Source organism: Pteropus medius, unplaced genomic scaffold (assembly GCF_902729225.1).
Source record: "Pteropus medius unplaced genomic scaffold, Ma_sr-lr_union100, whole genome shotgun sequence".
Lineage (NCBI taxonomy): Eukaryota > Metazoa > Chordata > Mammalia > Chiroptera > Pteropodidae > Pteropus > Pteropus medius.
This window is the reverse complement of record NW_024340692.1, coordinates 10,204,749-10,276,837: the sequence shown is the minus strand read 5'-3', so window position 1 is coordinate 10,276,837 and position 72,089 is coordinate 10,204,749. Positions and strand designations below refer to the sequence as shown.

At 36.5% G+C, this 72,089-nt stretch overlaps 1 protein-coding gene and 1 long non-coding RNA gene across 2 annotated transcripts; both read right to left on the bottom strand.

The window, feature by feature from the left end:
- Positions 1–33,051: 33,051 nt before the first annotated feature.
- LOC120615979 (uncharacterized) lies at positions 33,052–36,312 on the bottom strand. Its single transcript, XR_005656416.1, has 2 exons — positions 35,909–36,312; positions 33,052–34,295 (listed from the first exon to the last, which is right to left on the bottom strand). It is a non-coding gene; the product is annotated as an uncharacterized LOC120615979 (long non-coding RNA).
- Positions 36,313–36,406: 94 nt separating this feature from the next.
- On the bottom strand, positions 36,407–37,865 carry DMAC1 (distal membrane arm assembly component 1). The gene is made up of 2 exons (XM_039879131.1): positions 37,556–37,865; positions 36,407–36,697 (listed from the first exon to the last, which is right to left on the bottom strand). Exons 1-2 carry the CDS (start codon positions 37,800–37,802, stop codon positions 36,633–36,635), a joined length of 312 nt encoding a protein of 103 aa, XP_039735065.1. The 5' UTR covers positions 37,803–37,865; the 3' UTR covers positions 36,407–36,632.
- Between the last annotated feature and the right edge of the window lie 34,224 nt (positions 37,866–72,089).

Sequence of the window (72,089 nt, the reverse complement as noted above, 5' to 3'; positions counted from 1 at the left end):
AGCAGAGAGAAGCTGGGCTTTGATGCGGATTCAGCAGAGGCCTCAGCTAAACTCATGAAATGTTAGGGAGCCAGGATGGTTCTTCAGATTTGTCCTGTATTGAGGCAAGGGGACTAGGCCTCTGTACCCCACATCAATCAGGCACTTGGGAAGGGGACATAATGGGGGTGAAGCGACTGCCTTTGGGAAGAGGGTGTAATGGGAGTGAAGCAACTTCTTTCAGCAGAGGACAATTCCCAGACTGACTCAGCTGTGAGTCCATGGCAGCAAACATCCCAGCAGCTGGCAGAATGAGATCTCAGGTCCTGAAGACAGATCAGAGCCTCCAATACAGAAGCCTTGCCTAGTCACACTATATTAATTAGCATATCTACCCTCACCGACGGCACTCTATCACACCACCCTATTCATTTCATTTCTATTGTATCACACTGTAACTTTTAAATGAATTCGTTCTTTTGTTCATTACTTGCCTTCTCCATTTAGGTAAAGGTACCTCTTGAGGGCACAGACATTGTCCATCATAAAACGATGTGTAGTGGGTACTTAGTAAGTACTGATTGAATAAATGCGTGTGTGAACATATGATGCAGGTTGATAACATATACTCTGTATCACTTGCAGCAGTAATTAGGATGTTCAAATTTACTGCAGAGTGAGGAGTCATTTTATAAAGGAGATGAATCTGCAGTATTTGCAAGGCATAAAAGAACATCAAAATCTCATCCTCATTCTTAAAGTAGAAACAAAATATAATCTCAGATTGTAATATCAGACATGTTATAATTTCCAACTAAGCTTTTCAAAGAAAAAAAAAAACTTTTATTCTAATGAGTAAAGTAATAGCTGTTTACTGTAGAAAATGTGTACAAAACTATAAGTAAGGAAATAAAAGTTATCCGTGACCAAAACACAGAGACTGATGGCCACTATTAGCATATTTCGGTATATTACTTCTCTTCTTTCTCCATTTATATTTTCTATATAATTGAGATCTTACTGCTCTTATCATTTTGTATCTTGCATTTTTTCCTCTCAATATCATATAAACTTTTTGAGGTCATCAAAATCCTTCAGGAACCTTATTTTTAAAGTTACAATATTATTATTTAACCAAATTATCATGATTAGATTGTTTTCAATTTCTGTGCGATTATAAACAAATGAACTTTTTTTTTTGTAACAAGATTTATTAATAATTATCCTTCTAAAAGCTCAGATGATCTAATTTGCTAATCATATGCCTCATTTGTCAGATCAAATCACTCCTTTTCATTAAGGTCTATATCAGAAATATTAGAGTAGAACCAATCACTAAGCTAAAAGTAAGAAATCCTGGGTTCCAGACCAGGTTGGCAACTTCCTAGTGATGTAGTCTTAGAAAGGCAGTGTGCTTTTCTACCCTGAGCCTCAGTTTCTTTGTCTGTAAAATGCAATGTCTGAGCAAGATATTCTTTAAAATCTCTTTCAGATATGGCTGCTTCTTACTTTTCTCCAAAAAACAGCTTCATGGGCTCAATTTCGGGCCTCTTTGACATTCCGAGTTACCTCTACAAATCTTCTCTGATTTCCTGTATTTCTGATTTAATTTCCTTCCCTTTATCCAATTTTGGCTATTCCTTAATCTTCTTATCTAGGTCTTACTTTTGTTCCTTCTTTCACTGCCATCCGTTAAGCTGAGATGAACCCTCTCTTCTTGATCTTTTACTCACTCAGTACCTGATTTTCTTTTAAGTCCTTTCTCAACACTTAATTTTGTTTTTCTGCTAAACCTTTTGATGTTCAGTACTCACAAAGATTGCTCAGCCCTCTACTTCCTTTTTTTCTGCGAAAATAAATGCGAATAAAAAATTAGGTAAAAGAATGATAGAAAGTGAAATTAAACTGAATAATGTGATCTAGCACACATATGATGTTTTAATATATTTTGTCTGTAACACACTATATATGGTATGGGGTTTAGGGGGAAGGTACGGGAAGGGGCAATGTATGCTGAAGACTAACTGAAAGGCCAAAGAGAATTTCAGTCAACAAGTTTATAGAAGCCCATATGTCACATTACTTTTATCTCACAATATAAACAACAATAGTAACCAGTAATTGGTAACATTTTAAATTATTTTTTATGTGGCAGACATATTAAGTGCCTTAATACGCAATGTCTTTTTAAATCTTCAGAAACCCTTGTGAGGTAGAAAGTATTATTACTCCCAGTTTGTAAATAGGGGAACTGATGCATTGAAATCATTTTGCTATATTATAACATTACAGATTTACAATAATTATATTAAATCCCTGGAATCAGTGTTATAGCAGGTTTGGGTTATAGTATGTATTTATTAGGATGTTGCAAATTGTCTTAATTTGGGTTTGCCCGAAATTCAGAACCTGAAACAAGGACTTAGCTGGTGATTCCAGAAATCAGGAGGGAAGGGGGAAGGAAAGTGAGAGAGGAAACGAGGAGAGCCAAAATAATGGTTTTGTCATCAAGGCCACTACAGGCTCCTGGGGAGCAGAATCTGTCTCGGTCTTTCAAAACCAACCTCTGGAATTGTGGAGACGGACATTCCCTCTTTTGTAATACCATCCATTCTTAAAGTGGGGTTTCAGAGAAATTTTTTGAGGAAAAGTTGATAGGCAAGATATAACAGAAAAAGTGACCCGATCAAAAACTACAGTGCAGAGAAACACTATAAGGAAAACCGGAGTAAGGGAATGTACCATGATTCGCTCTATCCTCCATGCCCAACAATTTTCCTTCACAGTCCCATCTAATCTTCACCATAAGGATAGGAAATGTCCATTATTTCCATTTGATAGATGATGAAATTGGAGCTCAGAGAAATTATGTAACCAGAGCAGTATCCCATACACAGAACATGAACAGGTATTGGAACCTAATGCTGTCTGACTTGAGCATCCATCCTGTTTTGAATACTCATTGGCTATGGCAGCTAGTGCCTGGCATCATTTTCTTCTGGAGAGAGGCCACTCCTACTCTCTTTCATGCCATCAGACACCTGTGTCTGCTCAGCCATAAGAACGATGCAGTTTTTTGAAGGTTTGCCCTAATGGGAAGCTGGATATCACTGGAGCTGAGATGTGCCAGTAGTAGACAGTCACTCCACAGGCCAGGTTTTTGAATTGTCTGTGGAATTTGTCCCAAGTCTGAGCACCACGCACTAACCTGCTGTACTCCTGCTTTGTACTGGGTGTCCTCATCTGTGGCTCTCTTCTTTCTGAGGTAGTCTGTCAAATACTGAGCACTGCCAATTCAGTACTTTCTAAAAACCTGAAGGGAAAGGAGGTCTTGAGTAAACAAAGCAAAATATGTCATATTTCTTTCAAACTGGCTTCCATATTAAAATTTACCTGATTTATTTTCATTTTCAGATGTAGAGAGGCATGAATGTTTCACAGCTGCTACTCTGTGGTCCGGAAATACTATTTAGGGCATAATTTCAGTTTGTTTTTGGCCAAAACTTGAACTGAGTGGGCTGACTAGAAAATCCCAAATAAACAAGAATTTCACTTTTTTCCCTTGAGAGAGAATAGGCTTCAGAGAAAGATAGACATGCTTTCAAATCCTAGCTCTGCTTTTGAGTGGTTGTGTAACTTTGGGTAAGTTTAATTAAGCTCTCTGTTCTGTCAGCATAAGGTGGGGATAAAAAGGTAATGATCATATTTACTTGACAGAGTTTCTTTATGAAGATAAAAGAAATAATGTGTAAAGTACTCAGTAAATTTCCTATCACCAAAAGGTACTCAACAAATATTAGCTTCCATTCTATTCTATACAATCCCTGCTTACTTATTCTGATGAACTAGGTAACAGACTAAAAGAAAAAAAAATACATAGACAGCACCAATCAACAGGTGTAGATTTTTACTGTGCTACATTTTCGGCAGTATGGTTAGAATATAACTCCCAGATTAGGAATAAACTACAGTGAACTAAAAATTCAACTCAGATACTCATATCCTGTTTGTTTCTGGAAGAGAATTGTTTCTTAATAAATACCAACTACCATACTATTCCCTCCAGAAAATGATTGATCGAATAAGGTGGCTAGGGAGGAAGAATTGAATAGAGCAAGGAAAGCAGCTGTATCTGGATGGTGTTTCTACTATACCACGCTGCTTCCCACTCTTGCTGACTCATTTCTCCAGCAGTATTTTACTTAAGAGAACCATCTATAATGTATGGCAGCAGGACTACATAGAAGGGAAATCACCCAAACTGTGAACATTACAAGCATTGCACATTGACTTTTTCAATTCTTGGAAACAGCATGATGAGCTACCTATAATTTTTCTAGGAGCATGAAAGCAAAAGAAAAGTAGCTACTCAAATAAAACAAAACAAAACAAAACAAAACAAAACAAAACAAAACAAACAAACAAACAAAGTGGGAATGACTTACTTTTTTCTTATACCTTCACCATTCTTCCAATAAGAATTTATTATAATTCATTTATTCTACAAACGTTTGCTAAACATCTTCTAGGTGCTAGGCACAAGTATTGGGTACTCAGAGGGCATGATCTATATTACCATGATCCCTGCCCTTCATAAAGCTTGTAGCTTATTGAATTCAATAAACATGTCACCAAAGAAATAAATATGTATTTTCAATTGGATGAAAGTTCTGTGAAGATAGAACACAGTAGAAACCTGCTTAGTGGTACTAGTGAACATTTAAGCTTAGTTTAAAAGATGAGGAGGAGTCAGCCACACAAAATGTCAAGAGCAGGACATGCCCCATCAGAAGCATGTGCAAAGTCTCTAGGAAGAAAAAGACTTAGCTTGTTTTGAGAACTAAAAGGAAGTCAAAGTGGCTTAAAGCAAAGTGAGCAAGATAAAGGTGAAATGAATAGAGAGTTGGAAGGGAAAGCAGGGGCTAGTAGGACATGTACAGAATGTGGCTTTTATTTTAAGGTTAATATGAAACCATCCAAAGTTTTGACTGAGGGAAATGGCATAAGCAGATTTACAATGTCAAAAGATCATTCTGATTGCTTGGTGGAGAAAGGCTTGCATAGGGAGGGCACAAGAAGGTTTGTAACCAATTAGTAGGCATTTTAATATTCCAGGTGTGGAATATGGTGGTGGTGGGGAGGTGGGAAAGTGATGACAGTGCAGGTAAAGAGAAGTGGAAAGATAAGGGATACATACTGGAGGTAGGATTGACTTGGGTGGTGTGAGAATGACAAAGAAGAACAATCGAGAATAACTTATTTTAGTTATGGAGTGGTTTAATGGAATGGACATGTGGTGGTGCCATTTACTGGGTTGGGAAAGACTGGAAGAAGCATCACAATCCAAACTTTCTCTGGACTCTTTGAGAACCTTATGTGTATCTTTGTTATAGAATGGACTATACTACACTTTGGTTTATTGTCTCCCTGACTGCCTTCTCTCCCAGTTTTTCCACCTTTCTGGGCAAGAAGCACAAGTGTTGATAGCACGGGATTTTGAGTTGAAGAGAATAGGGGTCAAATCTGTGCTCTGTCACTTACTGTGTGACTTTGAGGTTATTTAATCTCATGCAGCCCAGAATTCTGACTTTGTAAATAAACTCTAATAACACCTTTCTTGAGGGGTGTTGAATTAAATAAAATAAATTATATAATGTGTCCAGCGCTTAGTATAGAATCAATGAATGTTAGCTATTGTGATGATTAGAACCTTTCATAATCCTGGTCTATAATAGATTCTTAGTAAAAATTTACGGAATAAATGAATAAATGGGCTGGAACCCATTTAGGTGCTCATTGAAAAAATGAATAATTCAGACCTAGATTCTAATCTTAAATCTCCTACTAACTAACTAATTACTGTTGGTTTTAACCTTTCTGTGTTAAGCCCAAACTCAGTTTACTCATCTGCAAAATGGAGCAGAGGTGTGTCAGAAAAGGGAAGTTGTATGTTATACTACATGGTTTCTTAAGGAGCTTCTAAATTTAAACTCCCAATAATATTCTTAATTCTTTGTTTTCATATACCCATTCAATCAACTACTAAAGAGTGCTTAATAATTCATTAAATACTTATCTGCTTTTTCATTTGATGCTAACAGTAATGTTTGGGATGAAATTAGGCCAGATAATGTAATTATTGGTTAACAGATAAAAGAAAAAAAATGGGCTTAAATTGACATGTCTATAATTAATACTTGAATTTAGACCTCCAAACACAAACTATAATCCTTTTCTACTATACTACACTGCTTCTCAGACTAGGTGGTAATCCTCAAATGCAAACAAGGATAATTCATTTCTAAGAACCATATTATCTTTGATACCAACCACTTAAAAATGTCAAGTCATCCTAGGCTTAATATTCATTCCAGAAAAAAATTCAAATGGAGCTTCGGAGCTATGGGAAATTCAATAGACAAGTAACACTTCCAGTGTGCACTTCTTTAGATCTTCTTGTCTCTACTATGTGGTCCAAAGGAAATACAATGCAAGCCTCATGTGTAATTTAAAAATTTTAGTAGCTACATTAATAAATTTATGAAAACAGGTGAAATTAATTTTAATATTATATTATCTTTAATTTCACATTTCCAAAATATCCCTTCAATGTATAACCAATTCAAACATTGAGATATTTGCAATCTATTTTTCATTCTAAGTCTTCACTGTCCAATATGTATTTTATACTTACAGTACATTTCAATTCAGCCTAGCTACATTTCAAATGGTTAATAGCACATGTGGCTCTTGATTGCTATATTGGATAGCACAAGTTATACAATAAATACGATCACACAGTCATACCTTTAAATAGTTTCATTAACCTTACAGTAAAAGCCACATTCTGTACATGCCTCCTAGCTCCTGCTTTTCTTTCCACCTTCCCAGTTACACCCCATATTCCCTCACTTACTTTGTATTTCCTTGAGGATTAATATTCAGATAATAGAATGTTATCATAGTCTTATAGAAGGGATGGGTTGTGTGGTGCATCAGTGAATATGGCTGCATTTCTTAAGACCAAGCTTGCTAGTCAAACTTGGTATTTTATTTGAGACTGATTAGATTAGTCCATTTTATCTCAAGTTAAGTTACATGAAAAAGATCTTCACTTAGGAAATCTTCAAAATATTAAGAACAGGACACTGGTGTATAGTGATTCTCAATATATGTACCTCTTTGCAAAAAAACCCATTAACACATTCCCGTATATATGCTTGTATATATGTAGAGAAGAATTTCCAAGAAACTGGTCTCAGTACCTAACTCTGGCAAAGGAGACAGGTAGGATAGACTGAGAGTTTTTTTTTTTTATAATGTATGCATTTATAGTGTTTGAAATTTTTACTGAAATTTTCAATGAAAATAATAAAAAATATTTCAAATCAAAATTATTACAATGTAATAAAACTATACTTTTAGTGGAATAACTGTCACATAAAAAAGATAAATGTACATCAGAGAAGACAAAAGTCCTATTGTCTTTTGTTTTTCATTTTTCTCTGTAGAGCCTTTTCTTCAGCCAGAAAGTTAGAAACTGCATTGGCATGTTATCCAAGGTTATAATCAATGTGTAAACCCAAGAAGGGTTCAACCATATAGCTGCAGCATAGGAGGCAGACACTGTCTGTCGAAAAGTTCCTGTGAATTTGATGGGATTTGTAGTCCTACATAACCCATGGGCTCAGGCTGTCAAGCAACCAGAGAAAATCAATAAAGACTTCTTACTTGTACTCAGAATCCCAGAGCATTTTTGATATGTTACCAGCCACCTGGCCTGAACCTTATTCTGGCAGATTGTGATCATGTCATTGCACTGGTTCTAGATTGATCAAATCACTCCCCCCACCTTTTTTTTGGAGGCAACATAGTTTGATATAGTACTTATTTTCCAAAGTGAATAATTCACTGAACACTAATTCCAGAAAATACTCTTTAAAAAATAATAAAAATTTCTTTACTATATTACTTCTTTGTAAATGACAATCATCCTCATCATATTAATAACTTAGAGAAGTCCTCTAGTAAAGAAATCTTTTAAATGTTGTTCAGTTCAGCATTTACCAAGCTTATATGATCAAGCAACTTTTAGTTTCTTTGGGACAGACAACCTAGCTGAGCACACTTTGGAAACCTCTGGTCTGGTTATAAGTAGACATCACTTATTTATGTCATCTTGATCAGTGACTTAACTATTTTAAGCTTTTAAAAATAAAATTGGCATTATAATATATGCAGACTAAATTAACTTAATGAAATAATATATGAAAGAAAAACCTTCATAACAGCCAGCACATAGAGAAGGCATGAAAGAGCTCAACTGACATTAATTTAATTTTTTTTTTTCTGCTCTCCTGCCCTTCCCTGTTCCTCTTTGTTATTAGGCAAACTCTAATAGAAAGGATGTGACCTATGGAAAAAATATTGCTAAAACATAACTATTAGAAAATGAGAAGATCTTTGTTCTTATGGCACACATTTCCAGTATAGCTAAGACATGAAAGGATGTACATGAAACAGAAAACGAGAGTGAACTAAAAAATGTAAACCACTCTCATATATGTTGCTTTCATCGCATGCACACACACACAGACACACACACACATAGACACACACACACACAGACTGGCCTATAGAAATTCTTCAAGTAGAATTTCCCTAATTCTCTGCTTTTTTTTTTCACTGAAAAGAACCTTTCAATTAAAAAATCCTAAACTAAACATAAAAATATAAACTCTATAGGGTCCTGTATTAAGATTCCTTCACTTGCATGTAAGCATTTTATAGAAGGTTCACTTATTAGTGTCATGAATAATAACCTAGATTCTCAATCATGTTTCCAGTCTAAGTTACCAGATGTTGTCTTACTGTTTGATTCACAATTCTTTTTTGAGGTGAAATAACATATGTATATTTGGGATTTAAGCATAAGTTTGAAAACTACCTTCAGGTTTATTTATTTAAAAAATTGAGTAACTGATATCAGTTTGGGTCACTGCTCCTTAAGTCTAAATAAGATTGATTCAAAACCCCACTCTGCATCCTATGGAAGATCCAGTGTCACCAGTAAATGTTTTTGTGAATTTCCAGCAAGCTTTGCCTTTCAGGGCCGCCTATAGCACCAAGTCCTTCATGCTCTGCTGACATAGTTGTTACACATTTCACTGTCACTCCAAATGTGCTGTTCCCAGGACTCACTCTATCAAAACATATGTAAAACTCCTTCCCTTGATATTCAACACACACGCACACACACACACTTACTAACTCACACGATTCATTATGATGACTTTATGGCTATAAAAGATATTTAGGGAAAAAGATGGGATTTACATTTCAAAAACATAAGCAATATAAAAATTAAACAATAGGTACTCCTTTCTTAAGGTTCTGTGGCCATTTCAGTATAGCAAGGTTTCAGGATCCCTCCAAATGGCCAAGCCCAGGATAGATAAATACACAGGGGCAGCCACTACCAGCTCTGAAGCCCAATGTATACATTATTGAGAATACATCAAGGCTTTTCCTAAGAGGACAGAGGAAGCCTTGGGTTCATCTGACACAGTTCCCTCCACAGCTTCAGCAATCTAGTAGAGTTAGCACTGTAGTAAAATTATTTCCCATTACATGTGAAGAAACTCTTTTCCTTATATGTCATGATTTAATTACACTGACTTTCGGAATCCTAAGAATGTCCTGTCGCTGTAACCTACAGAGCATTAGAAAATTTCTTTGATGAATTGGAATCACTGTCATGAATCACAGAAAAGATGATCATTCAGTCAAGTCTATGCTGTGATGGTGTCTACTGGACCCTTACCCCCAAACTAAATGACTCTAAAATCTCACCTTTTGAGTTTTTGCTTTATTTTTTCTAATGTATTAGAGGTCTTCCTTCTCCCTAAGGCTATTGGTTATCACCTATATCATTAAGGTGTGACTATATAATTGTCGACTGCATAGTTGAAAGAATATCTTCTCCAGAGTCTCTTTTCCCAATTCGCTGTTTCTAAACTACTTTGAACTGAAAAAATAGATCTTATTAGAATTGTGTCAAGGAGAAAAGTAGGACCAATATGGCTCACCCGTTGGGATATATGAGCTTTAGTGTATCAACCTTGTAACATCTATGTTGAGTTTTTCCACATCTTTACTGTCTACATTCTAATGGCTGTAAAGGCTTTTCATTCCTAACTCAGAGATTCAAAACTGTCTCTTTTATTTGAAAACTGTCTACTAAAATGTTAACAGTGTTACATTTTGGATTTGGGGGAATGTCGGCATTTTGATTTATTTAGATATTGTTTTTTATGCTTTGTTTTATATTTTCTAAATTTGTTATTTCCTACACTTATTATTAACTTGAAAATTAATAACAATACATTTATAATGATAATAAATATTTTATTAGGACTTAGTGCATACCAGGTACTGTGCTAAGTTTCTTCATGTGAGTTAGAGTGGTTACTCCTCACAGAACCCAATAAGATTGGTACTATCATAATCTTCATGTTACTTATAAGAAGAATATGTCTTGAAGAAACAACCTAACTTGCTAAAGGTCACATAGAAAATGTGTTAAAGAGCTTGGATTCAAACTTAGATCTCCCTTATTATCCTCTCTTACTTCCAATCTCTGGTAGATACTTTGAGAATATCTACCCAGCTTGTAGTGACCTCTTCTTGCAAAAATTGCCCCCTATACACCCACCTTTTTGTTGTTCTAAAGCTGTAGTCTCATATTTGACCTTTTTTCCATGCCACCTCTGTGGCACAGGTGATTGGATAAGAAGTAGTTATGTTATCAGAGCCAGTTAAACCAAAATGTTTATTTTTTAATTAGGTCAATTTGGGTCAGTTGTTTTTTTACCATATAAATGAAGTTATAGAGAAAACCACTCTGTCCAAAAGAGAAGGAAGTAAATAGAGGCACAAAGCAAAGAAAACAAGAGACAGAGGGAGAACATGCCTTGGATTCCTGATAACTTTTTACTGCTCAGTACAGTACTTCAAAACTCAAGTGGCTTGCATGCATTGACTTGCATGCATTGCTATGAAGTTGTAATTGTTATAATAATTTTTTGATTCTTGCTTAAAATAGCTCAAGTTGGACTCAGAATATGTTCATAATTCACATTGCACTAGAGTTATTTTCCTAAAATAAATCATTTTCTATCATTACTCTGCATTGAACCACCTTGATGTGTCCCAGATTCCTTTCTGTTCTCCAGATGAAACTCAGACTTCTTATTACGATCTACCTGGCCCTTGACAATCATTCTCAATTCTGCTTCCCTATTCTGATTTCTTCCCATAAACCCAGTATTTCCTAGTAAACTGCTTGTGTCCCTAATTCACCATACCCTCACAACTTCTTTTGCCACTTGCTATTCCAGCCCCCCACAACTTACCTCCTCCTGGCAGAGTTAGTTGTGAGCTTCTCAATCACAGTACTTGTACATACCTATTCAATGGTATGCTAGAGCTGGCTTATACTACCTTACGAGAGCTGAATTTTAAGCGTTCAGAAATTTTGCAGCCAGTTGATGCCATATCAGTTGCTTCAAATCAGCCACAGTGGGAGTATTTATATCATGAAAACTGGCAAGTACAAATCAGGGCATCCGCCTCTCCCCAGAACCAGTTGTTAAACATTTACCTTAAACCACTGACGATGGCACTCACCAAATTGTTTTGCCATTGTCTTTTGAGTATCTGTATTCTGCTCTCAAGCACTGTGAGCCTCAGTGGGGGAGACAGAAAGCAGATGGATACTGGAAAAAGAAGGAAGTAAGGGCTAAAAGTAGGGATGTTAAGCTCTTATGTCTAATACTCTGTCCATGAAATCAAAGAATCAATGAAAAGCACCTACAGATTTTTTTCTGCTTGGAATAGACCATTTGAAGAGACAATTACATCTACTCTTTGTGTTTTAGGAGGAGATGTGAATTTTTTCCTATTGCCTATTGCAACTTTGACATCCAATGCAGTCTAGTAGGTCTCTGTTAAAACTAAGCTCAGCAAATAAAGCACATTTGCTCTCATGTTGACCAAAGTGAAGATTAAGTCTAGCTGATTTTCATCTTAAAAAAAAAATCCCTCTATTAAAATAAAGATCACCATTTGCTCACTTTTAATTGTGGTTCCCTCCTTTATTAATACCAAAAAAAGTGTTGAAACAGAAGTGATTTGAAGAATCTTATAGTCAAACTATCATCTTTTACAGAAGAAAAAATGAGACTCAGAGAAATAGAAAAATTTAACAAGATTATACACCTAGCTATTGGCAAAGCTTATGCCAACATCCATGCTTCTTGAATATTCAATTCAGTTTTATTTCCCTTTTTCTCATTTACTTTCATTTTAGGATTGTGATAATTTAAAAAGCTAAGAAAACAAACTGTAGATAATTCTTTTCTATGAAAACTATTGGGTGCTTCAAGTCTCCCTGGAGTTTTCAAACATGAGGTATCTAGGCTTCTGGTCAAGATGCCAGAGAAGGTAAATTCTGTGCTTGCCTCCTCTCAGAGCACAACAAAATTACAACTAAAGTACAGAAAAACCATCAATGAGAATTCCCTGAAGTCTAGCTGAACAGAAATCTTACAACTAAGGATATACAGAAGAAGCCACATCGAGAATGCTAGGAGAGGCAGAGTCACAGAACAGGCTGATCCCACACCCACCTAGGTGGCTAAGAATCAGGAGCATTATCTTAGCTGTGGAGGTTCCCCAGGAGGAACAAAGAGTCCAGCCCCACACAAGGCTCCCCAGACCAGGGTTCCAGTACCAGGAAGAGAAGTCCCCATAACTTCTGGCTGTGAAAACCAGCAGAGATTATGGATGAGTGAGACAAAAGGCTATTGGAGCCTCAGACATTCCTCTTAAAGGGCCTGTATATGAACTTACTCATGATGGACTCATTCACTCAGAGTTGAAGCACAAAGGCACCAGGGACAGATAGGAAGGAACTGAATTGTCTGGCTTCAGGGCAGAAGCTGAAAAGGCAGCTTTCTCCCAGACAGAAGAGCTGGCAGAATCCATCATTGAACCCTCCCACATCTGGTGAGCAGATACAAGTGGCCACCATATCTGAGTCTCCAACAACCTAGCTAACATTGATCACCTCATCCTGGAGATTCCCTGAGACTTCACCTCACCCACTCAAGCCACTTCCAGTAGCTTTTCTATACAAATGGTCTGTTTTAGCTCATGCTATGGGCTTTCCTAAAATCTCTCAAAGGTTCACAAACCCCAAATAAGCATCAACTGGCCTTGGCATGCCCTATACCACTTGCTAAGCAGCCACAAGCCCAGCACTAGTGTCAACTGCTTCAGTTCACAGCTTAGCCTCTCCTAGGAACCTCCAAGCCCAGAACAAGTGGCGACCATCTGAAGATCACTCTTTAGCTTATACCAAGTGGCCCTGGTCAGGGCACAGGCAGCAGCTGATCTTGACCTGCACTAAAGACCGTCCAAAGAGGTTCCAGAGCCAACATGCCCAGTGGCCAACTTCAGACCACACCAGAGCACCACAAATGAAACATTCGAACAGCAGACTTGCCAGGTACAAGAGCCCCCACTAAAGCTAATTCTGCTCCATAGGGTCAGCCCCTGCACAACAGCTCCTGCACTGTAGTCACCACCAGTCCTCACAACCAATTAGTCCATGAGTCAATCTCTCCCACTGATGAGCAAACAGCAACCAAGGCTCAATTACGAGGAGGAAACACACAACCCATACAAGAGATACACCTGGAGCACTTGACTCAGGTGACCAGGAAGATTGTGCCACTGGGTCCTACAGGACACCTACTACATAAGGCCAATCTACCAAGACTGGGAGACATAGAAGGTTTACCTAATACATAGAAGCAAACACTGGGAGGCAGCCAAAGTGGGGAGACAACGAAACATGTCCCAAATGAAAGAACAGAACCAAATTCCAGAAAAAGAACTAAACTAAATGGAGACAAACTATCTATCTACCAGATGCAGAATTCAAAATACTGGTAATAAGGATGCTCAATGATCTCAGTGAGAACTTCGACAAAGATACAGGAAGCATAAGAAATGGAGATATAAAATATTAAAAAGAATCAGTCAGAAATGCAGAATACAATAATTAAAATGAAGAATACATTAGAGGGAATTAACACATTAGATGAATCAGAAGATTGAATCAGCAATTTGGAAGATAAGGTAGCAAAAAGCACCCAATCAGAACAGTAAGAAAAAAAAAAAAAGAATAGTTTAAGGGGCCTCTGGTATAACATCAAGCATACCAACATTCACATTAAAGGAGTACCAGAAGAAGAAGAGAGAAGAGCAAGGAATTGGAAACCCATTTCAAGAAATAATGATAAAAACTTTCCTAACCTGGTGAAGAAAATAGACATATAAGCCCAGGAAGTGTAGAGAGTCCCAAATACGATGAACCTAAAGAGGCCACACCAAGACACATCATAATTAAAATGTCAAAGGTTAAAGACAGAGAATCTTAAAAGCAGGGACAGTTAGCAGTCAGATACCTACAAGGGAACCCCCACAAGGCTATCAGGTGATTTCTAAACAGAAACATTGCAGGCCAGAAGGGACTGGCAGGAAATATTCAAAGTGATGAAAAGCAAGGACTTACAAACAAGATTACTGTACCCAGCAAAGCTATCATTTAGAATCGAAGGACAGATAAAGAGCTTCCCAGACAAAAGCTAAAGGAGTTCATCACCACCAAGCCAGTATTACAAGAAATGTTGAAGAAATTTCTTTAAGAAGAAGAAGGGGAAAAAAAGATCAAAACTATGAATAATAAAATGGCAATAACTACATATCTATCAACAATTACTATGATAATAATTGGATTAAATGTTTCTATCAAAGGACATAGGATAGCTGAATTGATAAAAGAAACAGGACCCTTCCATTTGCTACCTACAAGAGACTCACTTCAGATGGAAAGACACACACAGACTAGAGGTAAGGAGATGGGAAAAGGTATTTTATGAAAATGGAAACTATAAAAGAAAAAAAAAGAAAGCTGGGATAGCAATACTTATACTAGACAAAATAGACTTGAAAAGCAAAGACTATAAAAGGAGACAAAGAAGGACCTTGCAATTCTACTTCTGAGTATCCAAAGAAACACAAAATAATAACTCAAAAAGACATACGTCCATACATTCATTTCAGAATTATTTACAATAGCCAAAATATGGAAGCAACCTAAGAGTCCATACATATATACAATGGAATATTTCTAAGCCATAAAAAAGAATGAGATCTTGCCATCTGCAATAACATGAGTGGAACTGTAGGGTGCTATGCTAAGTAAAATTAGTGAAATAAGTCAGATAGAGAAAGACAAATACCACATGATTTCACTTATATGTGGAACCTAAAAAACAAAATAAATGTACAAACAAAACAGAAAAAATTTATAGATACAGGGAACATTTTGACAGTTGCCAGATGGCAGGGGATTGGGAAATGGGTAAAAATGGAAGGGATTAAGAAGTATAAATTCGTAGTTACAAAATAGTTGTGGGGATGTAAAGTATAACATAGAGAATAAAGTCAATAATTTTGTAATTATATATAGTGTCAGATGGGTACTGGATTTATCAGGATGACACTTCATAAGTTATTGTAAATGTCTAATCAATAGAATGACATTTTGTATACCCCAAACTAATATAATATTGTATGTCAACTGTAACTGAAAAAAGTAAAACAATATTTAAAAAAATGAACAGTGGTATCCCTGTGCCTTTTTATTGTTGTCTGTCCTGTTGGTTCATTTTTATTTCAGCTTCATATTTGTGTAGCTCATAAGGTTCTGCTTTCAACATTCTAGAAATTGGGAAAATGCAGAAATAATCTTAAGGGGGTTATGCTGGGGTTAGTAAAGGAAAGGATGAGTTGTGGCAGAATTGACTGCAGCTGTTGAAAATGCAGCTGGATGGAGATGTCAGGTCACAGACACTGTGTGCACAATGGCACACACGTGCCTGTAGACACACATTCTCATTGCAGTGCGGGGTGGTGGTTCTTCTGTAGTAGGCATCGTATGTGCAAAGGACAGCTGAGACACGTGGGTGTGTGTTGCTGGAATAGAGAAACGTGTAGACTATGAGAATGAAAGCTGGGTGCCCAGTTCATTTGTAGCACTTGTAAAAGCAAAGGTTTGGAAAGTGCAATGATACGGTAGCAGAGCACAAGGGAGAATAGACAAGGCAATAGATATGTGCAAGCATAGCTGCTTCTCTTAGAAGTATACAAAGTACATGTTTTTTCTTGTTCATCTATTAATTGTATCATTCTTCTTTCTATCCTCTTTAAAAATTCCATTATTATTTTTGAATTTAATATATGGAATATTTGTTTACTAACTTTACTAAGTATTGCTATATGTGAGACACTTTGCTTCTACCTTAAAACCTCGTAAAAACTACAAAAGATGCCGCAGCCTCCATATGATATCACAGGAAAAGGAGGCATTTGCTGTGAGCATATTTTCTGTAAGTCTACAACACATAAAATTGTCAGTATTCAACTTTTTAAACAACAAAAATGACAGTATTATATTGTTTTCCTTTTATTTGTCCAGGCTTTTGGGAAAGAGACAACACATGAAGTTGTTGCTGTGTAAGGAGCTATTTAAGAATGAGTTTTATTGTCTCTTTTCCAAAATATACATGTATAGTTGGAAGCACAGGGCTTTGATTAAATCTAACAGGCTTCAGTTTTAATCCAAGTGCTTTTGTTGATTTTCTTTGTGATCTTGAGCCAATTTTATAGCCTCTCTAGGACTTATTATTATTATTTTACTTATAAAGTGAGAATAGCAATAGAAACAATGTATTCTCTCTTGCTGCATAACGAATTCCCTGAGAACTTAGTGGGTTTAAAAAATATATGAACATTTATTATCTCATAGTTTCTGTGAGTCAGGAATTTGAGAACAGCTTAACTAGATGCTTCTGGTTCAGATTCTCTCTTGAGGTTGTAATCAAGATGTTGGGTGGAGCTTCAATCATCTAAAGGCTAAACTAGGGCTAGAAGATCTGGTCATCTGCATGGATGATAAGTTGATGCTGGCTGTTAGCAGGAAGTCCCAGATCTATTCCATGTAGACTTCTCTCTAGGGCTGTGGCTGTGTAAGTGTCCTCTACAACATGGCAACTAGCCTCCACCAGAGTGAGTAATTCAAGAAAGAGCAAGATAGAATCTGCAACATATTTTATGGCTTAGCCTCAGAAGTCACACATCATCTTTTTCACAATATCCTGTTGGTTACATAGGTCAGCTTTATTTATTGTGGCTGGGGACTACACAAGAGTGAATACCAGGAGGCAAGGATCACTAGAGGTCATGTTGGTGGCTGGCTACCACACCAACCCTTTTGGGTTGTTGTAAGGATTAACTAAACTGATGTGCATAAGTACTTAGCCTGGTATGTATCAAGCACATTTTAGGTCCTAATTAGTTGTTAAATATTATTGTTATGAATTTGTTAAAAGTAATTTAAAAGTTCATGCATAAGTTTTGTTTCAAATTTGGAAGGTGAGTAAAAAGCACAGAGAAAAAAAATCTTACATAAATAAAAACCCCCACTTCTTACTAGTTTCTATCCTTCTCATTCAGAAAAGTACATATAACAGAAAACATGCAGTGAAGTTTGTCAAAATAAAATAAAATACTAGAATCCTTGTAGCTCCATAGGTAACTATATAGCTATTTAGGAAAAAAAAGTATTATTAACTACAAAGTTTCAGTATAATCTTACATCTAGTTTATATTGTGTTTTTTGAAATTATAAATAAATAAGAGATTAAGAGCAAATTTGATTCAATATTGTAAATACCCTTCAATACTGTATAAGTTCATAAATTCCTCCTGTTCTTATGAATATGATTAGTGTTTTCTTAAAAGATATATTTTGATTTTAAGTGACAGAAATCAATTAAATGTATTTTAAGAGAAAAGAGAATTTTTAAGCTCACACAAATGTTAATTCAGAGGTAGAACAGTATGTGACATAGTAAGACCCAGGGGGATGGGGTCTTCAGTTCATTTCCCATCTTTTCTTGCTTTCTCCTATGTGGTGAGCAACACAATCACCAGCACCACACAAAAAGCAGTAGAATGGAAAGAAGACCTTTCCTTCCCAATATCCATCTGTCAATCTCAAGTTACATGCTCATCCCTGAGCCAGTCATTGTATTAGGAAAATGAATACTTTGATTGGCTATCCTGATTGATTTGCCTGCTCTGAGATGACAGCAGTGGTGGTGAACATGGTAGTGGTGAGGTAGTAAGTGGGGTGAGAGTGAGGGGGCACACAATTTTTATTTCCAATAGCTCACCAAAGGAACTGGAAGAAAACTGTAGGAAAGTGTACAGAGATAGGAAAAATTATAGCTACCATAGTTAACTATGAACAAGTAGAACTTTTGATAGAGGAAATCTGTAAAATGAATTAAAAAGAAATGTTTAGAATTACTATGTTTTCTAATTGTATACAGAATATTTTATTTTAGATTTCATAAAGTAAATACAGGGTGTGCACATCCTATGGCTAGAAGATTAAAATATATCTCACCTGGAAGAAAAAAATTGTCCCACTTTTTATTAGAAAGATGAGCAATGCAAAAGTTAGTTTTTTAATAACTCATGATGGTAAAGTATAAAATCCAGAAGTATGGAAAACTCAAGAACATTGTGGAGGTTCTATAAACTGATAGTTTTGAACTTGGTTAAGAGAAATTGGTTCAGGAACTATTTATTATGGAAAGATGGTAGAGGAGCAAAGTGGAAGAGTCTTCAACTTCTAGTCTCTCAATTTTGCTTCTGTCTGTTTTATCTGGAGGGGATTCTGCATGAATTTTTCTTTGAAGGGAAGGTTCTCTTACTAAAAATCTAGTTTGGAAAACTGATGTCATATAAAAGATGATTATAAAGTTTTTAGGTTCATACATATTCAAATATTCATTCAGTTATTCAGCAGACATTGGTACCTGCTATACACAACGGTGGGAAAACAAACAAAAAATATTCCTCCTTGGATCTAAGAATTTAGGATATATCTGTTGCTGTCTTAGGGTTATTATAAGCTCAGAAACTGTACCCCAAGTCCACTCACATTTGACAGATATTTAGCAAGCTCCTATTACATGTAAGTAGTGGGTAGAGCGATATCATGGTGGGTGCTAAGAATGAAAAATAAATAGCAATCTCTGCTCTCAGAAAATACAAATCAATACTTTACTTCTTGGTCTCAAGGATGGCGGACTTTTGACCTCGTTATGCTTCCACTTGCAGTAAGGGAGGAAATATGAAGTGAGTATTGTCTTCCATATTTCTCATTCCCACCCCCTCTCCACCACCAACAGCAAAAATCCCTCTGTGAGATTTAGGGAACTTCTATGAAGAAAAATGGCAGCAATACAATAGCTCTTGGGGGGCTAAATCACAACTCATGGACTATTTGTAGATCCCCAGAGGACTATTCAGTATCAACCTCATTCCTAACACTGGAACAATATTTCAAATGCAAAGCCTTCTTGGAGGGGAAAGCTACATGTTTTTATTTATAACATCTGTTCTTTAATGTAGAATTCTTACAGCAGAGTTTCTTAGAATGTGGTCCATGGATCACCTATATTAGAATCACGTGGGGAACTTGTTAAGCAGATTCCTGGGCCCCACCCCAGGAAAGTCTACTTCATAATGAGAATCCACAGATTCCAGAATTCAGCAATTTAAACAAGGACCCTAGGCGAGTCATAGGCACACTGATATTTCAGAAACAATACTTCAGAAACTTAAGTTGTATAAGATCTCGAATGGGTAACCAATCTAATGTACAATGTATTCACTTACCATGTTATGACTAGACAACACTAATAAACTCCACTAAAACAGTAAAAAGAGCTCACTAATATACCATTAAACAAGACATTTTGACCTAGTAGCTGTTAAGGAATTTCTCTCCACACATCAATTTTCTATTCTTATCCAAATCAAAGTGACTGTTGGCTTGATAACAAAGAATGCTTGCGTTTCCTTGTCACAATAGTCTGGGAATGCAAAAAAGTTAACAAAAGAATAGCCCTCTGACTGAACACCCAGCAACCTCATCTTCAAGTTCCTCCCGAGGCTTCTGGGAAGTCCTGAGAAGGTATCTTATATGTGCTCTCATGTAGCCCCTAGATGACCTCATCTCCTTTCTTGCTCTTTAAGTTTGCAGCAATATGGCTCTGACACTATCACCGATATGTCCTTACTTTCTACTACTTTACTATTGATAAAAGCAGCTCTCCAGGATGCTGTAGTTTTCTGCTCCCAACTTCCTAAAACCAGAAGCTCAATTTGATCCTGCTTTCATGCTTCCAGTTCCAACAGCTAGGAATACTTTCTTCAGCTAACCCTGCTTGTCCTCTGTATTTGAAGCTTTAATGGATCCATCTTTTACTCTCAGTGTTTTGGCAGAGAATGAAATGGTGTGATTTCCATTTGGTTACATCTTCTTCTGCACAGAAATTGGTCATAAGTCATTCACAGTAGGGTTTAGAAGGTTGGGTTAACAAGCAGATGACACTCAAATTGACCATTTTTTCTCACAAGGATTCTTCAGTCTCATATCAGGTTTGTTGACCTCCACATCCTTTCTGGTAAGCTGAGTTTATATTCTTTTCCATAGGAGGTTTTCATAGGATGCTTTCCTTGGGTTGACAATGTCATCAAGGACACCAGGCTTTCTGTCTTCTTGCTCTGCCGTCTACTGCTTGTGGCTTGTCCTCACACTGGTTTACTCCGTGGTTATAGGGCAGGATGGCTACAGTAGTGCTGGACATCAACTGCAGACCCAATGACTACAAGAAAAAGAGAGACCATCCCTTCTTGTGCATTTGTTTTAATACAGAAGGAACCTCTCTGAGGAGAGCCTGAGCAAGTTGACAACTAATCTCGTGGACTGGAACTACTGGGTCACATGCCCACTCCTAAACCAATTACCATCCAGGAGATGGGTTAATCTTGGATATTTTTGTTGTGTTTTGTTTTGTTTTGTTTTGCTTAGAATATTCAATATTTCCTCCCCGAGGGCTAGACATGTGACTACAGCTGAAATGTTGTTAGTAGAGAAGAAAAGAGGTGGATTTGGGATAGGCAACCAAGAATCTCTGCTGAAAGACTCAAGGTCCTTCATGATGAAAAAGCTCTTGAAGAGTGATGGAGTTGTTCATATCCTAATCTTCAGCAGATTTACAACCTTTAGATTCCTATTCTGAAACTCTGTAATAGCCAGGAGCACATCTCAGATCTTGGCTTACAATAATAGGGAGTTATTTGATTTTTCATTAGTTACCCACAAACTATGGTGTCTGATTGTGCATGAATTTCTCAGTTCATTTCTAACTACCTCATGCTTTTTTTCTGTAAAAAAAAAAAATAATAATGATAAATAAATGCAAGTAAGAGCTTTCAACAGCATTTCAAGTAGTTATAAGCATCGTAAAGGTTTAATTTTAAAAACTACAATTTAAACAAAACATTGGTGATTGATATCTTATAGGGTTTACCAATTATTTCAGTTCTGTGCATTAGAACTCTCTTTTCACAAACAGACAATGACTTCAATGGCACATGTAACGTGAGCCACAGTCCACAGCCTTTGAACAAAGACTGTCAAAGGCATACCTCTGTCTCAGTCCGGAAGGGGAGATGTGTCCAAAAAGAGAAAAAAAAGAAAAAGTAAAGAAGGAAAGAACCTTCGAAAGAACAACTGCAACAACTAACCATTAAAGTTAATTAGAACAAAGTGTCAGAAATAGAACTTCGAAATGTTGTTGATATTTACTCTGCAACCCACTTTCCCCAAAGCTTCCATGTGCTTCTTTATTTGGTTTTATTTCTAGAACTTGTGCTCACAACAGCAGATGTGGGAGCAAAAATGAAATCAGAAGGACTTTGGTATTCGCGAGTAAATTGCTTTTCACAGCATTAGCGAGAGAGAACAGATTGTAGCTAGGATAAGAGCAGTGTAAATAATTTTAAGTGTGCAATAGTACACAGCATCGATTTAAATGACCGAGTCACTCGGCACCATCCCAGGCAATTATTCTCTAAGCAGGATTTATGTCAGGTGTTGTCAAAAAGCAGTCCAAACCTTGGACACAGATATACATTTAGATATATGTTTAGAAGTCACTCCTCTCGATTGGAAAAGACCTTTGGATTGCTTTGTTATAAAAAGCAGAAAGGCCATTTTCTCTTTCTTTTTCTTCAGATTTAATGACCCTCAGTGGTATTACAGAATGGTTCACTTTTTCCCAGTTATTTAAATATCTTTTAAGATATACATGCTGATTTATTGAAAAGTATCCTAAATGATGATATTATCAATCATTATAAAGATATGAATGAAATAAAAAAGTTACACTTTTATTTTTAATGATATCTTTCTTATATATCTAAAACTATTCTTGGAACTGCAGAAGAAATGAAAATATTTTAGGTTTTTTCCCCCCCTCGCATTTCTTTCTGGGGATGTAGCAAGGCTCAGATTCACATAAAGACCTGCATGTTAATGTCATAGCCTCAGATTGTCTGGGTAAATGCCAAGGAGCACATCGCAGTTTGGAATGAACCTCCCATTGACAACTCAGTCAGCCTTTTGACTTCACATCTTATGGCTCCCCACTCTGCCTGACATTATGTTTCAGGGCTACAGTTGCGATGCTGAGCACAATGGTGTGCACACAAATCTCAGGTGCTCAGATGCATTGGTGGATTTTTCTTTTCATTTTGTAGCAATATGCCTCATGAACCATAGATTTAAACTTGGCTGTGATTTTGGCAACAGAACTACCAGTAAAGAACTGATCTAATCTTTTCATTTGCTCTTTGTTTCTCTCACTTATAACTTGCCAAACTAAAGCCAGACTTCTGGGACATTCTTAGGTGGTATACTGCCATAATGTATAGAAATGTGTAGAATCTATCCACATACTAGTATAGATTATAGTGTAAAGAAGAGAAGGCCGGATTCTAAAGCTTTGTCTTTTTAGCTCCAATTCTTTTCTTTTATTTTTTTTGATTGCTTAACACACTTTTCATGGTTTTCCCTAAAACTGATCTCATGAGCAAGTCTCCTCCAAAGCCTCCTCCATCATATTTGGCTGATTGTGATGAGAGAAACTTACTCCTCCCTCCCATTCTTCCTTCTGCATTGAGATTAGGTACATTAAAATCAGGATAGCAAAAGGAGGAATTTGGTAGTGCAGATCAAATGTAAAGAAGAGGTTTATTCTGGCAGCATAAAACTATTCCATTGTCTTACCAATCCTCTGCTCACAACACCCTAACTCTTCCCCCCATGAATGACACCCCACCCACAAATAATTTTTGATTTGTGCCAGAGAATTGAGAAGGAGAGGAAGGACTCGGGAGAGAAATGCAGAGGGCTCAAATAGACCTTGGCCATCGAGAGAAGGGTGTGATTTTCTAGTGACTACGGGGGTAGAAGTGGGAGACCATTTTGAGAGGTGAGAAGGCACTCCAAAACACTAACCTCTGTGGATGATTATGGGATGTCTCAAAGTAAAGAATAGTTTGTACATCCTCTGTATTCTCTGTGAGTACTTGACTAAGAGTAAGGGTGTTTAAAAATGAACCATACCACCCCTCTTATCTATTAGTAAAGAATAGTACTAGGGTTATTCTAAATTGACACCGTTCATGTTGAATGAAAGCCAAAAAGGGCTTGCTACCTTCAACATTATGAAAGAGGTTTGTCTGTCTATCTCTTCACCTTAAACACACAGATTGATTTCTGCATGAAGCTATTTCATTGTCTCAATTAATTCATTCAATAGATGAAGCTCAGATAATTTATCATTTGTCTATACCCACAAGATATGTTAATCAGGAACAGGTAATCAGAATCAGACTACTCATTTAATTATAATACCATGCCTGGGCAGCACTTACAAATTAGAACCTCAGATGGAACAATTTCGGGGTGTCCTTGCCTATGTGGCTACATGTGTAAAGCTCTCTGTTGATAGAAAGATGGCCCTGAGCCTCCAGACTTCACCAGGGTCTTGGTTTACTGAATTTGACAAACTCAAATTATTTGCACCTGTGATATTAGCTATACTAATTTACTTTCCATAGGCATATAAATTCTGGGAAATGAGAAGTTTAATCCAAAGAAATTTTGAGAGTGAACCCTTGAAAGTTATGGTAGGGATGCTATTGGGTCCAGCTTATTGCCTCTTATGCTACTGTTTTCTGCCACAGTTGTTTTTCTGTGCATAATGAAGCAAGATCATAAACCAAAAAATAAAACAAGGAATCATGGGCTTCTAAAGCTAGCCCTGATATTATTGATTATGTAGTTGAAAACTTTATTTTACAGAAGAAAATAGGCAGAGAACTTGCATGTTTTTATTCATTAACAATTATTCATTTAGCTACTACTGAGTAGTTGGTACTGTTCTAGTTACTGGAACTGAAGTAATAAGCAAAACACTCGAAGTTTCTGTCCTCGTGACATACATTCAGTTGTAGAGTGAAGTGTGAGTATATGTTTGAGCAGAATGTCAGGTAGTGATGGGTGCTGAGAAGAGAAACAAAGTAAAGAGACAGAGTAATAGGATCAAAAGTGGGAGCTCTTATGGATATAAGGAAAACACTCCGAGGGAGTTTGAGCTGGCTGATGTAAAGGACAGCCATGTGACTATCTTGGGGGAGGAATTCCAGGCAGAGGAAACAGTAAGTAGAGAGACTCTGAGGTAAGAGGATGTCTGATAGACAGCAAGAAGTGTGATTGGAACTTTGTGAGCAAGAGGGAAAAGAAGGAAATGGTATGAAATGAGATCACACAACTGTCCAGGGTTCAGTCGTGTAAGCCTTCAAGGCTTAAGAAGCTTAGAATTTATTCTAAGTGTGACAGGAAAAATTTGGCGATTGGTGAGTTTTAGACAAGAGGGTAACATGATTCAATTTATATTTGAATTAATCATTCTGGCTGCTGTATGGAGTAAGGCTGTAGGGGGTGCTAGACTAGAGGCAAAACAAAAAACAAAAAACGGGAGAGGATTATAATAGTCCGGACAATAGTTGAGGGTAACATGAAGCAGGGTGATAAATGGTGATATGGGATCAAATTTTAGGAATATTGTGAAGATAGAACTCACTAGATTTGCTGAGGGATTGGATGTGTTAAAAGATAAACTGAGGCATATTAAAAAATTTTTTAAGAGTTTATTTGAGCAAAAATCAATTTGAATTGGGCAGTGCCAAACCATAAGTGGTTAGGAGTACTCCTAGACAGGAGCCAGAGGAAAGATGTGTACAGAGAAAGTACAGAAACAAAGAAAGGAAATTTTTAATTGGCTATAGCTTAAAGCCTAGTTGGCTGTTTGTGATTGGTTGTCCTTAGTATTTATTTTGGTTTCATAACCTAAAGGCATTTACAAGCTTAGATTTGGGTTTGCTTAGGTAGGCTGTCACAACATTAGAGCCACACCAGTCTAATGGCCTTGTTTGATTAACTTAACATGTGTGGCATGTAAGAGAAAGAGTCAAAGATGATTCCAAGGCTTTCCATATGACCTCCTGGAAAGATGATGTGACTTCTTAAAATGTGGACAAAGAGATGAAGCAGATTTGGGGTATGAAATGAGAAATCAGAAATTTCTTGATTTTGGTTTTGGATGGGTTAAATTCAAGATACTTATTAGTAATCCAAACAGCAATATCAAAAGGCATGTATGAGTCTTAAGGTCAGGAAGATTTGGGGTTTAGAGATGTAAATTTGAGAACATTATCATTGACTGATCTAAGATCACTCCTGGTAGACCTCAGACTTGAAGCCTAAACTTCTGCCTCCTTTTCTGTTCTGTATCTGCCGTTATCTAGATGACTTATTAAAACAAAATAGACTTGGCAGAAATTGGCACATTTGAGTATTATTTTAATTTAAAAAATGGATATCCTATATGAAATACCTGTAATATTTAATGTAAAATATGAGTTTGAGAAATGATGTCAACCATAACTGATTCTGAGATCACATAAAGCTTTACAGAGTAAGTAAAATGTCAGCAAAGTGCACCTGGACTGCATAGTGGCCTACAGAGCCCAGGAGGGATGTTCCGTTTGACTCCATTTGTTAAGAGAAGGTGTGGCTATGATCCCATGCAGTTGGGGCTGTGAATAGAGTCCCAGTGTAAAGAGCTGCCATATTTCAAGTCAAAGGTCAGAGGAAAGGAAAGAAGAATGATAAAACAGTATGTGATTTGAATTAAGCAGACCCAAACTATCAGACAGAAGGAGCAGACCTCTGGTCTATCCTTTGATTCAAAGGATTCAGAGCTGAAAGTCTTATTTCACAAGATTATCTGTTAGAAAACAAGTTCTAAGAAATCATGATATTTATTCAAGGATCAGTATTACGGTGTTGTTTTTGAAGAGCTATACTGGTTGCAAAGGAGAATGTCTAATATTGTATAGAAACTTGGAAGAGCTTAGATTCAGAGGGCTTAGTGTGGCAGTGCCTCTAGATCGATAACTCCATTTCCTGAATTGCACTGTGTAGTTTTGAGAAAGTATGGATGAAAGACATGGGTAACACTGGTCTGGTATTATGTAGAGTTTCAAAGGCTTACATACCCACGTATCTTATTTGATCTACGTGAAAAAATTGTGAGAAGGGCAAGACAGGTAAGATCATCCCTGCTGTCCAGATGAGGAAGTGAGACAGTCAATAAGTGGTGGAGAAAAGATTCAACACAGGGGATTCAGTTAGAGTTCACGTCAAGGAAAAGCATGTCAGTCCCACAACCAATTTGGTGAAATAAGCATCAGGCATCGCAGGAAGCCAAAACTGCTGTCAGTTGCCCTCCTCCCCCTCAGCCATGGATATATTTAAACCAAGCAATAATAAAACAAACCAGCAGCTGGCACTTTTGTAGAGCCAACTTTGGAGCCCCCTCAGAAGAAAACTTTTTTCTAGATAGAGTTTGTCATTTCTCTTTTTTAATTTTCATTTGCTGTTTATTTTAAAGTTACATTTCTAACTAAGTGAAACATTTTAAAGTAAAAAATTGGGATGAACTGAGCCAAATTGCAAACACAAACATGCTTTAAGCAATGTGTGGATTTTAAATTTTTTAACGATTTTGCCTTCCTGGCAGCTGCCTGTGATGCATGATGTAACCAAAAACACCCAGTCCTGCAGACACTAGTATAGCAGCTCCTTCTACACATCCAGACCCTGAATCTTCCATCAATTGGTGAGAAGAGTGGTGACACATTTTTTATGCTATTAAATGCTATGATATTGATGATCATTTATCGACTGCCTAGTACATCACAGTTGTTAAATACACTAAGCACACATTCGGTCCCCACAAAACTTGATGGGTATAACTATTCATATTTTACAAATTAGGAAGCTGGGGCTCTGAGATAGTAGCCTGTATAGGGATGGACAGCTCACAACTGGCTAGCAGCACACTTTTGCCTACATCACCCTCGTCCCCCTGAACCTCAGGCTTCCAAACATGGAGTCAGCACATTTCCATCCAAGGTAGACACACTGAATTTCTTTTGCTTTAGGGAAGGCACAACCTACACTGTTTCCTACCCGGAAAGCTAGATTAGAATAGACGTGTTTCCTTGAATTTTTTGAGAACTGGCGTGAAAGGGAACATTCAGCAAAGGTGCGAAAGCACACAGGATCAAATCCGCTTCCTGCCGGTGACTGCACAGTCTCTCCACCTCCTGAAACCACCTCCATTTCTCCTTCTGTAAATTGGGAATTCTGTGAGAAGACTTGTCTTTTCTCTTAGGTTGCTGTAGAGCTAAGTATATAAATGGATAAAAGTGTCTCATCAATTGAAAAAGGGTTATTGGGAATTTTCTCATCCAAAAAAGAATGCTGCCAAAATTGACAGCATCCCCATGTTCAGCCACAGTACAATCTACTCGAGGAGTTTACTTACATCTCCCTCTCACATTTCGTGACTATACAGCAAAGGAAACTAAAATGGGTCTGTGCAGCAGAAGGTACAGAGAAAAGATCACATTTTCACTAAATCATGAGGAAGGGCTGATTTTGCTGGTGCTGCCAACATGTGCCAAATATGTCTCTCAGCTTGCTCCGTCAGTAACAGGTGTTCACAGACTGGTGAGGATGGAGAGCAAGCCTCCCCTCACCCCCCTCGATTTGCCTGTCTTTCGCTTGTCAAGGGTTTTGACAGGCATTTTGCAGTTCTCTGTCACACAGTTCTAAGCATGGCTGCACAGCATGCTTCTTAAAGCAACCCCAAGTTCAGGAACTCTGAGAATTCCCCCTTAGAGTTTCTGTTTGGTGACAAGCCTGGGTATGAGTGTTGGTAACCCTTCTTCTTGACATGTGTCTGCTTTATTCATTCTCCTGGTGGGCTGCACACAGGTCAAAAGTTTGCCCCCCTGGTGACTGGGCTTTGCTCTGGGTAAGATTTCAGACTTGATTCTTATGCCTGTGTGTGTCTAATAAGATCTAAAATATTCCTTTTCCTTGCTCTCATGTATATAGTGGATAATCCTTCTTTACATCACAGTCACTTTTTAAAGAGTCTGTCTCTCTCAACTAGACTCTCAGCTTCTTGGAGCAGGGACCCTGTGATAGTCCCAACACACCTAGCAGAGTGCCTAGTATATAACAAAGGCTAATAATTACATATTGAACTGAATCTTAATGAAATGTATTTGAGGTATCTGAAAATGGTAGTTCCCTTGACGGAAATGAGACCCTATTGCTTATGGTTATTAAAATTTTTTGGTGATAACATGACCAGAATTTAAGACTTTCACCAGTATTGGTTCCTGGTCCCAGGCTTAATGGCTATTTCTGTAGTTGGCCATTATAGTGATTAAGTCACCTGATGGGCCTTATTGTGTCCACTCAGCTTCTCTTACATATAAAATCTGATACCTTCAGGTACAGGACAGAATGTGTGTTTTTTATTGGTCTGCTTTGCCCACTCACTGATGGCATCTTTTCTTTTGCTAAGGTTTATTGTTATTTTAGACACAGTCTGCCTAATATAACATGTTTAATTTACATCACTAAACCAGTTTTATGCGGGGTAAAATTGAAGGAGAGATTTTCTTATTTGGGTTCTTGGGGAATACATAGGGACTCCTCTGCCCACCCCACACGCACATCACACCACCTCCACAAGCACCACCATCAATCCCAATTCTGATCCTGCCTTGATTTCCCACATTTTTCTCGCATGCCTGGTAGGCTAGAGGGTAGTCACATTTCATGCTTCAGGGCATAACCTGTTTGTGAGAGGGTCAGGAAGGACCCCTTCACTCCCCTGTAGAATTGTTTGGTTGGCCAGGTGAACTAATTGGGGTGAGGGGTTGCTAAATTCCTGTGAAACATCAGGCATTTGCAGCTTCAAGATGCTAGGGAGTGAACTTGCAGGAGCACTGGTCCAATTTTCTATGCAGCTTCACACAATCACTGCGGAGTGTATGTTTTCAGTTTTCCCTCAGTTCCCCACTGCCATCTTTGTCCTTTGACATCAGAAAGTACATCTCCTTCTTTATACAGAAGAGAATCTTAGTGCTGGAAAGGTATTTAGAAATTACCTAGTTTGATCTTCTGACTTTACAGAGCATAATATTTCTGTTCTAAATTGTTAAGTGACTTGGTCAAGAGCAGATTAGGAGCTAGTGGCAGGACTGAGATTAGAACCTGGGTCTTATGGCTTCAATCAGATATTCTTTCCACTACATGAAAACTAAAATCTGCTGTACACATGTCGGTCAGGCTCAACTACACCAGTGGTTCTGAAATTTAAGCATTCATTTGAATCACCCAGAGAGATGGTTAAAATACAGATTGGTAGGCTCCACCTCCAAGGGCTTCTGATTTAGTAGCAGGTCTGGCATGGAGGTGATAATTTCATTTCTATTGAGTTCTCAGGTGATGCTGATGCTACTGGGCCAGGGACCATAGCTGAGATAAGTACCACTGAGATACACTAAAGTTGTTTAATGGAACAAATATTTTCCTTTCTTCCCTCATGAATTTGTTCAGCCCTTTATTCACTTATTCATTAAATATAAACTGAACGCCAACCATGTGCCTGGTATTTGGTACTAAAGATGGGAAGCATGAAGATAACAAAAGCACAGTCCTCTTCTTAAGGAGTTCACAATCAGTGGAGAGGGACAGATACATAAATGAACATTTGCTTTTAAGTGCAGTGATAGAAGTCTATACATAGTATAATGTTTGTACAGCTCTAAAAGTAATGACATGGAGACTTTGGGGGAAGACTTCATCAGAGAAGCTGGAGAAGGACAAGTGAGATTTTTCCAGATGGAGCAGGGACAAAAGGATATTATACACTAAAGGAATAGCATGTTGCATAGCCATAGAGAATGGCATTTTTAGGGAGAGTTGTCTAAGTAAAGAGTGGCAGGAACATGGGGTGTGTGGAACAGAAGTCACGAAATAGAAGAAGATAAAGATAGAAAGATATGGAGAGTAAACTAATGGAAGGCATTTCATATCCTGCCAAGGAGTCTGGAGTTCATCTTGTGTGCAGCAGGGATATTAAATGGTTTTAAGTTGGGCCATGGTTTATGGTTACTTTGACTGTAGTTTGGAGGGCAAATAAGAGGAATTTCCAAGAACAATGAGAAATTAAGTTTCTATTATAGTAATCTAAATAAAAAATGATGAGAGTTGATCCAAAACAATAGAATAAGAATGGACAGGAAAGAGCATTAAAGTTGTTTTTTTTTTTAATTCGAAGGTCTAATTGGCTTTATTAAGCGATTTATGAATTGGGCATCCATCTACCAACAACACTGTGGGAGTTGTACAAAATGGAAACATTTTATAGCTAGAAGGGTGGGGCAAAGGAGCTATTAATAAAAGAAAAGAAAGAATTATTTTTGGGCCAGGACACCTTTTCTTTGGGGAGCAAAAGAAGGGGAAGTGTTTCTATCATTCAGATTGCTTCTTCCTTCTGTGGGGGATGGAGGAGGCCCACAGTGACAGATTATTGGTGCTTGACCAGAAAACTCCAGACTGGTTGATTAAGATTACATTTCTGGGAGAGGCTAAAATTGCAATTAGATCGGGTTTTAAATATTGGTTTGATATCATGGGCTTTTAGCATAAATGACACCATTTTGGGCCTTTTTTTTCTAATAGCTTCATCTCCTCCATCTCCCGCATATTAGCTCTGTCATTTATAAGCTTTGTCTTAGGTTGGCATACCTGTAAGCAGACATTGATCAGGATTCTTTTCTTTCATCTCCCCAACCCCTCTCCTTAGGCAATCATCAGCTTGTTCTCTATATCTATGGATTTGTTTCTGTTTTGTTTTTTATTTTTTTATTTGTTTTTTTAGATTCTGTATATGTGAGATCACATGATATTTGTCTTTCTCTGTCTGACTTATTTCACTTAACATAAAAACCTCTAGGTCCATCCACATTGTCGCTAATGGCAAGATTACATTCTTTTTTATCGCTGAATAATATTCCTCTGTGTGTGTATGTATACCATATGTTCTTTAATCATTCATCTATTGATGGACATCTAGGTTTCTTCCACATCTTGGCTATTACTAATAATGCTGCAATGAACATAAGGGTGCATATATCTTTTCAAATTCTTCTTTTTGTTTTTTTCAATAAATACACAGAGGTGAAATTTCTAGATTCTACTTTGAATTTTTTTTAGGAATCTCCATACTGTTTTCCATAGTGGCTGCTAATTTACAATCCCACCAATAGTACACGAGGGTTCCCTTTTCTCCACATACTATTTTTTGATCTTTTGATGATAGCCATTCTGACAAGTGTGAGGTGATATCTCATTGTGGTTTTAATTTGCATTTCCCAGATGATTAGTGATGTTGAGCATCTTTTACATTGTTGGTCATCTGTATGTCCTCTTAGGAGAAATGTCTACTCAGGTCCTCTGTCCATTTTTTAATTGGACTGTTTTTTTTTTTTTTTTTTGTTAAGTTATATGTGTTCTTCATATATTTTGGATATTAACCCTTTATTATTTACATAAAGGGTTAAAATAACCAGGACTTGTTAACAGATTATAAGTAAAGAATGAGAGTAAAAAGATAATATATATATTTTTTTTATCTTGGCCAGCTGATGAGATGAAAATGCTACAAACAGAGATAGGAAATAGAGGAGGGAAAGTAGATTGGAGGGAGATAAGTTTATTTGAGACAACTTGGGTCTCTGCTGAGTATAGACAGACAGCTAGGTTCCCTACTGTGGCTGGCAAATGGATTCTGAGGTTCAGGAAAATGGTCTGAGGTCAGAAGAAAGATTGGGATAAAGTCATGGAAGGGTATGAGCCTTCTTAGGGAGATGAGACGTTCTTGTTCTGGATTAATATGTAAATTTCTGTCAGAATGATAAGTGATATAACCTCAATTATAAAGAATAAGAAACCCAAGAGATTAATGATACATGTTAAACTACATGTATCACTCAAGGAAAAAATAGAAAATCAGAATAAAAAATTTCTAATTTTGATACCTGAACATTTTGAGAAGGGATGCTAAGAAAATGACTGTAGTAATGTGAATTCCCAATTTCCGATTAGCGCTCTTCCCCAAGCCACTACTGGTTCATCACTTGAGGCTTTGGAAAATTCTTACCTGGTCAGTTATCTCATATGTAAAATAGGGTTACTGAGAGGATTAAACAGTTCCTGCAAATCACTTACCATAATGCTTGGCACATATAAGGATGCTGTAGTTTTTGTAAATATTTATCAGTGGAACAATGTTGCTAGGAAACAGAAAATAAAAACTACCCAAGAAAACCAGTAAAAGAACAAGTGAAAACAGTAACTGTAAAGACAAATGTTATTCAGATGTCCCCTCACTGCTACTTCCTGAATACCCAGAATGGGGATATGTGTTAGATCTGGTATGCCATCAACTATGACTAGAATTCTGCAAAAACACTCCTTGTATTAGTTTTCTACTGGTGTAACAAATTACTATAAACTTGGCAATTTAACACAAATTTATTATCTCAAAGTTTCACAGCATGACAAGATACTCTGCTTAGGGTCTCACTGAGCTGAAACCAAGGTATTGGCTGGGGCTGCAGTTCTTGGTTCTCACAGGGCCCTCTTCCAAGCTCATGGGTTGCTGGAAGAATTTACTTTCTTGCTGTTGTCCTGTTTCCCTTTTAGCAGTTGGCTGGTGATCATTCTCAATAACTCCAAGCTGCCTGCAGTTCCTAATCACAGTGGCTCTCATAAGGAGATTCACAAAGGATGTTTGCTTTCTTCCAGGCCTGCAATAGACTTCTAAGACATTGAATCCCCCTCTTGCTTCTAATCTCTTGACTTATTCTGTTTCTGACCCCTAGAGGAAGATTTAATGGGATCAGGTAATTAGCCCATCTGGACATTAAGTACATCTGCAAAATTCCTTCACAGCGGTACCTAGAATGGTGCTTGATTAACTGGGAGAAAGTTCGTGTACACTAGGGGTCTGGGCATTTGGGGACCATTTTAAAATCCTGCCTACCACATTTCTGAAGTACGTGCAAATTCAGCCACAGGACTAAGCAGTGATTTTTAGTGGCATTGCTGCATTTAACATTTGCCCTTTGGGCTGTTTCTCTGCACTTCATTTACATTTGAATGACAAGTTGCTGAATATCTCAAAGACTGAGGGACATGCACTTAGAAGAGTGACATATTTTCTCCCCATGCTCTTAGGATATAACTGAATGATATGTAATTGTAGGTCTTTCACCTTCGATTCTGTGCCCCTAACACCTATATAATCATTGGGTCAAAGCAAGGTTTTATCTGTCATTTTTTAAAAAATGTAGTTTTTCAACTCAAAATTGCTTGCTATTCCTGACTTCAAGATTTGTGAAGTGTCTGTTTGATCAATGTAGGCCCAGCAATAAATCAGTTGAGGCCAAGGCTGGTTTGAGGGGGTACTGGAACATATGCTTGCCCTGAACATATATTTAAGAGCAGTATGTTTTATGCTGTCAAATCAACTGGCTTCATTCAAGAGGCCCCTAATTCAGAAACAGCTAGGCTGAGAAACCAGTAATAAAAAGGAGTGAGGAGCAAATGCTGAACTGAGGGTGGAGGTGAAGTATAAATTTTGGCTGAGATGCTTAACCTCCAGAACCACCAGCAACAGCTGTCTCCGCAATTGGTCTTGGTCAGGTGAAGTTCCAGAACTTTTTAGATTGAGACAACGGCTGTCTCAGCAATTGGCCTATGGAAAAAGAGACCCTTTACCTCTCCCCACCAACACAGAGCAAGATCCTGAGGACCAATCTATACTTGGGTCCTTAATATATTCAGGCATAGTTAGTTGGTCCCAGGATTCCAGACTTGTCAATACAATACACAAGAGAAACAAGAGATGGGATAATGATTTTCTTGATCATCTTGAGATATCTACATATTTTGCAAAGCGTGAGCTAATAAGTATCTTGGATATCATGAAAAATGTCAATGGTATGTTACAAGGAAAACTGTTAAGTACATTTTACTGTTTTGTACTTTTTCTCCTCTACCATTTTGCTAAAGGTAATTATGAGTCTTTATAAACTCATTTCCATGCTGTTTAAAGAGATTCTAAAACCCATAAATCATAATTAAGCTATTGTTCTTACATTACTAATAATCCATTGATTCTTGAGCCTGTTTATCCTGCTCACCCCACTTCATCTCCAACAAAAGGGAAAAAAAATAAGGGCACTAAGTGCACTTCCTGCACTGTGGGGCTAAGGCGATACCTTTTTTTTCTCTGAAGATAAGACTCATCCCTCAAACAAATCAGATCTTTGACTTAGCATTGGCAGAAATCAAATTTTGGAATACATTTCAAAAGAAAAACAACTTTTAACTACAAATTCTTATTTTGGGGAGGTGGGAGGGGTGGTTATTCCCACTTAACTGCCTATAGACATGATAGGACAATATTTTGCTCACATATAGTTAAAAGGCCCCAAGTTAGGAAGAATCAAATATAGTGAACTGGCAAGTTTACTTAGAAAAAGCTCTCATTTGCTTACAGTACAAATTCTGAGAAAGATGTTAAAATTATATTACAGCCTGTAAGTTTAAGAGTTTTTCTATTTATCCAGTAAATCAAACCAAGATCAGTAAGTTAGATCTGTACTTTTGGTTTAACCCAAGAAAGTTTTCAGACTCCAGCTATCCATCAGTAGAATGACTTGCCTTTCAAAGCAAAAGTAACTTGACTTCATCATATTTTAGGGGATGAATGATCACATATCACAGGCTCTCAGGGAAGTACCCTGCTTAGGGTCTATGGGCCCTTCCAACTTAAAACTTCTATATTCATTAACATAACCGAATTGTACATTTCACATAAATACCTTGCTATCGATGTCTTTCTTCTCAATTGCATGTAGAGTACCACCCATACCATGAACTGATGTAGACAATGCAAGTATCTTTCTGTAATTTGTGAGGCTTAACATAAGCACTTCTACATACTAGAAAAAGTAACAGCCCTAAAGGTACCCGCTCAATATATCATTTAAAAATTACATATGTGGTTGGCAGCTGAGTTTAAAGATTATCTTTCTGCTCTAAAAAACAACTACATATAACTTTAGAGAAGCCATGTATAGCAGAAAAAGAAGGTAGGAAAGACTTCTCTTAGACATGAAATGCATTCAAGTTCTTATCCAATAAGCATCTCAATTTCATCACAGAAACATTTCTAGTACTTGTGGGAAGAAGAATATTTCTTTTTTAGCAATTACAAATAGTACTGAATTTCTATCAAATATTTTGCCATGTCCATCTTTTATTATTAGTTTTATCTAATTGTTTCATAAATATAATTCTTACCTCTTTGGTACCATCCTAGTTCTGAAAGACTAGTTTAGTCCCAGCTCCATCACTGACTAGCTGAATGACTGCAGGCAAATCACCGCAAGACTGTTTTTCAAGGTTCACTAACCACCAATGAAATCGCCACCAGAGTAGCTGTGAAACTCATAAGGTGATGGATCTGATAGTGCCTTGGGAGGTATGACTGGTACACAGACATAGTTTTATATAATTCTGCATACTGCATGTTGCCTATCCAAGGTTAGGCTGATAAGTAGGTATTGACCCAATTATGGGTTAAATAAAAAGAACTATTTTAAATAACAATTAAGTTCATTTTCCCATTTGGTTTATCATTTCCTTTTTTAAAATATTTTTTAAATGTATTGGGGTGACATTGGTTAATGAAATTATATTAGTTTCAAGTGTACAATTCTATAACACATTATCTATATTGCATCATTTCCTTTAAAAAAAAATTATTATACTCTCTGTCCTCAGATAAGACAAAGAACCTGTTTTCTTCTGAGGAATTTATTGATTCTTGTGGAGCCCAAGAAGGTGGCCACAAGCTCTCATGGTCAAAAAATGACAACCAATGTTTTGTCTTTTCAGTCTTGTAGTATCCGCAGAACCGAAGTATGTCAGTGTCCATATGTCTGTCCAGAACATCCATAACCCCCATGTTTGCTCTGTGTCACGGGGACAGGAACAGATGATGATAAATTCACTGGTGGTACTTTCACCCTGCGCGGAAGGCCTTCCCTCTGGGGTCTGACAGGATGACTATACCCCAACAAGCAATGCCTAGGAAAAAAACAACAGTACCTTATGTGTATGTTGAATTTTATTTACCAGGTGCTTGCATATATATCAGCTTATTTAACCCTCACTCCTAAAAAATATGTTACTGTTTTCTTATAGAAGAATAAAGCTAAGGGAAAAAAAAAGTTTAAAAAATCCTGTTACCTCTCTAAGCTACAAAGGAACTTAAAGAGAATTGATGTGGGCAATCTAGTTATAAAGGTAAGAGATCTGAAAACCTAAAATTCTATTCATCCAATTGGTTTGAATAGCTAAAACAATCACTACATTTTACTTGAAGACATCTTGACAATCACTAAGAACTGCTACAGATAAGAGCTGTGGGCCACAATACCCAGTGGTATACCTAGTGGGCTCTGAACCCGACTACAATCTGACTTTAAAAGCCCAAGTTCCTAAATTAAAGTTAAGTGCCCTCTCTCAGGCTTTCTCTAGGATTGGGCTGTAAAATAAAAAAATAAAATAAAATAAAAAATTTAAAAAAAAGGCTTTGGTGCCAGATAAACCTAGGATCAAATGCTAGATCCTAGATGTCTAACCTTGAACAGGATACTTCTTCCGTTTCTTATTTGCTTCAGCAATAAAATGGGACTATTATCTTTAATAGCTATTGGTAGCATTAAAAAGACTGAGGCTGATACTAGTCTTAAGAAATATTGTGATTAAAAGAAAACAAAACAAAAAACACTGCGTCCAAACTTCTTCTCAACACGCCGGCATCTTGTTTGGGGTGGCTCCCGCCAGATGGCCAGCCCGAGCACCCTGCAACCCCTCCCACGTGGCTGCTTCCCGCTTCTCCCTCTCCCAGTCCTCCCCGAAGCGCCAAGCCCGGACTCTCACTGATGCCGATGACCATCTGCATAACAGTCCCTGGATTCGGGGGGTACCCCAGCTTCAAGGGCTTCCGCGCCACCCAGTACACGTACCCGCCCGCCCCTATCAGCCCCGACCCGGAGAGCACGCGACAGCTCCAGCAGTTATTAACTACAGGGGTTTGTTCTGGAGAGGTCGGTGCTCCGGATGCAGCGAGGGGCGCGGGGCTGGCGGAAGGAGCGGGCTCAAGAGGCTGGGTCAGGGAAGAACCCATGTTCGGGAACTCCGCCACAGTTGTAGGAGTCTTCGGAATCGAACTGACGTAAAAGATGCGGCCGGAAAGCAGAGCGCCGGCGCGCTGAGCCGGAAGCAGCCTGAGGGCCGCTGGGAAATGTAGTTACTACTTGTTTCTGAAGGGGAAATGGTGGAAGCGGGGTTGCAGTATTGGATTTATGTGGTTAGAATATTGGCCGTGCCAGAGGCCAACATTTTACCTGCAGTCCTTGAAAGAATACTGACTTAGCCAACTCCTTAAATGCCTCAACTGTCAGTCTCCTTACAGGAAAAGTCTGGGTTTCTAAGTATCCTGCCTAGCATAAAATGTAAGACCTTGGGCATATCACTTCACCTGTGTGGAGACATGTGACCCAAAAGAGTTGACTTTTATATATGCTTAATTATATGTTGAACGCTTTGTTAAGCGATTATCTATATTATGCCATTTAATCTCCCCGAGCCAACGTCTTATCAGTTTCCCAATATATGACAAAACTGGTTAAGTGACATAGCCATTGTTGAAACCAGAGTCTGTGAAAAGAGTCTACCTGTACATATTGTGAAGGGACTACACAACTACAATCAAGATATTAAAAATGAGTTTGCATTACCTAGATAAATACTTTCGATTTCTCTTCAGCTTTTTGCTTAACGTCATGATCTCAATTTTTTCAAACCACTGGTATTGTTTGTACTTTGAGAGCTCTGGAGAAAATTCAGCTCAAAATCGGGCTAATGGATTTGAAGAGTTAATATAGGATCTGCTCTTAGAGGTTTACATTCTTATCATCCCTTAAGCATGGACTCTTAATTCTGATTTCTTCTTTGCAATTCAACTTCTCTATCACCCATTCCCAACTCGTTTCACCTTTCATTTCCTTTGGGCAGAATTGGGTATATATTTCTTGCGCTGGGTTGTTCTCAGAGGATTACGGGTAACAAAGAAAGGCATTTAGAGTTCAGAGGTTGTTTCTGTTAGAGGAGATAGGTAAAAATAGGATTAACTCCAGGTTTGAAACTTTCTCCTTTAGAATGGCTTTAAAAAATAACATGGTAAAAATATAAATTCACTATTTCATGTTCTAAAATGAGATGTGATTTTGAGAAGGCTAAAAAAAAGAGAGACAAAAATAAAGATATGGATTAACAGGAGAGAATAAAGTAATAAATTAGTGAGAATACTGGGTTGGCCTGATGCTTAATTTCAAAGACCCTCCCCATTTCATATCTCTCTCTCTCTCTCTCTCTCTCTCTCTCTCTCTCTCTCTCTCTCTCTCTCACACATGCACACACACACACACACACACACACACACACACACACACACACCATATATAGTAGAAAGACAAAGGTTTGGGAAATCTGGATTCTATTCCTGGCTCTGTCACTATGAGTCAGCCATATAACACAGACAACATTTTTATTCTCTCTGGCCAGTAGTTATCACATGTTTGAGATAAGATTTGGAATAGGTGTTATCTAACATTTCTTTCTTAACTTGAAAATTCTGTTATTTATTAGGAATCTCTGTTCAGATAGCATTGTGCTAAGAGCCATACCAAATGAATTCAGTAGTATTTCACTTAGAGATTCATAATTTATGGCTACTTCTTTCTGCTATACCTGTTAAAAAACATTTCTGCAGTACATGCAATTTTTCCTTATTTATGTGAAAAAATATCAATTAGCAGTGGTTACCAAACATTTTGATTATACACCTCTATGAATAAAAAGCACACGATGGCAGTTATGCATGCCTATTTGTTATTTATAAATTAATATTAACATTCTTTATATATTATAAGAATAAGATAAAATAATATAAATTGATTTAATATTTTTTCACATCCCATTTTCTGGAATTGTGCAACTCCATGGACACCATGGTTATTTGACATGTGATTTTACTCATTTATATTTTATCTAAAGGCTTACCTTTTTTAATGTGCTTTTCACAGTTAAGAATGTCTGGGGAGGACATCTTTAATTCTTCAAACAAATACTATTAAAATGCCCATAACATGATTTCCAAATAACAGGCAAGATTTTATTTTAACCATTGTTTTTTAAAAGTAACATGATAAAAAAAGATGTATTCTCTTATGATTTCCTCAAATGAATAATTTTAAGCTTTTTTGTTATTGTGCTATCCCTCCAAAATGCAATAGCAGCTTCTATAGAACACACATTTTAGAACTGCACATAGCACATGTTGAAATTGAGATGTATTGATATAACTTTGATTGGAAAATTATTAGAAAAGATATCGAGATAAATTAAATAGTAGAGTCTGAGGGTAAGCGTAGAGGCCAATGACAGCAAGCAAAACTGTAAATGGAGGAAGACGTGCATTTTGCCGGAGGTTAATAGGAAGAGAAGGTTGAAATTGAACTTTACCTTATTATCTCTATTGTATTTCTTTCTTTTACTACTTATTATCTCTGTAGTTCATTTTGGCACTTATGACTTATATAAGGCCTTATGACCTCTTCAAATAATTTATGAATTTTAAAAATGCAAAAGTATAAAAAGTATATGCTAAAAAGTGTCCTTCATACTCTTCTCCTCCAGCCACCCAGTTCCCCTTCCCTAACATAGCCAGTCTTATCAGTTTCTTATGTGTCTTTTTAGAGATGTCTGTGTATATGTGTATATTCTTTCGTCTAGCGATTTAAGAGGTCACTCCATATCAGTCAGTATGTAAAGAGTTTCTTCATGTTTTTGCATGGTTCTGTAGTATTCCATTGTATGAATGTACTATACTGCATTCAACTGGCCTCATCGATGGACATTAGTAGACATTATGGCTGCTTCCACTCTTTTGCTATTACAAAGAATGCCACAATAAATAACCTTGTGCATACATCATATCATAAGCATACAATTATATCTTAGAATATATTTCTAAGAGGGTATTTATTAACTTGATGTACATTACCAATTGCTCTTCACAGAAGCTGTAACAATTTATGCTCTCACAAACAAGTCTGAGAAAACCTGTTTCCTCATCCTGTTTCTCTAAAATTCAATTACTGAAATTTGCCAATCTTAGAGATGAAAATGGTTTAATTTTCTTTTTCTTTTCCTCTCTCTTTTTTTAAATTAAGTTTATTGGGGTAACATTGGTTAATACAATTATATAATTTTCAGGTGTACATTATAATTTAACATTTCTATATGCTATTGTGTGTTCACCATCCAAAGTCCAGTTTCCTTCAGCTACCATATATTTGACCCCCTTTACCCCATCTACCTCCCTTTCCTTATTGTGAGTGAGCTTCTTAACATATAAGAGCAATTCATATTTCCTTTTCTGTGAACTTCCTATATTTTTTTCCCTTTTTTTTTCCATTGGGTTGCCTTTTTCTCATTGATTTCCAGGAATTCTGTACATTAGTGAGATTAACCTTATGTTTGTACTATAAGTTCCCATTTTTTCCCCTCCCAATTTTTTTGCCATTTGATTTTGCTTATACCTTTTTTCCATGCATATTTTTTAAACATGTATTTATCAGTCTTACCTTTTATAGCTTCTGATTTTAAAGTTGTAGTTAGAAAGGTCTTTCACTTTCTATGGTTTCCTGGTATTTTGATCTTTTCTTCATACTTTAAAACTTAATACATTTGTAATTTATCTTATTATTAGGTGTCGGGAATTGAACTGAATTTTATTTTCCTTTTTTAAAAATCTCCAACCCATTTTCCTCAACACTATTAATTAAATAGTCCATCTTTCCCCCATATATTTGCAATGCTACCTTTTCTAAAATGCCATATATAGATGTATGTCTATTCCTGGACTTCATATTCTGTTGTCTGTTTATTCATGTGCCAGTATTACACAGTTTTAATTACTGAAGCTTTGTAATGTGTTAATACTTGGACACTAGTTTCCCCGCTGTTGCGCTTCTATTCCAGACTTTTCTTGGCTAATTTTACTTGTTTATTTTTCCACATGAACTTTTGACTCAGCTTGATTATTCTGACAAAATGATGCTGACATTTTTATTAGACTTGTGTGAAAATCGTAGGTTAATTTAGGGAGAATTGACATCTTTATGATGTTGAGTCATCCTGTCTGAGGACATAGAATGCTTTTTCTTTTGTTCGTATATTATTTTGTGTCCCTCTGTATCATTTTAAAGTTTTTTTTTGGTAATGATCTCATACATATTTCTCTTAGAGATTTCATTTTTTGTTTTGTTATCGAAAATGGGGAATTTTTCCTTATGTTGTGTCTTCTAACTGGTTATGTTTGAATATAAGAAGGCTATTAATTTCCATATATCAGAATATTGAATTATCAGTGCCTTCTGGTGAACCTTTGATATATGGTTGCTAGTTTTCTTTTTTGTGCAATCGTGATTGATTTTGGAAATCACTTTTGTGCCCACTTCATAAGAATTTGAAAGCATTTCTTTCTTTTTTCTTTTTCTTTCTTTCTTTCTTTTTTTTTTTTTAACTGTATTCAACAACAGTTAAAATACCATTGGGATAATCTGCTCTTTAAAAGTTTTGTTAGAATTTCCCTGTGAAATTGTTTACGTACATTATTATTTTGGCCTGGGGCAGAGAGAGAGGGAAGGGAGGTTCTTTGATACCTTTCTCTACTTGTACTTTGGAAATCTGCTTGAATTTTTTGCTGGACATAGTTCAGTAAGTTATACATTTTTTTCACGTTTATTTGCAATGAATTGAATAGTCCCTTACAATTTCTTTATTGTCTTTAGTGTGGAACCTATAAATGCTACCTTTTATGTGAAAAAAAAATCTTTGCAAATATGATTAACTAAGGATCTTAAAATGGAGTGATTATGCTGAATTACCTGGGCACGCCTTAAAAGCAATCACAACTATCTTTATAAGTAACACGCAGAAGGAAGCTATGTACAGAGTAGAAGACGTATGACCATGGAAGCAGAAACAGGAGTGATGGGGCCACAAGTCAAGGAGTGCTAGCAGCCACCAGAAACTGGAAGAGGCGAGGAATAAATTCTCCCTTAGGGCTTCCAGAAGAAGCACTACCTTGCCAACACCTTGATTTCAGTTCAGTGAAACGGATTTCAGACTCTTGCCCCTACAACTGTGAGAGAATAAATTTCTGTTGTTGTAACCAAGTTTGAGGCAATTTGTTACAAGAGCTATAGAAAATGAATATATGTACTTGGTTAAACCTTTGTCCCAGACTCTGCACTCTGAGGAACCTAGGCTAAGGCAGCAAAGTATAATCATTTGGGATAGCACTTTCTTTCCTTAAAGACTTTTTGTTACTCTTCTATTTTCTGACATTGAGTATTGCTGTGAAAAATTCTGAGGCCAGGCCAATTTACTCTCTCATATAAATGACTATATCTTTTTACCTAGATGCCTAAATGATTTTCCTTCCTTCTTTTTTCTTTTCTTCCTTCCTTCCTTTCCTTCCTTCCTTCCTTCCTTCCTTCCTTCCTTCCTTCCTTCCTTCCTTCCTTCCTTCCTTCCTTCTTCCTTCCTTCCTTCCTTCCTTCCTTCCTTCCTTTCTTCAACTGTTGAAGTCCAATAATATCTTTACTAGGATTATATTGATGATGACTATTCTAGTTCAGTTTACCAGTCATAAACAATACCATATATATTTATATAAAATGCCATATTTTAGAGACACATATATATTCTCTTCAAGAATGTTTATCTGAATTATCTTTATAAAGCGCTATTATTTAATTTTTTTATAACTAAATATAACCAACAAGCATCACTTCCACTCATCCATTATTAAAGGCAAAAATATAATTCATTGGATATTTTTAAATAATGCACTATATAACGAACAACTTATTTTTGTAGAAGCATCTTGATTAATTATACAATTGGTAATTAAGAAAAGAGCAAAACTCTTTGTTTCTTTCCATATAAAATAGAAATGTAAAGAGTTCTGTAAGTCTTAACACTATATGTTAAAGTAGCAGAAAGTGTAGTACATGTAGTTTCATCTAGAAAGGTATGTAATTTACATACCCCATATGAATGAATAAAATTTGCATAACAAAATGAATACAGGGAGCCTTAGGTTTTCATATTAAAATTTGGTGTTGAATTATCTTTTATGACATTATATATTATTACATAAAACATATTTTTGTACATTTATAACCCAAAGAAATGAAAAATAATTGTTTCTTGAAAAAGATCTCCCAAAAGCCATTGGTTTATAATAGGATAAACTGAACCTCGAAGAGTTTAGTGTCTACCAAATCTGGACTCCTTAGATTGAATTCAGATGTGCTGCATACTTCACAGTGATTGTTTCCTAAATCACAGGTCTGCCTTTTCTCGTGAAGTACTGACAGATTATGCACTTCTCAGGAGTACCCCTGGCATAGTGGTTTTCTCTGTGCTCTAGTTTTTGTTGTTATTGTTATTGTATATGAGCTATATTATTTCTCCTTTTCTCTCATATGCTTTTCTATTATACTTAATTATAAGTCCTTTGAGAACATTCTCAATAAGAATACTCCCCTAAGAATTCCTCCAAAAGAAGTTTTACTGATAGAAAATTAAAGAAAAGAAGACCGGGCATTAGAATGTCCATGACTTTCCCTGTGTTTGCTGCAAACTTCTGCCAGATTGATGATGCTGAAGTTTCTAACTGTGATGACAAACTCTATAACTTTTTTTTTTTTCCTGCACAACTAGTATCTACCTATGGTTTCTTTTTTATTAGACCTTTTTGAAGACTTACCTTTTCAGCTTTTCATCGTTTATTTTCTTTCCTTACTCTTTCATTCTTAATCTTAAGGAACTCCATATGTCTCTTTACATATACAGTTTTGGTTATCTGCTTATTTATAAATATTTGATCATCTTTTGAAGCGTTGCTTCCAATGCATGCCTCTGCTGGCTTATTCCATTGCCAAAGTAAAAAAATAGGTCCCTGTAAAAGACCTACCTAAATTTGTGCAGTGTTTCTCCCTGGTGGGCCAGCATTATTAGAAAAGAAAAGACTTGGGCTTTTGACTTCCACAGCAGAGTGTCAGAAATGCCTGAAGATGAGGAATGACCTTGTCCATATTCTGTTGGACTTTCACACATTCACATGCTTTTCTTTTTTTTGCCTCTCCAGAAAAAGCAGTAGCTGCTTTGTGCAACAATCCATTTGCAATTCCAGTGATAAATAGGCCTGTTCAGACCATGTCAGCTCATGGATTCAGAAAGGTCTATGCCTTTTTTTGTGACAAGAAATCACCTCTACTTATTTCCCTGCAGAGACTGTAGTTTGAGGGAATTTTCATTACTACAATAGACCTTAGGATGGGCAGCGGCCAGAGAACCATGGGCTAGCTGTAGCACTGACATATGGAAGAGAACAACAGGGCTGTGTGACATGCTGCAACCCCTCACCTGTGCCTTGGGAGCCTGGTGTGGGCTCAGCAGAGTAATAGTCACATTAATTCTTACTCCTGTGCTATGGCCAATGTGGATCTTTCTTTGAAATATTCTATTTTTTTCTTTCTTCAAGGGTTCCAGTTATATATCCTTGTTGTATCTTTCATTTTCTTACAAATCCTTCTTATTTGTTTTCTTATTTTCTCTTTGCTCTTTAAGATATTTTCTCTCTGTTGTCCCTCATATTCCCCTACTTTTGTCCTTTATAAATTTGATGATTTCATTTTTTCCCCCACTGCTTTTCTTGAGCTCTGACAATGCATATTTATCATCTCCTGCTGTTTAGTCATCTTGTCTGTAAGTTCTTTTACTTGTTCTTTGAACTCTTGCTTCATAGAATTGATTACTTTTTAAGTTTTTAAAATTCAGGGAGCACTATCTGGTCATGATTTTCACATGCTCCTTTTCACATGATTCTCACATGACAATATTTTTCCGGATGTTATTTTGAATCTACTATTTATTTTTCCTGTTTCTTTCATTCTTTTCCTTTTTTCCTAGTGTGTCTTTGAATATATTATTTTAGTTCCCTTGTTTACCAAGCATCTTTGAAAGGATAAGTTTTCTCAGCTAATAGGAGCATATTTATATAAGGACAGAGCCAGAACTGAGTTCCAGGCCAGTTGGAATTATGGTTCAGGGAGTGGTATGTTAGTTCATGGAGTGGTATGTTCGTTCATGGAGTCTTCTTTTCTCCCCAGTGAATGGAATAGGTAGCTTTTGAGTTTTTACAACTCAAAGTCTTTTTCTCCTGCTTTGCCACAGTGATAATGTGCTTCCTGCATGCATGGCTTCTTGGTGGGTTTTCTTATTTAACTCTACCTTCTTCATGGAACAAAACTAAGTCTATGGAACCTGGGAGTTCAGGTTTTGCATCTCAGGGTGTGCCCTTCACCTTCAAGAATTGTACATGGCTGACTCATTTGGATATCTGTAGCTGTGGAGCCCTCGCTCTGCTTTCTCTTCTCTCTAATATACCCTTGTATGATCGCAACAGCCTTAGTGATTGTGGACATACATATTGCAATGGAGCTTCATCAGCCTTGGTCCCCTCTGGTCATTATAATAAACAGAATACTCCTCTTGACCTGCTTTGGATATGTATGGTGAAGGAGAAATATAAACTTTTATTGTGTTAAGTCCCTGAGATTTGAAGTTGTTAGTTATTGTAACATAACCTAGACTATTTTGACTGATGGAGGTGGTTCACTACTGAGGGTGCTACTCTAGAGGGTCTTCAGAAATATAAGGAAGGATTTTTTGATTGTCACAGTAACAGTGCCCAGGGGCCAAGGATCTGAGATCCTAAATCTCTGATAATGCTTATAACAGTCCTATCCAATAAAGATTGCTTTGCTGAAATGCCAATAGTTCCTCCATTGAAAAACTCAGTAAATGGCTTGACAAGTGCAGCCAAATTGCCCTCCTGAAATAAGGTCTCATTACTAAAACCTATCCCAAATTGAATACTTTGGGCATTTTCTTTTGTCTTCTATTTTAAGTAATTCAGATAATTTCAATTGTTTATATATGTTTTTATTATTTCCTTAATATAATGTTCATGAGTGAACTATTAAGAGTTTCTTCATTTTTATGTAATTTTCATGCTGTTATTGGTGCTAATAAACATCTGTGGATTTCTTTAGACTGAAATATCTTCTCGGGCCCATGTTTGAGAAAGTGCTTTCCATATTATGGGTGCATATTAGTAAAATGTGGGTTCCCCTTTTGTTTTCTATAGTTTGAGCTGACAAGAGACTTGGAAAATAAACAATTGAAAAAGACATTCCCTAAAGGTAGCCATCAAGTGTAATAAGACTCAAGTCAAATGGCCCAGCTGTCACAGTAAAATACAGCCTATTGACTTCCTTCTCACTAGGGAAAAGCATGGTTTGCCACTTACCACAGACAGCTTGGAGAGAAAGTATCACCTTAAGAACTGCAGGAAGGAATATCCCATGTCACTGAAAGGCACAAAATAAATCTGGCTGCATGAGTCTCTAGTAGATAACCACATGTTTTTGTAAGGGATGAGGGTGAGCTATGTGATTATCTTACCTTGAGGGTCAGGAAATGAATAGTACCATAGTTAAAATATAATGGAGGTGACCAGCAACATGTTTTAAATAGCATTAAAAAAAGATCATTAAGTACCAACTAGGTACAAAGATGAGCATGGTAGAACATGCCTTCTAGGCTTTAGAATCTTATCTGGAAACTAAGCACATGCATAAATAAATCTAATAGCTTAGATTGTGACAAATGTTATAACAATGGTAGTAAGAAAATTTATTGAGAATGTAGATAATAAAAGTTATTTCTAATTGGATGAAAGCAAATGAGTTAAATCCAAGAGGAATAATACTTTAAGTTGAGCCTTAAAAGAAGCCTAATGTGTGGACTGCTGAATAATATGTAAATAACACTGTCTCCATCATCTTAGGGTAGGGTTAAGAGGTGTAATGTTTAGCAATTAGACAGCACTGTTATATATATCATTCATATTAGCTTTCTTAATATCAACAAATAGGTCATGTAATTAGAATCTGAAAGATAGTGATTGTTAATAGATTTAAAAATTGGAATATAGTAAAAATTATTACACTAATTTCCCGCAGATACTTCAAGTTATAATTATATGTGTGTACCAGTGTCTAGGATGTTCATATCACGTAGAATTGCAGCTCATATACCTTTTACATGTCCACAATGCTTCAGTCTACTGACGTTGACTCCTTGTAGTATCCCATTCAATCAGAACCAAAAATAAAGACGTCATTCAAAATGATGTTTAAGTAAATTCAGCTCTTATAAGAACAACCTTTCTCACAGCACAGTGGTAATGTTTATGTTTGTCAAATTCAAGAAGTTGCATATGGGCTATTAAGCAGTATATTCCTTTGGATCTGGATACTGGTATTGATTAGATGAGGGGGTAAATAAATTGGCTTCTCTTCACGAAATGGCATTTCATAATGTTTTGAATCTCCTTAACTTTGATACGTCTAATGTATATATACAGCTGAGATGGAAAAGCTGTTTGAGTACATGTCAGTGAGCCCAGACCTTTACAGCTGTGAGAAAAAATGATTTAATCATTTCAGTTCTTCCCGTAACACTTATTTACTTCACCAGGATGCCTCCATCCTCCCTTGCTCCTTATTAGTGTCATGAGGAAGGAACTCATATTGATCCCTCTTATAATCATTTTTAGGCCTGGTGGGCATAACATGGGTGAACATCTGGGGATGCTGTTCTTTGTTGTCCAGCGGATCAGCAGAAGAGGAGACGGGCCCAGGTGTCCTGCAGCCCACTCCATCTTAAGATTACTGACACTAATCCATAGGGCAGCATACTGTCACGTTAGATGGCTCTGGAGCTGTCACCGATGTGAAGTATGCATAGCCCAAGGGAAATAACGGCTCTTTGTGATAAAATGCACAGTTTTCTTGGAATTTTAATTTATTCCAGAGTTTTTTCCAGAAAGCCTATCCTGATAGTGTACTGTGGTTATTATGAAGAGTAAAGTGGCAGAAGAAAAAGAGAATGAGGTGAGGTGAGAATATAAATTAAAATGTCTATAGTGTTTTCCAGATTACACATTATCTAATGCACACAATTGTTCAGTGATGAAAGTATTATTATTATCCCTATTTTACAGATAAGGAAATTGAGATCTGGAGGGATTAGGTAGCTTTCCTAAGGTAATTTGCTAGTGGATGAAAGAGATGAGGAGAAAATACTAAAACCTAATATTGAGCCAGACACTTTGTATGTTCTCTACATGAATTAGTAAAATCAGTCCTCACAATTTATGTGGCAGAGACTAACACTAACTCCTTTCTCTTCTCTTCTCTCTTCTCTTCTCTTCTCTTCTCTTCTCTTCTCTTCTCTTTTTTTCTTTTCTTTTCTTCTTTTCTTTTCTTCTTTCTTCTTCTTCTTTCTTTTCTTTCTTTTCTTTCTTTTCTTTTCTCTTTTCTCTTTCTCTTTTCTCTTTCTTTCTTCTTCTTCTTCTTCTTCTTCTTCTTCTTTTCTCTCTTCTTTCTCCCTTCCTCTTCCTTCTTCCTTCCTTCCTTTTCCTTCCTTCCTTCCTTCCTTCCTTCCTTTCCTTCCTTCCTTCCTTCCTTCCTTCCTTCTTCCTTCTTCCTTCCTTCTTCCTTCCTTCCTTCCTTCCTTCCTTCCTCTCTCCCTCTCTCTTTCTTTGTGAGAAACCAAGTATTAATGATTACTTAGTTTAAGGTATAAAGACCAGCCTTGAATCCAGGTCTTCAGACTCCTGAATCGATTCTATACTGTGGTGTTGCCCAAGTCACGAGGCATTTTCTGACTGCATTTTGAGGTTTTTATCCATATACTGTTCTGAGATATGTCTATAAAGTTCTTTGCACACTGCCTTGCACATGAAAAAAATTCTGTAATCAAGAGCTGCTATTAATGTGTGATTAGAATGGGTATATTTGCCTATTACCTTTATCATAAAGATTTCTGATGATTTTACAACTATCGTTATGTTTATTGAATGCTGGATTTCACTGAGCCTTTACTTGTATAAGGCATCTTTTCAGGTGTGGTTAGAAAGACTGAAGTTCAGTGACAGTGTGACTTTTCTAAGTTAATAATGTGTCAGTAGCAAGTCAGGCTGGTGAGGCATAGCAGCAAAGAAAGTTCTTATTGTGCTTGACTATATGCTACTGGCCATAAACAGCCTGTGAGTACACAATATCATTTAAAAAATGCTTTGTAGTTTTCCAAGTACTTTCAAATTTATTCTTTCATTTGTGCCTTACAACAGCATTGTTGTTTGGCTGTTATTATCCCTGATAGGTAAGGAACCTGAGACCCAGTGTCAGAGGTTAAGATTCAATTCACACAACCAGGAAATGGAAGAACCAAAGTCCAGAGAAGATTTCCTGACTCAGAGCTCAGTGCTTTTCTCTCTCTACATGCTGTCTTATGTTTTTAAGATTTCTGACTCCTTATATTATGATCCACCAGAATGTGAAAATGTAAATGTAATAAAGTATCACAGTGTGTGGCTTTATGAAATACTTGAACAAAAAGGGAAGTTTGATGGGCCATTGAAATCTTAAAAAGTTCTCTCAAATACTCATCCAACACATATTTATTTGGTCCCTACTTTGTGACATTGTGTTAAATCATATGAGGTATATAAAGAAGCAGGGGCCGGGAATGCTGGGAAAAGCTTCAGCTCAAGTTAACACATTTTTAGATGTAAAAAAAATTTGTAGGACTAGTGTCATGGTAATTACTTACATGGCTTATTTCACCAATTAAACTAAAGTCAAAGATAACTTTGACACAGGTATAAAGATGGTAATTGTGTCTTATTTATCTTTATAGTTTGCATAATGCCTGGCTCAGTATCTTTCCAGTTGAATGAATGAAAGAATGAGTAAATGAATAAGAGTGTGGAGTCAGAGCTTCTTCTCTCCTGAAGCTTATGGACCAAATGGAAAGATAAATAAGAAACTAAATTAAATAAAATATAAGATTGATATGTGACCATAATGTATAGAGAAGAGAGGCATAATTTCTAGTTGAGATGATCAGGGAAAGCTTCGTGGAAGAGACTTTCATTGAATGACAGATAAGTAATAAGGATTTCTGTTGTCCTTGTTTTTTTAGAGCAACATGGACAAACTAGTTTAGTGAAAATAAGAAGTATGAGATTCAAATTTTTCAGTACTCTGTAGGTGAGCATAGTGAACATTCAAAACACTTTTGTTTAATGAATGAATGATTGACTCTTTCCAACAAAATTTTTAAGATACTAGCTTTTAAAAGTGAAATGATGTTAAGATGTCTGGTGTTACTTGGATTCAGTTAGATAAGAAATGATCAAAACACTGTGATCAAGGGTCTTGCCATACTCAGATTGGCCCTTCTTGAAATCACAGAAGTATCATATAGAATGCTTTACTCTGTTATAGAGATTTAATAATCCTGAACAATTCATAGAAGCATTTTGAATACATAATCAGAGAGTGAATCAAACATCTTTGAGAGGTTACATCATTTCCTTGAGAGGGAGAACACCAAGCCAAAAATCTTCAGTTATATCCTCATTCCTGACTTACCCCATTCAATTTTAACGTCTTTTGGCAGCCTGGCCATAAAAGCTAGGGTGTGAGAATTCCTGCTTGATTTCTGAATGTCGGTTATACTCTAGTCTTTGCATTGATCATTTGGTTTTATTTCTTTTCACAGAAAACCACTTGCAATGAGTCCTCAGTTACTCCCAGAGCTGGGACTTTTATACCAACAATAAAAAGAAGCATTATTTACCATAAGGTGTTTTTCTATTTGATGGCAATGACTCATGGTGCTTTTCTTTACTCAAGAGTAAAATAATAATGGTTCTACCTGAAATTTAAGGGCTTTTTTTTTTTACTGTTTCTAAATTTTACCCAGGGTTGTAATCATCAAAAGGATAAATAAGAACTTAAGACATTAATTATGGTGGTGGGACTTCAGTTTGCTTTTGTTGCAACAATAAGTAATGAACACGTTCTATAGACTTTCCAAATATTGTGCTTTTATCTGATTTCCATTAGAAACATTTCGAAGAATGGTAAAATAAAAGTCAACAATGTTAAAATTATGAGCATAAATTATTTAAGTTTTTGACGCCCCATATATATTCCCATTGAGGAAAAGCTCCATTTGAACTGAATGCCTGCATGTGTTCAGTAAAGTCCAAATAATTTGAAATTTTGACTAACAAAATCATGATGAACATTTTTCAAACAATAACTTTCTAAATTAATTAGCACTGTGAGGTGAATCATGTCTCTTGAAAATGTATATGGTACATTTTTGAGAACGTGTATAGAAATGTTTGAAAACTTCTGCATAAGATATGAGCCTTTTATAAAACTTCTTTGAACTATGTAAATTCAGAGATTTGTATTATCCTCCATCTTCTCTATATGTCATGCTTCTATATATTTATAATGATGATGGCTGTGTGGTTACCTTGACCTGGAATTCCAAAAAAATAAGAGAATGATTGGAATAGTTGATCTTATATCATAAACATTAGGAGACTTTTTTAAATATAAGGGGACAAATATATGTTTTCATAGATAGAAGCCCCACTTTTAAGTCCTGTCAGGGATCACTTGGGGAACCAGTTAAAACTAGGATTTCTGGGCCCCATTCCTAAAGGATGTCCATATTCTATAAATATTTGAGACAGGAAAGGGCTGTGTGAGAAAAGGGTAAGATGGAGAGATTTAAAAGAGCTGGAAAAAGCTTTTGAGTATGATAGATGTGTTTTTTTATCTGAATTGTAGTGATGGCTCCTCAGGTGTGCGCATTAGTCAAAACTTATGTAAACCATCAATAAAGGTTTTAAAATTAAATAAAATAGACCATGGATGAAGGCAAAGATGGGATTGCTTTGCTCTCTGAGGCACTTAGTTTTAGGGTTTCTCGTGTCTAATATCGAAGCCCATTCTGACCCAACCACGTTGTGAGGGGAGTGTGTGTGTGTGTGTGTGTGTGTGTGTGTGTGTGTGTGTGTGTGTGTGTGTTGTGAAGGAGTTTGTTAACAGGGAGCAGTAGCACCAGGCCTCAAGTAGGACCCATAGAGAAGAGTAGCCTTCCCTGCCCCATGAGGGGGCATTTAGTGTGGGTTTGCTATTGTGAGGAGTACAGAGTCTTGACCTTGACTTCTAGGCCCCTCTGGTGACTATGGTACCACACGGAAGTTGCAGCCTCTTTTATATTGCCCAAATTGTTTGGATTTTAATGGCAGTGGTATGCAATAATGAGAGAGGTTGAGGTCAGCAACCCTAGAGAACTTGCAAAATACTCTCTGATTTCTAGGCAGACAACCATATGTGAGTTAAGAAAATGACTGATTCATAGGCTTTATAAGCATTCTTTAGGTCGTTTAGCAATAACTTGAGCTGAAAAACCTCAAGATAGGAGAAAATTCACTTTACCAGGAAAAGATGGTAGCTTGGAGCACTTGAATATTAAAAGAGATATGACTTAGCTGGATAGTGGGACGTACATTTACTGAGAACAAACAAAGAAGAAGGACCCAAGAGTTGCTTTATATAGATGAGGAAGTGAATATTGATCGTGAGCTTTGCCTAAAGTCACACACATAGTGTGACTTTCTGAACTAAGGGGAAAAAACTAGCTTTTTCAGTTCTCCAGTGTCTGCTCTTTCAATAGCTCTTTCTACCAAGTGCAGATCCTTTTTTTTTTTTTTAATGATTCTGAAGAAATGAACTGCAAACTGGAAAGAATAGAGGATGATGGTTAAGGGGTATTTGAAGTTTGGCAAAATCAGGCATGGGAGAGCACTTAGGTGTTACAAAGTTTTGTATATTGATTCAGGGTCACTCCCAAAACCATCTATAAATGAACAGTGTTTAGTTAGATGACTCTTCAATTCTCAGATAAACCTAATCATAATCCAACATTCCTGGGATAGGTAAGGGTTGTAGGATCAGGCTAAGAAAGATCCTAGTAGGCTCTTTTAAGAACATGAGTGAGAATTGGAGAAGTGCCCTGGAGTCTGGTGTTGAAACATTGGCTGTAAGTAATTTAATAAGTTTTCATATATATGCCGCACACACACACACACACACACACACACACACACACACACACACATATAAAGAAAAGTATCTACATATATGAGTGAAGAGAGAGAGAGAGAGACACTATGGATGAGTTGTGCTTATTTTTCCTAAGGCTATATCTTAGGAAATAAGTATAACTCTGAATGAGTTTGGTAGGAGAATAAGTATTGCTAACCACTGGAATATGTAAATAGGTTTAAAAAGACATTTATATAGTATTCTACCTCAAGTTCTACATCTTTCAGGGAAACATTTTCTTTGACTTTTATAGGCCACATTTATTTGATCTTTCTCTGAATTTCTGTTGCTCTTAGAGTCAATAGTATGCAGGTTATTCTATAATTAATTTTTACTTGTGTCAACTATGTGCAAAGACCAGGTTAAATGTTACAAGAGATACATATGTGAAAAAGTAATTGGATTGTCAACTTCTTGAGGTCAACTGGAAAAGTCTTCATTATTTTGAAAGTTGGGTTAGAGTTTATGAGAGAGAGAAGAAATTTCAGTTAGAAGTTAGGAATTCTAAATGGAGGGCCAGGAAGTAAGCTGTGGCTAGACTATAGAGTTTATAATGTTAAGAGGTAGGAGATTAAGCTGGCACTGTACGTTGGGATCAGACTGTGGACAACCCACAGAACGGGAGAAAATACTTGCAAACATATATTTGATAAGGGACTTAGATCTAAAATATACAAAGAACACTTACAACTCAGTTATAAAAAATAAATAATCTAATTTTAAAAAAGGGTCAAAGGATCTGAATAGACTTTTATCCAGAGAAGATATACAAATTGCCAATAGGCACATGAAACGATGCTTAACGTCATTAGTCAGCAGGGAAATACAAATCTAAATGACAATGAGATACCATTTCACATCCATCAGGACAGCTACAACAAAAAAGTTAATAAGTGTTGTCAAGCACATGAATAAATCATAACCTCAGACATTTCTGGTAGTAATGTAAATTGGTATAGTTGCTTGGAAAATGACCTGGTAATGCTTCAAAAAGTTAAACATAGAGATAACATTTGATGTAGCAGTTTTATTTCTAGGTATATACCTAAGAAAAAAACAAAAAACTTATGTTCACATAAAAATTTGTATATGAATATTCATAGCAGCATTATTTATTATAGCCAAACAGCGGAAAGAACCCAAATACTTATCAACTGGTGAATAAATAAACAAAATGTATGGTATATCCATACATTGGAATATTATTCAGCCATAAAATAGACTGAAGTGCTGATATGTACTGCAAGGTGGATGGAACTTGAAAACATGATACTAAGTAATAAAACCCAGCCTCAAAAGGTCATATGTTACATGATTCCATTTATATGAAATACAATAGTCATTTCTATAGAGACAGAAAGTAGATTAGTGCATGCTTGGGCTTGGTGGGCTGGGGGAGTGTACAGTCTTGGAGAGGGATAATAGTTAAATGGTACAGGGTTTATTTTGGCACTGATGGATATGATTGTGGTGATGATGGTCGCACAACTCTGTTAACATACTAAGAAACATTGAACTGTGCACTTTAAAAGAGTGAATTTTATGGTATATGAATTAGATCTCAATAATTCTGTTATCTAAAAATCTAAATTCTACATATTTGAATTATAATTACCGATATGAATCGGTGAAGTGTTTTATCTTTAAAATCTTTCCCTACCTCTGTACACTGAAATGCCTAACAATAAGGACCAACCCAATAGCAAAGACTACTTTTAGGACCTAGATTGTGGTCTCTACTGCTCACATTAAAAGGAACTTGTATCTCTGTTTTTTGGTTTGTTTTTGGGAAATGGCTGATTGTACATATGGGACAATAAAAATATACAAAGTGAGTCTGAAACATCCTCTAGTATTTGAAAGCAAAGTAACTATCAAAGACTGTTGGATTATATCAGTAGAATCCAGGAGACAACCTGAATAAACCTCTCTCTGGTCAAAGATGAAATAATTTGATTATCAGTTAAGATAAAACTACAGTGGACTGAATCACATCGAATATGTTCAATTCCATAAGTTTATAGTAATGGTATTAGAAATAACTCATTGATGACTTTTGGTGTTTCTTTTTATTTATTTATTTTTGAAAACTTCTAAAAAATAATCAAGCATTTGTCCTCAGTAGCCAAACAATTGATGAGGGGGCATTTTCCTATGTAAAAGTATTCTAGCTAATAAATTAAGAAAAGATGACAAGTGTCACTATTTTGTACCTCTCTAATGAATTAGTGGATCTAAGTAGTAATCATCAATAGTTGATAACATCAAAAAAGAGATACAACCATGCACAATCTAACAAAAGTATACAATATTACCTGTGTAGGAAATTTGCCCAGAAAAGAAAAAAATTAATCTGAATCTGATCAAGACTCTAAATATACCTACCAATTTATGGGAAATATGGATGACAAAGAATCTCTATAAATGACATCACAGGACTATAATTTGCATAATAGACTTTAGAAAACTACAAGATAAATCACGTACTGTCTTCAAGAGCAACAAAGAGAAATGCAAGAAATAAAACAGAAGGAGAAGGCTTTAAAAGACATATCAGTCATCTTAATATATGGACCTTATTTGGATCTTGATTTAAATGAATTATCTGTTTAACAAATTTATAAGATGATCAAGAGTATATGAGCACCATCTGTGTATTTGATGATATAAAGGAACTATAGTTAACTTGTTAGGTGTGATCATATCTTTTATGCTTTCTAACAGAAATCTCATATTTCGAAGATATATGGTGACATAGTTCTTTAATATGAAATGATTTGATATCTAGGAATTGTTTTAAAATAATTGAAGGAATAGTGGGTAAGAATATAGTGAAACAAGCTTGTCATGTGTTAATAGTTGTTGAAGCCGGTGATGAAATAGGTAAGTTGAAGTTAAAATACTATAGCCACCACATGTGTTTGGAACTTCAATAGTAAAATTTTAAAATAAAGTTTACAAAAATGAGTAGTAACTGTTTTTAGACCCCATGATTAGTAAGACAATTTGAGGAAAGGGAAATAAAGGAACAAGCTCTTATGCTTATCTTTTAGAACCATCATTGCATTTCTATTCTGCTGTCCACAGGTGAAGGTCTCTAAGCTCAACACGGCCTAACCAAGGATGTATCAGAGTTATTTCATTAAGTAATTCAGAGTTAGAATGTGTCGCAAATTTAACTGTTTATTTGTTTGAAATATTCAATTTATTCACTTCCCATGGATGACAAGGATTTTGCCTGTAGGTAACAGTAGGCAGTGGGTGTTTCAGCATCAGTGAAATTCTATTTTAAAAAATTAACTGGAAAGGGGAAGGACATACTTCATTAAAAACCAAAGAAAAGAGAATGAGAGTACAGATTTAATGGAATGTGGAAGAGTAAAAAAAAAAAAAGAAATGCTCTATTATCAATTGAAAAAGAGTGTAAGCTGACTAAAAAATAGAGCAGAGCTTTTACGGGTACAAAAAAAGCCTATATATTTAGAAAATGAATAAGCCTACTTAATGTTTAGGTAGCCTTTATAATAGGAAAGTAATTTATAAAGACTGCTTTATTCACCCAAGATTAGAAGACATTTTGTGATTGTAAAATTGCTTTTTAGGATTCTGATATTTTGACACAGTAAATTATTTTTGAGGAACTAAATACTGATATTTATGTTGATATAATATTATTTGATGTTTTTAAAAATCTAAAATCTTAACTATTTATGTCTTAAGATGTACTGGAGATCATCATTTCAAACCAACAAAGTATATTCAAGCTTTTCTGATCATATTCCTCTCTTGTTTAAAACCTTTCCAAGTTGCAATCTTATTGTTATCACTCTCATATCCTAAGCTACCAATGTGGCTGAGCATCTTTTGTTATGTCTACTAGTCATGTATTTTTCATCATAGTCACTTTGGGCTTTACTCTGCTACATGTGGCAGGCAGAATTTAAGATGATCCCCAAGATTCTCATACTCTAAAGTTCTTGCATACCCTAGAGTTATACAGAAATTAAAATGAGTATAATCGATGTTCTCTTAGAATGAAGAAAGTGGTGTAGATGATAGAACATTATGGAACATGGGAGAGTGGGTGTTTAGTAGATTATGTGAGAATATGGGAACAAAACAGGAAGAAGGTACTCAGGCCCAGTTTTCAGCTCTTCCCTAGAGCCCAACTACCTTTATTTGCTCATAGCTAGAATCCATCCTTCTTCCTGTGATTTTCTTTCAGGAAAGATCCATCTAAGACTGACCATGTTTCAACTTAAATAATTTAACCAGAGACCTTTTTATTCCAATTATGCTCCCAGTGGTGCTGGACTCTGGCTCTCACTCAGGTAGAGCAACGTCTGAGGGCTTTACTTTTAAATAAAAAGTAACATTATTCTGTGATGGATATTTACCTACAGGGTTAAATAACCTTGTCTGTTGAACATTTTGTATGTTTCTGTCTTTGTCTACATTAACACAGATATGGTTTGGATATCATGTTACAGGACATAAATAAAAACCTAGTATTGTCTTTTTTTGCTTTCAAATTTGCAATCACTGGCGGCATCTACCGATATATCGTCTTATCACTAGAGAAGAAAAGAACTTATTTTCATTTAATTCATTTATTTAACAAACAATTATTTATTATTTACTACACCATAGGACATAAAAATGAATAAGAACATAGTGTCTGCCTAGGACAGTAAGTAGTAACTAGTAAGGAGGTAACTACATTGACCATTTTCGATGTTAGTACATATCAGCTTGAGCTCTGGCACACCCTCTGACTTCTCTGGGCTTCAGTTTGTTCTATAACGTAATATGTATGATGATCTCAAAATGTCTTAAATGTGATAGCAATGGGTCAAGTTGGGAGGGACATTGGTGAGACACTGAGGCTGGAATTAAGATGCAGCACAAGTAGAGCTTCATGGGAAGGTAGACTTGAAACTATAATGTTTAATTTCACCAAAGAATATTTGATGAAACATAAATTAAAACAAGATTTTTAATGCCTATTGGATTGTCAAAAAGAAAAGTTGATTATATTCAATGTTGGAGAATATTTGGGAAACAAGCACAAATACAATGGGTGAGAGTGCAATTTGACAATGTCTATTAAAATTTTAACTTTGTACACTCTTTGATTCAGCAATTCTACTTCTAGAAATTTAGCCTATAAAAATGCTCTAACAAATATTCAAATACTTACTTATAAGAATATTTATTGCAGTGCAGGTTATAATGGTTTCCAAACTGGAAACAAACTGAATGTTAAGAACAACTATAGTAGGAAATTGGTTAAATATAGTACAGTAATATAGTAGACTGTCATACTGTTATCAGAATGAGTTAGGTGTATCTATATGTATTGACGGGGAAAGATGTCTATGATATGCTTGTCATTAAAAAAGGCGAGTGCTAAAATCTATGATCCATTTATCTAAAGAAATTATATATGTATACAATATATATATAGTATGTATAACTATATATAGTACAAATATACTATACTATATATACACATAGAAAGTACAATATATGTATTTTTATACAATCAGTAGATGTTATATACAGAAGATTCTAGAAGGATACACACTAAATTGTTAATAGTATTCACCTTCAAGAAGTAGAATAGGATTAGAGAGGAGACTTCCATGTCTGTATTTGTTCTGTTTGAAAAAATTTTAAGAACTATATACTATTTTTACTACAAAAGTCCTTTAGATAACTTTTAATACACACAAAAATTTATAAACAGGAAACTATGAACTTGTCTATAGAAGAGATCAGGCTAGAGTTCAGATCCTCAATATAAATATCAGTGAAAATATAGATCCAGAGTAAGAAGTAGGGTCCCCAGATAGTGTCTGCTCCAGCCATAAGATCACCATGAAGAGGGCTGCTTATTCTTAAGAAGCAGGAAATGTGTTCAGAGGAATGTGACTGGATAGAGAAAAGGAACAACATGCTAAGGTCATGAGAATGGGAAAAAGAAGTCCACATTGGGCTATTCCTAAGACTCAAGGGCAGACAGCTGATTATAAGGGGTTTCTTTAAGGGGGTTGATGCTTTCTTGAACTCAGATCTAAGGACAGTTACTATCCCTTGTTAGTAGAGGTGCCATTGATCTCAACTTCTGCCCCAAGAAGCAAAGGCTGCAGAGATCTGTAATTCCCAGCCCCTGAATTAGAAATTATCCTAAACAAAACTTACTCATGAAAATTTTAAAGATATAATACTGCGGGGTATGTTCGTGGGATAGCAAGTGGCAGTTTGTGTGCGGCTAGAGTAGAGAGTAAAACGGAACCAGTTTATATATCTATTCCTGGTTTTTTATATTTATTGGAAAGAATACTAGACCCAGAATTGGAAAAATCTTGCTGTGCTTGTATCCTTGTGCTAATTACTAGTTCTATGACCTCAGGTAAATTGTGTAATGTCTCTGAGTTCAGTTTTCTCATTAGTGAAATGGGACTTTTTAATAATACCTATTTTATTAAATAAGCTGTTATATAGTAAAGTGTTTGTCATTGTACTTACCATGTTGTCTCACAAAACGGTGACTAGTATTAATCTTTGAACACATAGAATATAACGAGTACTATGGAAACACTTTTATATTATTTTATTTAACCTTCACAAAATCTTTAAGATTGACATTATATATTTGACACTTTACAAATGAGGAAGCAAGCTAAATAACTTAAGTAACTTGTCCCAAACTAGTAAGTGGCTGAGTTGAAAGTCAAGCACAGGCTTTTAAGTTATTATACTGTATTCTTTGTTCTTTCCTTCTTTTATATTAGAAATCTGTGTCTTAAATTCCTTTAAATCACAGAACATTATCAGTGAGAGGTAAGGAAGAGAGGAAGCAATAAAGGTGAATTCTTAAAATATGGTAATCTGGATGGAGCTGTTTAATTATAATTATAATCTCTGCAAAGGTGAAAATAAAGACAGTCTTTTATCAGTATTTATTAATATCTTTTACAGACTATGGAGAGTCTTTGATTTGATTTTAATAAAATTTATTTATACATCTGTAACAGTCTGTTTTACATATGTGTGCAGTTTCTTTTAACTAAAGGATATTGCAGAATCTGCAAATTTTATACTCTCTGCTTTTTCTTAAGAATGAGAGGGTTAAGCTGTTTCAAATATATTTTTTCACTTTGTCATAATATGAATTTTGAATTGTGCCAAATATAATAGTTATGATCGAGCTATGCTTTCATAGAGGGAATTTTTATTTCTCTTTAAAAAAGGAAGATTTTGAAAAGGGAGAAGTTTTCTATTTCACTCTAATTATAAGTCTCCACAGAGATTTGTTCTCAATTAATGCCCCCTTTAAGAAAATGACACCACATTTTATTGGGAATAGTGAGAACCACCATTGCCTCCTTGAACATCTGTCATTCATATCTACCTGTTAGCAGCGGGGAAGTAGAGGGTGCTGAAGAGAATCAAGAGCTATGGGAGGGTGAAGAAATGAGTTTGTCTTTCTTGGAAAAGTTATGGAGGAATCATCATTAGTCTTGGAAACCATGGTACTCTTATCTTCTCTATGGTAGGGATATATGACTTCTGGAAAAGATGCTATATGCCTGATAAAAGCAGTTTATTCCCAGACTATGTTTTCCCTAGAATGTAGGCAAAGACATTTGGAGAAATATTCAACTACACCAGCACTTTTTTTGCTGGGATTTTCCAACAATCAGGGTCACCGCAATAGCTTGTGCCTCTCAGATAAAGATCATTCTTACAGTGCAGCCACCACCAGATGAAACTGTGGATACTTGAGTGACTAGGCTAGTTTGTCATGATGGCTAAATCTACGATTGCACGAAAATATCTTACAACTTCATCTATAAATAAAAAACAGATGGAGAGTTTACCATGCCAAGAAAACAACTAATATTTGGACTCGACTGTTTCAAATACCGTAATTTGATTTATTTATTAATCATCTATTATATACTAGTAATTAAAGTTTCAAAGATAAATAAGACATGTACTTTTGTTTTAGGAGCACAAAGCCAAGTTAGAGAAAGACATTTGAATAATGACTTTCACTAAGTGTTATAGAATAGGATTTGTGTAAACATCAGGGATATATAGACTAGGGGAAAATTACATTTTGGGATTAAGTTGAGATTAAATGGTAGACCAGATACAGAGAGATGGTTGTTAAGACTAAAAGATCTGCAATTTTACCCTACTGGCAACCTAACAAGTTAGCCTACTGCATTTTCATGGATGCAAACAGAAAACACAAGACTCTTGGGTCAGAGACAAAAAACTTTATTACACATGGTTCTGCAAACAACATGACTTTCATTGGCATGGATTTCTCTTTTTATCCAAGTCTCTCAAGGGCAATGCAGAAAGGCTAAAGGAATGGAGCATATGCAGTGGGTTTGGGTCACAGCTGAGGAACCCCTAGATAAGGAAGTCCAAATCTTTTATAACAGGACTCAAATAGACATATCTAAACTCTGTCCCAGGGGAAGATGTTATCCATATTATATTGTATGGTAAACAAGCCTGCTCTCTGCCCCAGAACGAGAAACTATCTCTATCCTCCAAGTCTCTTTGCTTTATAGATACAATTAAAGAGAGAGCCCTGAACAAAAGCTGCAAGTGCCTCTGTTTGTAAGATGTGCAGAAATGTACAAGACCCATGGAGAAATGTCTCTAAACAATATCTGCCCCCTTTTTTTTTGTACCTTTTGGTGTCTAAAGAATTTTTCTATGTGTATAAGACACTTTGACTAATCTGATTAATCTGAGAAAAGCTACTTCTTGACTTATGTTTCCTCTTGTCTCCTAAAGTAGAGCCATAGCCTTAGAGAGGATATTGGGAAAAGGAAGAGCATGGCTATGCACTTACCTACCAGGATAGAATGGAGGGGAAAACCAGAGCGTAGTATAGTATCTGGCTTATTGCTCTGGGTGCATCTATGGAATATGGAGGAGGAGGTTCGATGATTTGTTTCACCTGAATTTTCCTAGAATTGCACATATGCTGCATTTCCTTTTGTTTGTTGGAGTTTTTCAAATGATAAATGGCCAGATATCAAGCTTTCTGTCACTTATCAGCCAACAACACCAACCTTCCTTTCTCAGTGAGATGACAGGGATGCTGTTGCTGTTGCTGCTGCTGTTTCACTGATAGGTGTTTTGCCAGCCACGGATAAGGTTATGTGACAGTGTAGTGAGCCCAAACTAATCGCTCCTTCCAGTGCTGAATGCTAGCTGCCTAGCAGATGTCATTTCCAAGCAGAAAGTGATGGGCTATCTAGTAAAAATCACCAGGTTCTGAATTCTCTCTCATCTTAAAGAACAGCAACAACAAATCTCAGATATTTGAAATGTTTTTTAGCTTTTTAGTATTTACTTTGACATTTTAAAAACACTGTTACTTATAAAGCTGTCCTGCCTTTTTTCTTCCTGCATGTCCTCTCTCATTCTTCCTTTACTTTTTCTCTTTGTCTTCTCAATCCTGAGTTACCTTCAGAAAGTGGTCAATACCCTTTTGAAATAAAGAGCCACTATGCCTTGTCTTCACATTCCAACTGGCAGACAGCCCAAAATTTCATTTGCAGGCACCACATATTTGTTCACTTTGGTACATGGTGACAGACATTTGAAATATGATGAATAAAAAAGGCTTTAGAAATCAAGTTGCACTTTTGAAACAAAATGGCAATAAAAACAACTCCCCGATCTTTCTAATGTCTTGTAGCTCAGTGATAGTTTTCAACTAGCGTTCACAGCCAGCTCTGCCTTGATTGCAATTTCTGTTGGCTCCAGCCAAATAACACCTTCTTTTAAGAAACTACTTAATTATAATAACATTACCCCAAACTACTCCCAATAAAATACAAAAATGGATGAAAAGATTTGCAGGAGTCAGCTGTAGTGAAATAAATGACTTTCTGTCCCTGACAGGTGTGTGACAGTTTATACTCTTTTGGTCTCTTGTCAAGATTCACAACTTTTATAAACTTATATGTACATCATTACTGTTAACTACTCTCACATTAAAAGAAAAAGAACTTCCTTCCATACTCTAACCAATATTATAACCATTCATGTGTTTAGAGTGGTGAGAAAGCAGGGTGTCACAGTAGTTCCCTGTCATAGAGGATACATGCTACGAGTCAGGCGTGTTGTGGTTTGAGTTCCGATTCTTCTATACAATTGCTTAATGTGACCTTGGATCCAATGCTTAACCTCTTTAAGCCTCAGTCACATAATATATAATGTGGATATAAAAGTAACTATGTCGTTGTGTCATTGTGATGATTGAGTGAAATAAGTCATGTGCAGTACGAGAGAAGAGACTGCTAATTTTCCATCAAAATCTTTTCTCCCCATCCTCTTGGGCCCAATGTAGACCTCATTTTCTATCTTCCCTCATGAGTAAGTATGGCTGTGTGACTAAATTCTTTCCACTGAAATGTGAACAGAAAGAAGTAATATGTTCCAATTCTGAGCCTAGGCCTTATGGCATTGTGTTTGTTGACTCTGTGTTCTTCCTTCTTCCATGAGAAACCAGGACATAGTGGTACCTTTGTGTTTTGTCCATGCGGGTGGCCATGTCCTAGATTCTAGATACTGGGAAGATGGCAGGTGTAACTCTTTAGCTCTGAGTCCCTTGTCGATTCACAGAACAAAGGCCATCTACCCACCCTGGACATCTTGTTTGAGCTATTGTATTTTTGAATATCTTTGTTAGAGCACTATAGCCTTCCCCCTAACTAGGTGTCTAGATGAGATTCAGCTAGTTAAAGGTGCTCAAAACTATAGGTATTGAGTCAATTCCTTTATCAGACTATTGTTTCCTTAATGGAAGTATTCATATTTTAATGCTCTTTGCATCCTCCACAATAATTAGCTCCGGGTCTTGTGCATAGTAAATTTGTTACAACTCTTTATTGAATAAATACAGTTCCTGAGATTAAATTATAGTTCATAATATTCAGAGTTTAAAGTCATAGTTGTCATGCGTTCTTTTCTTTTTCCCTTCAGATCTGACCTTTGTGGTTCCCCTTCTTCAACTGCAGGCTATTTAGAGGCTAGAATTAATAATGTTTTATGATTCAGTTCTGTAAACATAAGGTTGTGCTTGGCAGCAGAATGGGCCAGGATCTGACATGATAAATTCTTCTTTAAAATCCAATAAACCTTTAAGGAAACTGGGAATTTCTGCCTCTAGATGACTGCTTATATTATGGGTAACAATGACTATGGTTTTCTGGAGAAATTAAGCAGGTAATAAAAATGCTCAGAAAAGTTGCCATGAATTTAAAAATAACCACGTGTAATTTAGAGTTCATCATTCTCGAGCATTATTTCATGAGATAGGTTTAGGTCATTATTAAGAATGTGCTTCTTCTTGCATTAGAAACTAGATAAAAGGAATGGTGGTTTATGACTGCTATATAGTTGATGAGATATTAAAATTCACACTGCAGCAGGAGCTCAAAAGGAAATCTCTGAGAGAAACGTGTCCTTTCTAGTTGTTTCTATGGTGTGGATTCTAGTCTGGGTTATAAATTGGCATGAAACCATTACCATTTTAATAGCCGCTTTATATGCCTATATATGCTTAGGTTATAATTAATATGGATAATCTTGGGCAAATGGTAGTTAACTGATTTTTAAACTTCAAATCACATAGGTCATGGATAACCCAATAGTGGGGAACGAGTTTTCCGTAAGCATATGTCATCCTCCTGGCTGCTTGTCTTAGGAAAGTTTACTTTGGGAGCCATATGAGTTTCAACTCCAATTTTGACACTCTATAATATCTGTCCTTGGTAAAGTTCTTTAGTGTTTTTGAGACTTAGCTTCCTAAAACTTTAAAGTGGAGAAAATAATAGAACCTACATGTCCTAACATTATTGTGAAGACTAAATGAGAAAATGTATATAAACCTTAAAATAATGTCTGGAACTTATTAAGTACTCAAAAGAGTTAACACATTTTACTTATTGAGAGCAGTGGTTCTTAAATGTGGTCCATAGACCAGTATCAGCATAACCGAGGAACTTGTTAGAAATACAAATTCTTATCACTAATCTAGAACTACTAAATCAGAAACTCTGGGGGTAAAGCCCAGCAAACTTTGCTTTAACAAGCCCCCTAAGTAATTCTGTTGCTTCTAAAATTTAAGAACCATTTCCTCATCCAAATGGTTTAACATTTCTGGGTTTTCATTTTTTAATCTATAGTATATTTCTGTGATCAACATATGATGTTCGGAAACTGTTCCCCTTCTTTTGAAAGAAGCATCCTAATTTTCTATTATGGAAACCTCCTCTCCTCCATTTTTAGTCCATGTGGTAGAATGCGGATGATTTCACTCCTAGTTTTAGAATGGGTCATGTTCTAACACTAAGCCTAACACTAATACTAATACACTAATACACTAAGTGTATTCTATCCTCCAGGCTACATATGGATATGTGATCTGATTTAATGAAAGCCATGTCTAGGAATTTGACTGGAGTTGTTGAGAAAATAGAAGCTCTCCACCACTAAAATTACTAAGAGGAGAATGTAAACCTGAAGTTAATACAAAAACATAAGCTCTTATTGGATGGTGCTAAAATAGAGAATTTTAGAGGCTAAGGACAGACAAAAACTCATTCTTGACATCGATTAAATTCTTAGTCTGGCCATGCCAGAGGGTTTTCCCCTGGATTTTTCAGACCAAATAATAAATAATAATAATAATAGTAATAATAAAAATATAACTTCCGCACCTGTCTCCAGTATTTGAACACATTTTCTTGTTAAAATAATCAGTTTTGTATATTTTAAAATGAGTCTCAATTAATAAGCTATTCCATGATATTTTTGTAAGGAGTAAAATAAATCAATGTATATAAAACTACTGTGTAAGTCTAGGTCATCTGAGAAGCAGATACTAAAATGGGATTAGGGAAGCAAGATATTTATTAGAGGAATGCCTATGAGGTAAAAATGGATAAGGAGTAAGGGAAGCTAGGGAGCCTTCAGAATGTGGTATAGGTCTGATCCTTGTAAAGAAGAGAAGGAAGAAAGGGAGATTGTGTGGAAGAGTGTTAGACTGCAGTATAGTTCTAAGAAAGCCCTTGAGCCAAAGTCACCCAGCAGAGGAGTTCTCCACCTCCCAAGAATGGACCCCTCTCTATGTTTAGCCACACATAATTATTGGTTAGGAGAGACCCATGGATAGCATGGCCTCCGTGAGAAGAGAGTGATAGATTTCAGAGTGCAGTAGTTGAGGCCTAGATCAATCACGCTCCTCACACACGGAGATCTGAGACACATCTTTGTGACCGTGTTAAATGCCCAGGGCAGTGTCTAGAATCAGTAGGGCTTCAAGAAAGGCTTATGACTTTTCCACCTAACCTGTTCTTCTGAAAGAAAATCAGATGTTCTCAAAAACCTTGCATACCTCTTCTTTGTTCTAATTATCCTGGATCTCTTTCAGCAGCCATGTGTTCTAAATATTGCAGACTAATAACACAAAACAAACTACTGTCCCAGCAGAGAGCAAGCTATTCAGCTCGTTATTTATTGCAAATCCCACTCAGGTGCTGCCTTTAATGTATAAGTGCCAGGTATACATACTGATTTTGTCAGTATTACACTTGGACTAAAATCAGCGTAGATTCACTGGAAGCATAAGGTACTCCTTCTTTCTTATTCTGATGGAGTATAATTTCCACATACCATAACCCCAGTTTATCTCCTTATGACTTTGGAGTTAGTAGCTGTGTATGAAGTCGAATGACTTTTAAGGCTAGAAAATACAGTTACAAATTCTTGGAAATCCACATGCAGCAAGATCTAGCCGAGTCATTTTCTAACATTTGTTCTCTCCTCTGGTTGAAGAGTTGAGGATTAGTAGCAGCCAGCTGAATTGTAAATATCTGAGTTTAAAAAGAATCACTCCATCAAATGTCTGAGGTTACCTAAAGCGCTAAATATATAAATGAATTAATATCTAGGGGAGGGCTTTTCTTCCAGTGCCTCATCTCCCAGCAGTGAAAGCCTTTCTCATAGTAGATCTTCAAGTTTCAGTTCTTTGAGCCTTGGTTTTGAAACCCGTCTTTAAAAACTGTCTACCGTTCTATCAGGTTGGAAGTGAGGCAATCCAATTACCTTTCCTGGCTCTCTTTATAATCTTCTTACTCATTTTTCAGAGTCTCTAAAAGACTCGTTCAGTCTCACTTTGTCATTACTCAAATGTTCCAATCATGTTATAAATGACCCAGATCTGGCTGTGGTGAATGCTAAGAGCTCCTGCACAGTGATCTGGAATAAATTAGAATCTAGGCTAAAATGAAGAGAACAACATCTGAATACAGCCCTAGAAGAGAGAGGCTTGGGCATCCTGGACCAGGACACTGGCTAGTATTGGTAATTGTAGTCCAAAGGGCAGGGACTAAAGCTGGATTTCAATATGAGACGGTACTTGGCTGAGAGAGACTGAGAGGCAAGCCAAATCTGAGCCCATCAGGTTCTGGCAAGCCAAGGAGCAATATCAAGGCCATTGGTCCTGGGGCAATATAGAATAGGAGTTTCAGAGCCAGGAGTTCACAGCAGAATGGAGATAGAGTTTAGAGAGGCAGCAGGTGAGAAACAAGCAAGCAGGATCTAGGAGGATTGCCATGATTGACATAGGGTATCTCTGGCTCATCACTATTCATTGATAAGTGTGTGACACCAGAATATTTGGGTTGCCTTAAAAGGCCAGAGCCAGTTAGGGGTATTTGGGGTACGTTAAAAGGCCAGAGCCAGTTAGGGATATGACAGAGGTTCTGTCTCCATATTAAAGCTTAAGTCCAAATGGTGTGGGGAAAAACTCAAATTCCATATGAACTTGTTAACTCCAAGAATTTGAACCTGAGGGAAGTGAAGCAAGGTGCAGTTTTGAAATTCTTAAGCAGACCTGATTTTTGGTTTTAGTTGAAAATCTTGTCATCAAGGAGGATCATGCGAAAATTACTGGAGAGATTTTTCAGAAGCAAAACTTACTCTGAAGCCCCAGTGAGTGCTTACTTTTGACTCTTTCTAGATAGTATAATGGAGTGGTTAAGAGCATGAATTCTGGAGCTAAGTTGCCTCACTTTTAATTTCAGTCTTGCCAATTACTAGCTATGCGTGACTTTGAGCAAGTTGCAGATGCAGTCTCTGCATCTGAAAAGTGAGAATAATACTAATTCTTATGTCATAGAGATGTTATGGACATTAAATGAATGAATACATGTAATGTTCTTAGATCAGAGCCTAGCACATAGTAAGTGGTCATTAGTGTTAGCTAGTTCTATTATTCACTTGGAAATTTTGAGTAGAACATGTAAGGGTTAGTTCTGCGGTTTCCAAACATTTTTAAAAGTGATAATTCTTTCTTCGCATTAATAATTTTAAGGAAACTCAACACATAGGATAGATAAACATGAGACTCCAGTTAGTGCAGGAGATGGGGAACCCATAGCCCTGCTCATTGAGCCTACGACTTCATGGAATCAAAGAGCCACAAAGATCACAGTTTGAAAATGACTGAGTTAGAATTGGTCACACCCTGTTTTCTAAGAAGCAAGGTGCTATTGTCTGTTTGGATTCACACTGGTTTCTGAAATGGAACTTATCATGTCTGGGGTAGTCTTGATGGACATTTGGAAATGAAAGTAGGACAGAATGGGACTCATTTGACACATGGCTGTGCCCTCATCCACATTGTAGTTGTTTAGCACAAATAACCACCCACTGCTTAGAATTGTTTCAAAACATGATGAAGTACTTTATTTTCCAACAGTTGGTAAATGGAAGAATGACGCTAGATTTTCAGATGAGTGTAGGTTCTCTCTATTCTCTCTCTCTCTTTCTCTCTCTCTCTTCTTCTTCTTCTTCTCTCTCTCTCTCTCTCTCTCTTTCTCTCTCCTCCCCGCCCCTGCCCCACAGCCAGAAGCTTATCAATGAGATTGGCATGTGGGCAACATGTCCTTGCTTAGAACAGGGTTTAGAATGTCCTTGTGAGATATGTCTTCAATTTATTCACTTAACAAATATTCGCTGACATCTACTATGAGCCAATCACTATCCTGGATGTAGGACTTATAGGAATGAACTCAACAGACAAAAATCCTTCCTCTCATGGAGCTCAACTTCTGTTATCTTGCAGCACATCTGAGTCTTTCACCCCTGTGGCTGAGCAGTTGTGGGCTCAGGGAAGTTTCTTCTAGATGTATTTTAGACATTTGCAGAATAAGAGAATTATAGGTTAGTAGGTTTGGACGAATCTTTGGGAATATTTAATAAAAATTCTGTATTTTATAAGTGGAGAAATAAAGGCCAAGAGATTCGAAATACTTTGCCTGAAGCTCACACTGGGTGGTACAGACTAAAACCCAGATCACCTGTCAAGCATTTGGGCCGTAACAGAACCATCACTCTTTATCCAATTTCATCCCTGACTCCCCCAGCCGATCTGCCAACCCATTCCTAATGCCTTTTCTCATGGGTGGGTCTCAGGGTGGGGTTTCGAAATTCCAGAGACACTTCTACTGGACAGGATGCAGAATTCTTAAATTAATCAAAATGTGGGTACTACCCAGCATTTCACTCTCCCACAGGCTGTTTTTTACTCTTTTAAACTTTTATATTAACACTTATCTTATAGCCACTTATTCTGCCTTAAAGCCAGGCTTATTTCACAATCTTCTTCAGTCCTGCTTTCATGCCATTTCAGCCTATCTATGGAATGTTCAGTACCTGGCAAGTACTTCTTGAAGCCCATCTGGAATATTTTGGCTGATACATTTACTTGTTAACTCATTTCTTCCATGAACACATACCTATCTAATGCATGCTCCTTAAATACGGCTCATATTTTACAAAATCTGTGCTTTGCCAATGAACTATCAAGGTGTCAATATTGCATTTATCCATTTATTCATAAAATATTAATAAAAAGCAGGTGCTCTCTTAGGCACTGAGAATGCAAAGACATGGAGAATTATTCTTTGCTCTCAAAGAATTCATAGTCTGATAGGGAGAGACACATAAATACATATTTGCAGTCTGATATGGTAAATACTAAAGGAGCTGTAGGAACACAGAGGAAGAAGAAACTGATGGTGAAAATAAAGAAATATTTGTGGAGGAGGAGCCACTCTCTGTGGGACCCGGAGACTAAGTAAGGATTGTCCAAGTTGAGGAGACAGGAGAAGGGAGACTTTTCACCTAGAATAGCATGTGCAATCACATATGTGTGCAAACCAGCATGGCATACTTGGGAAGCTATGGATCATTTGGAGCTTTCTGAGTATAGTTTCCTTGAGCATTGGGATAGTAAGAGTAAAGACTTTAGGTGGGACCTAACAGGAGTTCACCAAAGAATTTGACTTTATTATAGACAAGAGGAAAGCTCTTAAGGAATTTAAACCAGTGAATAATATGATTAGATCTGGAAGTAGTAGAGAAAAATGACAGATGTGCAGATGTGGAGCAGTAAGGGGCTTAGAGATCTGCTGGGAAGCTGTTAGGTTGGAGTGAAGGGTATGCATTAGACACAACACGGCAGAGGTTGCTAATAGACCACCCATGAGCCACGTAGAATCCAAAGCCATATTTTGTGTTGCTTGCACAATGGAAACTCATATAACACTTTTAAAAAATTTAAATCAGTTGCCATGTGATCAGATTTCATATAAAAAAAGAAAAACCATAGTTTTTCTGAAAAATTAGAAGATATGCAAACAGTTGGCTGGAGTTGGTAACATTTGTTCCCTATAGATGAGGCACATATTCCTGGTTACCACAGTCATCAGTTCTTCCCCTGTGTCTGCAATATTGGAACATGGTGTCAGTAGCCGTATACCATTGGACATTTATGTCACCTAAAGGCATCTTCACAAATGGAGCCTCATCTGAGCCTACAGCCTGTTGCTATTATCACTGGAATTCACTTCCTAGTGGATTGGCGGCATGGGTCTCCCTGATGAAAACCACAGCATTTTCTTGAGATCTCCTGATTTTATAGGCATCTTTGAACTCAATTTTATTAACTGTGACTTGACTCTAATGCCAGCATGGTTTGCTATTGGATGTAAGGGACTCTGTTTAAAAATAAGTTATTGGGGTTTTCCATTGTGTAGCAAATTAAGTAATAGAAGAGTGCTCGAAATAGTCCAGTTATAGATCTTGGCACCATGAAGGATAGCAAGGATACA

Excerpts from the sequence above, each read along its gene's own strand:
- DMAC1 (XM_039879131.1), bottom strand. The coding sequence starts at position 37,802 with ATGGGTTCTTCCCTGACCCAGCCTCTTGAGCCCGCTCCTTCCGCCAGC. Across the intron at positions 36,698-37,555 it reads GCAGATGGTCATCGGCATCA|GCATTGCTTGTTGGGGTATA; the intron begins GTGAGAGTCCGG and ends TTTTTTTCCTAG.